This window comes from Conger conger, chromosome 13, assembly GCF_963514075.1.
Source record: "Conger conger chromosome 13, fConCon1.1, whole genome shotgun sequence".
Classification (NCBI taxonomy): domain Eukaryota; kingdom Metazoa; phylum Chordata; class Actinopteri; order Anguilliformes; family Congridae; genus Conger; species Conger conger.
The window spans coordinates 22,779,465-22,835,533 of record NC_083772.1 but is presented as its reverse complement, the minus strand read 5'-3'; the positions used below and the strand labels follow the sequence as shown (position 1 = coordinate 22,835,533).

The 56,069-nt window shown below is 38.0% G+C and overlaps 6 protein-coding genes and 1 pseudogene across 6 annotated transcripts; 1 reads left to right on the top strand and 6 right to left on the bottom strand.

Moving 5' to 3' along the window:
- Positions 1-2,914: 2,914 nt before the first annotated feature.
- On the bottom strand, positions 2,915-3,844 carry LOC133107427 (olfactory receptor 51E1-like). Its single transcript, XM_061216416.1, has one exon. It carries the CDS (start codon positions 3,842-3,844, stop codon positions 2,915-2,917), a length of 930 nt encoding a protein of 309 aa, XP_061072400.1.
- An 8,049-nt stretch (positions 3,845-11,893) lies between these two features.
- On the bottom strand, positions 11,894-12,832 carry LOC133107426 (olfactory receptor 10R2-like). The gene has a single exon (XM_061216415.1). The coding sequence runs from the start codon at positions 12,830-12,832 to the stop codon at positions 11,894-11,896; it is 939 nt and encodes a 312-aa protein (XP_061072399.1).
- Positions 12,833-27,110: 14,278 nt separating this feature from the next.
- On the top strand, positions 27,111-28,070 carry LOC133107425 (olfactory receptor 2AT4-like). Its single transcript, XM_061216414.1, has one exon. The coding sequence runs from the start codon at positions 27,111-27,113 to the stop codon at positions 28,068-28,070; it is 960 nt and encodes a 319-aa protein (XP_061072398.1).
- Positions 28,071-30,146: 2,076 nt separating this feature from the next.
- Positions 30,147-31,106, bottom strand: LOC133107424 (putative olfactory receptor 10J6). The gene has a single exon (XM_061216413.1). The coding sequence runs from the start codon at positions 31,104-31,106 to the stop codon at positions 30,147-30,149; it is 960 nt and encodes a 319-aa protein (XP_061072397.1).
- Positions 31,107-40,369: 9,263 nt separating this feature from the next.
- On the bottom strand, positions 40,370-41,326 carry LOC133107423 (olfactory receptor 52K2-like). The gene has a single exon (XM_061216411.1). The coding sequence runs from the start codon at positions 41,324-41,326 to the stop codon at positions 40,370-40,372; it is 957 nt and encodes a 318-aa protein (XP_061072395.1).
- Positions 41,327-44,105: 2,779 nt separating this feature from the next.
- LOC133107422 (olfactory receptor 52D1-like) lies at positions 44,106-45,021 on the bottom strand (annotated as a pseudogene).
- Positions 45,022-48,023: 3,002 nt separating this feature from the next.
- Positions 48,024-48,975, bottom strand: LOC133107421 (olfactory receptor 6C1-like). Its single transcript, XM_061216410.1, is given in 2 exon segments — positions 48,024-48,543; positions 48,545-48,975. Coding segments are annotated over 2 exon segments (951 nt in total).
- Positions 48,976-56,069: the final 7,094 nt, after the last annotated feature.

The window sequence follows — 56,069 nt, the reverse complement described above, 5'->3', positions numbered from 1 at the left end:
CTGGTATTTAATGTTCCCAGACATTCACATGTCACCCCCCTGCTCAGCAACCTCCACTGGCTGCCTGTTATGGCTTGCATCAAATTTAAAACTTTGGTGCTCGCATACTAGGCAGTTAAAGGATCAGCCCCTGTGTATATTCAATCCCTTATCAAGACCTATACACCAACAAGACCCCTCCGTTCTGCCACTTCGTGCCGTCTGGCGCCTCCCCCTCGCCACACCTGCACTTCATGCTCACGACTGCTGTCTGCCCTGGTCCCACGGTGGTGGAATGACCTCCCAGTGAATGTCAGAACGGCAGAGTCTCTGACCTCCTTCAAGCACAGACTGAAGACCCATCTCTTCAGGCTACACCTTTCCCTCCCCAACTCACAATCACTGTGATTAGCCTTAGACCATAATGGCACTTATGTATAGATATCGTTACTTGTATAGGTATTGTTGTTTTTATTGGCTGTTGTTGTATTCTAGCTGCCAACAGTGGTATGCTAGTTTGAATGTTGATTGTACTCTTCAAGGGTTCTGAATTTCTGTATGTTTACACTAGGACTCGGAACTGTACTGTCCTCTCAGGTCTACTTTTGCACTTGTTCTTGTGATTGATTTGCACTTTGTTGCCACTTCGTGAGACTGCTAAATGCCTGTCTCAGCATTGGCTGTGTCCCAGCTACCTTCAAGCATGCTGTGGTCCAGCCTCGAATAAAAAAGCCTAGTCTCGACCCCTCTGTCCTTGCAAATTTCAGACCCATCTCCCAATTACCATTTCTCTCAAAAGTCCTGGAGCGCATAGTTCACTCACAACTACAGTCTTTTCTTGAACAACAAAACCTACATGATAAATTCCAGTCTGGCTTTAAACCACGACATAGCACTGAAACAGCCCTTCTCCATGTCTTCACTGACCTTATCCTGGCCGCCGATGCAGGCAACCTCTCTATCTTGCTGCTCCTTGACCTTACAGCAGCATTCGACACCGTAGACCACACGATTCTCCTAGCTCGGCTTGAGCATTATGTAGGCATCAGGGGTGTCGCCCTTGACTGGTTTCGGTCATACCTAAATGGCCGGTCTTTCTCCATTAAGATTGGTGACCTCTCCTCCTCTGTGGCCCCCCTCACCTGTGGGGTGCCCCAAGGATCAATTTTGGGCCCCGCTCTCTTCTTACTGTATATGTTGCCTCTAGGTCAGATCCTAGCAAAATACAACATCTCTTTTCATTGCTTCGCTGATGATGTGCAGGTCTACCTCCAAGGGAAAACCTCAATACAGCTCTTACTAGACTGTCTGGCCGACATAAAGGGCTGGATGTCCAATAATTTCCTGACCCTAAATGAGGACAAAACAGAGGTTATTGTTTTTAACAGTGTCCTCCCCGGCCCCCCTCATCGATGCTCTTGGCCCCCTGGGTTCTAATCTCTCGACCTCGGTCAGAAACCTTGGAGTCATTTTTGACAGTGCTTTTAAATTAGAAAAGCAGGTTAGCACTGTCGTAAAAAACAGTTTTTATCACCTCAGACTCCTGGCCAAGACTAAAGCCTACCTCTCCCAGAAAGACTTGGAGAGGGTGATACACGCTTTCGTCACCACCCGCCTTGATTACTGTAATGCACTTTATGCAGGGATTGACCAGTCCCAGCTCCGCCGCTTACACCTAGTGCAAAATGCAGCTGCACGCCTCCTTACGAGGACAAAGAAACATGACCACATCAGCCCAGTTCTGTCTGCATTACACTGGCTGCCCGTGCGTTTCCGCATTGATTTTAAATTAGCCTTGACCACTTTTAAAGTGCTGCATGGAACGGCCCCTCTCTATCTCTCCGAGATCCTGCACCGCCACACCCCCTCCAGATCCCTTAGATCAGCAGACCAGCTACTGTTGGTGGTGCCCAGAACTAGGCTGAAAACTAGGGGAGACAGAGCTTTCACGGCTGCTGCACCCAAGTTGTGGAATAGCCTCCCCCTCCATGTACGGGCCGCTCAGACCCTAGAGGCTTTTAAATCCCTTTTGAAAACCCACCTGTTCTCCCTGGCCTTCCCCCCCATGTAGCCATCCTTCTCCACTACCTTGTCCTCGTTCGGTCCCTGGCTTCTGTTGTTTTACTGTTTATTGTTTTTAATTGCTTTTAGCCCTTTTATTTTCTCTCCTTTTTTAATTATTATCATATATTGTTTTATATTGTATTCTATTTGGTACTGCTGCACTTTTATCTGCATTTATGCTCCTTATTTTTATTTTCCTAAATCTGTAAAGCACTTTGGTTTCAGCTGTTGCTGCATGTAAATGTGCTATACAAATAAAGTTGACTTGACTTGACTTGACTTTGTTGTACGTCGCTCTGGATAAGAGTGTCTGCTAAATGCCATATTGTATCTGTCTTCATTTAATATGAATAGTATTATTTAATATCAATTACAGAGACACAACTATGCATTCAAGAGGGAGACTGATACTTCTAGAAAATAAAACATTAATGGATGAAAGGATTCTCAGAGAGAAATTCTTGAATTGCTGAAAGTATACTCTCACTTTAGCACCTATTCTCCAAAAAAACAGTTTTACCATGCCTTCATGTGAACATGTAAAGAGTAGATATCTGTGCTTGCAACGAGGCCTTCAGACATGTGATGTTAGAGAGAAGTGAGGGAATGATGCAAGTAAATATCCCACACCAGTTGGAACAGAAAAACATGATGTCAGTATCTCCCGCAGCATGTATCTTTGTGCTTTGAAACAGGAACAGACACTGAGCTGCTATCTGTATTATTCTGCTTTATTACAAACTTTTGCTTGAGAGGATAAACATTCCTGCTGGACCCAGAACTTCAGATTGAAAAAACCCAAATTCAAACCAGGCAATTTCCAGCAGCAGACAAAGACTTCATACTGTATACTTCAAAGCCCTTGTAATCTTCACAAGAACATAACTTTACTCTGAAACTGCATCAGCAGCCTTTTGCGAATCTCAGTCAATTTTAGTCCATAAATAATTGGGTTGAAAAGAGGAGGGATGATGAGAAATTGCAGCGCCAAAAAATTGTGCAGATGGTCTGAGATATTCCTTGATCCATAGCGACTATGCATTGTGTCAAACAACAAAGTAACTGTGAAATTTATTACAGCAAATACATGTGGCACACAAGTCTGCATAAACTTTTTTCTATTTTCTCGACTATTTGCGCAAACAGAAATTAATTTTATATATGAAAGCACGGTGTAAAATGCAAGTCCAAAAAATGTTATTATTACAATAAACCCACTTATATTATTGACAATGGTTGCTTCACAAGAAAGTTTCACAATTGACCAGTTTTCACAGTAAAGCTTATCGATATGAGATCTGCATAATGTAAGTCTTCTTGCCAGTGACATATTCAGGGACATTGTGATGTATGGATAAATCCAGCATAAGGTTAATAATTTACAGATCATCTGACCAGTCATAACGGAATGATACATTAATGGTTTGCATATGGCCACATAGCGATCATAAGCCATTACAGTCAGGGTTACAAATTCACACTTTACTGATGAGTATATCACAAATATCTGCACAAAGCAACCGTCATATGAGATCAGATGAGAGCCAGAGAATACATCATACAGGAATTTAGGGTAGAATCCTGCAGTTCCATACAGTGCATTAATACACAGATTACACAGAAAGATGTACATAGGCTCATGGAGGGCTTTCTCTAATGTAATGGTGACAATTAATATCACATTTACAAACACGATTAAAACATAAACAAGGAAGGTCAGAAAACATAAAAAGTAACGAACTGTCCATGTTTCATTTAATACAGCTAGACTTAAAACTTTAACAGATGATACATTTTCCATTGCTGCTGTAAATTAGTAAATCTGTAAATTAGAACCAAAAAATAGTTGCAGTGATTTAATATTGCATTGCTAATAATACGCTCATGATGTAGTAGTACATGTTATGAACATGGAATGGTTTAATATAAGCAGTTTTTCTATTGCAAATTCTGTGCATTACAAATTGTACATTATTTTGCTGCATACAATTTTTAAATAACATCTACTCACCTGTAGCATACTCTTCTTCAGATTTTTCTGTGCATAATATGTCCTGTGATGGTCCTTAACATTTAACCTGTCCCTTTTATAGTATTTCTCACAGTAGGTTTGGTTGTTATTCTCTGTGCAGTATATACCCTGTGGATCATTATAATCCCAGTCTACTACTGTTTCTTTTCTGTCCACAGTGTATAAAGTTGGAATGGCCTAATTTCTTACCTTATCAGTGCAAATGCAATCAAAATAATATGTCTGAAGTGTCCCAGTAGATTTTTGTACATTTACAGTCGATTTATTTTATTTTTGTACACATTTGCTGCTGTAAACTAATATCTACAATCCTATAGGCCTTGGAGGTCTGACATAACCCAGAGCAAAACCGTTGCCCATATATGGATTTCTGGATAAAAGCACAATTTCTTTACGAGGAAAATGAATGGCCTTCTCTGTCACTGTCTGTGGTTTAAGATGGAGTTTAATATTTGGCCGTTTTTATCCGGACTCACTTCTTTCTTTTGTGGCACTGGGTCCACTAAATTCCGATGCCTCTTTCCAACCATAATTATTAATATTATTTTGCTAGCCTAAATGCTAGCAGCACAGCACGTTTTATGCGTGACAGCACATGCTAGGAACATAAAGCACATGGATGCCATTTGTTGTCTGCTGTCCTCTGGGATGGAACAGCAACCAGTGTCATGTCCGAATCGTCTTCCTCAACCACGGGGAGGCATTTTTTCCTTCCTTCCACCAGGGAATAGGTCTATGGCACAATCGTATGGGCAATGAGGGTGAAGGGACGTGGCTCTCTTCTTGCTGAAAGCTTCTCTTTCATCATGGTACTTGGGAGGGACTCGGGACAACTTAGAAGGAACAGGAGACTCGAGAGATGGAGAAGGTAAAGGAAAGAGGCATTTGAGATGAGTGTATCCCCACTCGATTACAGATCTGGAAGGCCAGTCAATGTGAAGGCTATGCTGCTCCAGTCAGAGGTACCCCAGTACTGTTGGGAACTCCAGCGATTGGATCAGATCAAACTGTAGTGTCTCTTGATGTTGATCATAGAGAGATGTGCAGCAGGCTTATGAGGTGGAGAAGTCTGCCAGTACCCAGAATTGTTCATATAGGGCAGTTATAGACACATAGGTCTCAAGGTTGGTGAGGGGGAAATGGAGTTGCTTGGCTAAAGAGATGCCCATGAAGTTCCTGCAGCTCTAGAATAGGGAGTAGGGAGTCAGACTCAGGAGATCTTGGGAGTGAAGGTAGGCCTTCTCCTGACAGCTCAGGACAGGATGTTCTGTAGCACAATGGCACAATTAATTAAAAAAGTACCATCTTGGCAGAACATTTAGTTGTCTCCAAATGACTCTAAACATGAATCAAAATCCACACAAAAATGGTTAAGTTAAAAGAAAGACTTGATGGGATTTTAGTCTTGAGATCTGATATCTGTGGTCAGAGGAAGGGGGTCCATAAATGCAAACCCAAGGACATCAATGATTCTGAAAGGTTCTGCATGGAGGAATGGTGAAAGATTTCTCCAGATGTATTCTCTAACCATATCACTAATACCAGGAAATGACTAATGGGTGTCATCTTTGCCAGGGATGTTTGCACAAAAGTATTAAACCAGCAATGTCAATAATTGTGGAACCTGTTTTTTTGGGAAAGCTCCAGTCTGAGTTCACGTCCACACTTGAGTTCCTACATTCATTGTTGGTATGCACATTATATTTGTGTTGTTTGTATCTTTCATGAACTAAGTGGTATGTGCTATTGCTTAAAGTGAATACAAATCTATCAACACTAAATCATTGTTCAAACCTTTTGTTCATCATTGGTGCTAATGCCCGCTCTTATGCTGCATTCCATTGTGTTAAGCTCCATTCAACCAGTTTAGTATTTTGAAGTATTTCATTGTAATGTCAAATGTTATGCATGTTAATTTGCATAGATGGAAGGGATCAACTGTAATGTTTTGAATATAAATTATCTTGTTTAAAAAGAAAAAAATGCTGATTCAATAATAAAATAGTTTATATTAATTTAAAGAAAAATACTGACTATTATGGAATAAGGGACACAGAATGTCCAAGAAAATATAAATCGAATCTAATGACCCATATGTCACCAATGATGTCTGTTGAATCCAACAATTATACTTCCTTGTTCAGATGTGGCCCCCATAGACTTCTATTGGCCTTTCTGTCTCTATAAATTACATGCACTTGTCTTTGAAAAGGGAGTGAGAGCCGTGTCTGATCCAATAGTGTAGTTACATGCAGATATCCCCAACAGTGATTGGAGCAAGATAGCTGCATCAGCCAACGTAATAACAGCATCTGATCTAGTCCCATGTTTGCCAACCTCAAAGGTGCAAGAGGATCAGGCACATAAAGGCACACACAAATATATTGTGCATATGTAATTGCGTGTCTTTCGGTTGTGGTAAGGAAACCCTTGCGAACATACAGTAGGGAGAAATTTCCAAAAGGCTCTAACCCCGATTCAAACCTAGGAACTTCTTGCTGTGAGGTGACAGTGCAATCCAATGCACCACTGCCCTACCTAACAAAGATTAATCCATCCATCCATCCATCCATTATCAGTTACCTTAAATCAGAACTAAAAACATGATGGTTGCATTTGTGCATATAAAGTTACTAAAGTGGTTTCAGACAGACCAGTGATCAGGAAGACTGTTTTGCCACTGACATGTACTATCTCCTGCCTGTATCATTGATTCATTCATTATCCTAACCTGCTTATCCTGAACAGGGTCGCAGGGGGGCTGGAGCCTATCCCGGCACACATTGGGCGAAAGGTAGGAATACACCCTGGACAGGTCGCCAGTCCATCGCAGGGCACACACACCATTCACTCACACACTCATACCTACGGGCAATTTAGATTCTCCAATCAGCCTAACCTGCATGTCTTTGGACTGTGGGAGGAAACCAGAGTACCTGGAGGAAACCCACGTGAACACGGGGAGAACATGCAAACTCCACACAGAAGGGCCCTGGTCAGGATTCCTGATCTTAATTACTCAAAGGTATACGATTAAAATCTGTGAAATGACACTTCAGAGAGCGAACATTTATCTGTTACAATATGTCAAATTAGTTTGAGGTGATCATAAATGGTTTGTGTACAATTTAAACAAACATAAAACGTTGTCTGATGTACTGTCCAACTCTAAAGTATGTGTGGAACAATTGTAAAAGAGGTGTTGTACAATTGTAACAACTAAAAATGACTGCATAAATCGTTAATATTTGCATTCTTTTCCAGGATAAAGAACACTTGGTTCAAATCAGTGTAGCAGTTGGCGAGTAAGCGCAGTGAAGTGTAGGAAAGCGAAGGCTCGTATCAGGTTACCGTGACAATGCTCCCTGATGAAATAACGCTCAAATTAAAAAGAATGTCATTGCCCTTGGCTAGAGGTGAGTTTGCCTTTAGCTGACTGCTTGTTGGACGCTTTTGTTCAACAAATATTTAGACAAGTGACAGGCCGGGGTTCAAATGAAACCTTGGACTCTCGGATATCTCTCTCGTTACATAGGAGCCATGACTCGGATCTTGGTGGGTCTTAAAGAAGAAAGTGGTTGCTGCTGAGTTTCAAATGGAGGGGGAGTCATGGGGGGGGATAATGTATTATTACTCAGTATGCTTATAAATAAGGAGCCAGCCTGCTTTTAAATAATAAATAGCATGTGAAATTGTGGAATGTGTTTGACTTGTTGATGTCGATTTATATATTAATATACAAGATGTTATTATTGTGATAATTGTACTAAATTTTTACAATCTTCTCAACATGTTTCTATGTGAAGAGAGCACAAGAAGAGTATACAAAAATACAGTATTTTACACATCATGAGACCCATTATATAATTTAGTTTCCATGTGTGCTTTTGGATGCAAAATGCTCCTTTTTGGTGATATCGTCATCAAATTTCAATGTTTTGGCTGTGGCTGCATTGTGTTTCTAAGTGCACCAGGTACTGCCACAATAATCTGAATCCACTTAAATACTGAAAATCTTTGCAGTGAGCAACAAATCTTACACTTAAAATTCCCTATTTTAGTTCTGTACTTACTTCTGCAGACATGTCAGCTCTATAATGATAATGCAAGCTTCTCATGATGAAAAAGGGCATTGCTGCTCCCCTACTGTCAGAACCTGCAAGACCAATTTCAGACCACAGAACAAGTAGTTACTGGGAAAAACAAAACAATATATGCAAATATGCTGCTGTCCGGCGGATCTCCCAAGGGGGAGTGTGCCAGATGAAACACAAGTCTCAATAATGAGTTTCATAGATTCCATTAAGGGACCACCGAACACTCGGTTACAAGTCTCAATAATTAGTTTCATAGTTCCCATGTCTTAAGGGACCGCTGAGTATTAGGCAACAAGCCTCAATAAAGAGTTTCGTAGTTTCCATGACTTCACCTGTTAGGCACCCTCTAGAAAACCCATAGAAAGGCCTACAAATCACAATGCATTTCAACGGTCATGTGTCTTGAAAAAAGGTCATATTATGAGATACAACGCTGGCACTGTATCCGTGATAGATGCATGTGAAAGTAGCTTGATATGCAATAGAATAGCTATGTGACCATATTTTTACCTTTCTCTTGTATAATATTGAGAATTTGCATCACATTTACAAATAAGATTGGGACATATACCAGGAGAGACAGAGAAAAGAACAAATATCAAATTGAGTAAGTCTCCTGCAATCCTTATACTGAACACTTTTACACCTGATACATTTTCCTTTATTGCTGTAGCGTAGTGGTTAAGGTACATGACCGGGACCCGCAAGGTCTGCGGTTCGATTCCCGATGTAGCCACAATAAGATCCGCAAAGCCGTTGGGCCTTTAGCAAGGCCCTTATCCCTGCATTGCTCTGGGGGGGGATTGTCTCCTGCCTAGTCTAATCAACTGTACGTCGCTCTGGATAAGAGCGTCTGCCAAATGCCAATAATGTAATGTAATGTAGTCTTGTACCTGGATACTATTCAAACTCTGTTTGTTGAAAGTACAACATCTACAGGCAATTAAAAATCCATCCATCCATTGTCCCAATTATTCCTGATCAGGCTCGCAGGGGTTGCTCTAACCTATCCCTTGCCAGGTTGCCAAACCACTGCAGGGCTCACACACCATTCAGTCACACACTCATACTAAGGGACAGTTTAGCCTTTCCAATGAAACTCACATGCATGTATTAGTATGGAGTACGCAGAGGAATCCCACACAAACATGGGGAGAACATGCAAACTCCACACAGAAGGGCCCTGGACAGGATTCCTACCTTGTGAAACACTGCAGCACAGTGCCACCCTGCCAATACAAAATTGCTGCAAAAATCAAGGTAATACAGAGTCATACAATTTGTTTCAAAGTGTTTCAATTGTTTCAATTGATATTGATGTTAGAAAATTAGTGAAAATGAAAAGAAGTCAATTTAACTACTTGAGTTAGACTGATTTGATGGATAATGTATATTTGCAGATAACATTAGTTATATAATCTTGTAATAATCTCATGTTTAATGTCACTTGAAGATACTTTTGTGGGCATTCATGTGGGCCTAGAGTACGTGCTTTTGCGCATGCATTTTGATTTACAAGCTGTTTGCACTTAGGAAGCAGGTGATTAGGATCAGGACATTGCATGTATTTGACTGCTAATCATTGTCATTGTCTTCCATAAGAAGACGTGTTTGCATTGTCCAGAACAATCATAACGTGATTTTCTATGATGTACATTTATGTCCATTTTGATACCTTTCATAAAATTGTAAAAAGAATTGTGAGACTTGGTCTGAACATGAATTTGGTGAAGATTGGACAAAATGGCCTGTGATAAAAATAAAAAAAAGATTCTGAAAATCCTATATGGTGGAAATTGACGTCAATGCGTTGACCTTGGCGCACGGCTCAAAACATGCATAAACGTACCTCCAAATTTGACTTGTTGCTGGCGCTAGACAGCTCGAGGTGGAAGGCGTGAATCTTGGTGAAAAGCCAAGTGCCAAATTTCAAAACATTTTACCCCACATTTCTAGGGGCTGTCATAGACACCCTAGCCGGAAGAAAAAGATGATGATGATGATGATGATGATGATGATGAATAATAAGAAAAGATGGAAACACACTGTGTGCCTACACAGCTTCGCTGCTTGGTCCCCAATTAACAGTTTAGTATTTTCTGGTGTGAAACATCCTTTCTCAGACTTTTATCAATAATTATGTAGCTCCCGAGAGCTCCACAGGCTTGTACTGTTCGTCCTCTTTTCTGAGGTTTCTTTCTCAAGGGGTTAGTGACGCAGTAATTGCTTTCAGCCATGTGAAACATGATAGCTTGGGAAAGTTCCCAGTACCAGGTTCTGAACAGAGGAGAATGATGTGTTTGGTAACAATTATGGGATTAGCGAGGAAGGGATACTTCTGTACCTCTGTGCTGTGGGAATATCATGGGAATGAGTGTGTGTGCCGGAAGATTTCTCACATGAAAATAGTCACCTGGGAGCTGTTGTACGCATGATGGAAAATGCTGCTAGAGTGCTGTCATACTAAACTGCCATATGTGAGGAGGAAAGCTTTACTGTGTCTGTAATGCCAGACCAGGGATCCATGCTTCTTTTAAAAAAGTGTTTCCTATTGACTCCTGGGGCTATATGCTTGTTACTACCTGGTTTTTTGAAAAAAAGAAAAAAAGAAGCCTGTTCTCATCGTCATGGTCAATGTAAAACAAAGTTAAACTGATGTAAGTATGTCTTCATGGACATGGTGCAGACAGCGGTGACACCGTAGCAGGTCTGTTTTCCTGTTATTCTGTTAGTCTCTTATTGCTAAATGACAGTCAAGGAAGCCATAATGAGGCTGAGAAATAAGAAATAAAATAGTTATAGAGACAGGCTAAACAATAGGCTTACCAAAATAAACTCTTGTCTTCACTAACAAAAAAAGAAGAAAGACCAAACTTGTATGAAGTGTGATTATTCATCAGTGGCGGATCCATTCTCCTTAACTGAAAGATTTATGATAAAAGAAAAAAGGTTGATTGCCTGACCTTTAAATCCCACAAATCAGAAAATGGTGTTGATGTTAGTGTTGTTGCATCTGGAACCCACACTGCTCTGCTAGCTCAGTGTTGTTAAATGTGGGAATAATGTCCCAGTGGAGTGTATGCTCGCTCAGTGTTGTTAAAGGTGGGAATACTGTCCTGGTGGAGTGTACAGAGCAGAAGTGGAAGGTGTTGATTGCATATTCTGCGTCTGTTGTTTATAAATCGTTTGGGATCCAACGTGCCAGTGCTTCAAGGCCATGGTAAATAAATAGTCACTTATTGGACCTGCTGTTGCCATCTTGTCTGGAGTTCCTGGAATCTGTTCCTTGGTTTTTGGTGGTTACCTGTCTGTGTGGGTGTGACAGATCGAGAAACGTCATCTGAGGAGTGTGGTTTTATTTTTATTCAATGGCAAACAATCAAAGCAACATGCTGCTCTCTGCATGTTGTTGGCAAGTAATGTACAAAAGCAAATAAACATTCCACATGCATGACAACTTGCAGATCAATAACTAATGGGGAACTGTTTAATTCCATACTTCATACTTCTTTACACAAAAATCAAAAAGGTTTACAGGTACAATAAAGTCTGAGGATGCAGCCTTATGAATTCGGTGAAAATTATATTGTATGATGTGGTAATGGAAGCAATTGAGCAATGACATGGACAGAACATAACACTGGGGCTTGACCTTGGTAGTAAGAAATTGGTAATATGCATTGCATACTGTATCTATTGATTGCTTTTCCCACTGCAAATATTAAGCCAGTATAGTGTCTTTCTTTTGAAATAAATGAATAATTCTCTTTCGTATGTCTGGTAAGTTTAGACCATAAATGAGGGGATTTAAAACCGGGGGAATTATAAGAAATTCTAATGATAGAATGATCGCCAAAATCTGCAGGTCATTCCCAAGTTCAAATCGACTTATCATGATCTCACAAAACATAGTTATTGAGTAATTGACAAAAGTCACTATGTGAGGGAGACAAGTTTGCAGTGCTTTTTTCCTGAATTCCTTGGAGCTTTTATAACAAACAGCCAAAATGTTTATGTATGAGTACAATACAAAGCCCAAGGGTATAAAAACTGTAGTTACAGTGACGAAAAAGCCTACAATGTTGTTAACTGTTGTGACTATGCATGATAGCCTAACGACAGACCAGTTTGCACAGTACACTCTTGCTATTTCATTGCCGCACAATGGTAATCTGGCGGTAATTGAGACAATTACACACATACAAATTATGGGGTATATGGTGGCAATCGCCACCAGTGTACCAGTGGCTTTTAGAGTCATTATACTGCTGTATTTCAAGGGCTCACAGATTGCAACATGCCTATCATACGCCATTACAGTTAAAATGGTGAATTCACACATAGCGTAGGTGTAAATGACAAAAATTTGAATCAAACACGCAGGATGAGATATTGTGTGAAAGACAGAAAGTAGATCAATGAAGAACCTTGGATAGAATCCCAAAGTGCCAAACAGGGAATTCACTGACAGGCAAGAAATAAAGATATACATGGGCTGGTGCAGTGCTCTGTTTCTGATTATAACTACAATGATAATGACATTGAAAAACATTATTACAAAATACAGTGTGGCTGTTAAGACAAAGAAAATATAGTTCAGGTAAAGGTAGTCCTGGAACACGGACAGGTATAAATGAGATGAGAAAGTTCCATTTTCCATCTGCGTACAGGTGCTAACTGTCCTCTGGAGAATCCTGAAGGTCACAAAACACCTGTTAAAACTTATTAAATGATTGCAGGAATTACACAAGACTACAAGGTAATTCCACAATCATATCATTAATAAACAGTATTTAATTGTGATAAATAGTCTGCCTTAATTACTAGGTGTCATAACTGGTAGTGTGATGAATTATTTCTACATTATGCTTAATTTTTTTATCTTTATAGAAGTCTTCAATTTGCTTTGCATTTCTGGATATAGTTGTTGTTGCTAAAGGTGATTCCACCAGTTATTAAGATTAAGGGGACAATGACTTTTTTACATGCGTGTTTGATCTTTTAAAATCAATTAAATAGTCATGAAAAAATGTTCTTTATGTTTACTTAGGTTCCCTTTGTCTAATATTACATTTCATCTGATTATCTGAAACCAATCCTTGTGAATATGCAGTTATATTTTATTTGCTGAATTTTAGAATGAAAAATAAATAAAACAATAAGTTATTTCTTTTTTTTAAGGTCTCAAAAATGCCTCTCATTCACACACCAATGGCAAAGTGCAGCCATGCAAGGCACCAATCAGCTCGTTGGGGGCAATTGGGCTTAGGTGTCTCACTCAGGGACACTTTGACAGAAAACTAGAGCGGGAGATTGAACCAGCAACTTTCTAACTGACAGACAACCACTCTACCTCCTGAGCAAATGTCATCCCTCAATACTATAATAAATGATAAATACTCTGACCCTTTCTAACTGCATCGTCTCAATACCATTGGCCTCCTCTAAGCAGCTGACTGAAGTCTTGAAAATAAAGATAATTGACTCTTTATAGCAGAAGGCTAAAGAAAGAAGGCTATAGAACTTGTCCTTGAATTTCCACTGCCTGAAACATCATGAGCTGGAAGTCTGGAAGACTGAGAAAATTCTTGGATAAAACTGCTTGTTGGCTGGACAGGACACTGCAGTAGAGTTGCATTGGCCCACTGGCCCAAGTTACATAAAAATGATCTGCACAAAAGGGTTATCATAAGGGAACCTTTGCTGCAATCTAAAAAGTCTAAATTGTAGACGCGAAGCCAGAGACTTTTTGGAACAAAGTGCCTCATGAGACTAAACTTGAATTGGTTGGCCACAAACATGATACAACAGGAGTGGCATTAGAATAAAAGATCACCTTGCCAAGCATGGCGTATCCACGGTAGCGCTCACTATATGTTTGTGTTGGTTGGCACAACAGCAAATTTTGAACCTCAATATCTCATCTGTTTCAAAACCAATCTGAATGCCATTTCACAGGCCTACTACAATGGCCATGGGCTCACCAACTAACAATTTTGGTTTTTGATAAGTTGCACTATTTATATTTTATGGATACACTTAAAGAATTAGCATAAATTTCTTGCGCAAAAATATCTCAATTTAAGTCCCACAGGTCACGACACAAGACCATTCATTCTGTACATTTTATAAAATTTGAATTAGACCTCAAAATTCAAACTCTCAACCAATATATTTAACATGGGGGAGACACATGCAAACACAAATTAGGCTAATTGTTCATTCTATTATTAAACGGATGGATACCGCGAGCAGGCAGTAGATAACACCGACAGTAAGCTACTACTGTCCATTAACCAGTCTCACAGACTGTGGCTCTAGCGCAATGCAACCGCTAGCTCTAACGTTAGCTAACTGTTATATCGGGTGTACGCGCTAATATGCACAATTGGCTCACCACTCCGAAGGCAGAGGGAGGACTCAGCAAGGGAGGGTTAGTGAGATCGTCGCATACAACAGCACCCTGGGTGCCTCGTAATCACAGTCACGGGTGGGACGATGAGGCTTGGACAAGGCATGTCGTTCTTAGAATTACCTGATCCATTTGGGACACCGAGAGATGGGGTGTAGGCAGTGTATCCCAAACTAACACATGGGCAATTGGAATAGATAGGGTACAATTGGAGAAAACGGGAAACATTTAATTTTTTTAAACATACCAGAAAATAAACCATGAACTCCTTAAAGGAAAAAAAGATAAATCTTCAGGAAGGTCACAGTCCACAGATTTGAACATTATTGAAAATATGTTGGTAAATCTTAAACATACAGTGCATGCACAAAGAAGACCCAAGAATATTTCTGAGCTAAAAGGGGCAAATGCAAGAATTGAAAGAATTGATAGAACTGAAATAATTGTAGCTGGCGACAAGACATTTTCAGAAGCTGTGATTTCTGCCAATTATATAAATAAATTTCCATTTCAGCAAATAATTCAGCAAATAAAAAATAATTGTGCATTTATTTTCTCAGGTGTCCCAGGTTACATAGATGCGGACACATAGATTACAGAGCAATGATACAGTACATGATATGGCTTTACCTTCTTGTGAGATCTGGGATCCAGTGTGCACCTGTGGATCTGTGTGGGATTCTGTGCTGTCACTGGAGTGGCCCTTAGGTTTTATATGGCTGAAATCACACACAATCTCCACAGGGTTTCCACTTTTAATGCAAATCTCATTGAACTGACATTACTAGTTGGCAGTCAATTCAGAACAAACCACGCCCATCTTCTGACCTCTCTAGACTGCATCATGGCTCCCCTGAATTACAATTTTTGAGTACACCATGAGAGCTCCCAGTTCAAGGCTAGCTAGGGTTGCATCAGTGAGGGAACATTGAAAGGGGAGCAGCAGCAGTGGATATTGTAAATGTCTTCACTTTTTTTAATGTTGGTGTAGCAGAATAACATTTATTAATGTTAGGAAACCACGGAGACGGTAGGGTGAAGTCCAGAACCAGGAAGGAGTCAGGACCCGGGTGATCAGTCAGTGGGGCAGGAGAGCAGACGGGCGGGGGGCTGGAGCAGGGCTTGGACGAGGAGGGGTTGGAGCAGGACTGGACACATAAAGACAAGGCAGGGAGGAGAAGAGAGGCAGGACGGAATGACACGGGACTGCAGATGGGAACTATTGAACACAAGCACAAGGCAGGGCACAAAATGATCTGGCAAACAACAATGAAAAGTTGAGCTTACAAGCAAGACTGTTGATGGGAAAACCAGGAACAGATGGGAAAACCAGGAACAGGTGAGACAATTACAACAGAGGAAATCAACACATAGTGCAGGGGGCGTGGGGGCGTAATAAGGAAGAAGCAAAAACGTGAAGCAGAATCCAAATACAGAAAACACATAGAAACTAAGAAACCAAAAGTGAAACATGACATGGGACGTGACAATTAAAGCATACACCTGAGATGAATACACTCGCAGAGTTCTTCTACAACTTTCAGAGTTAATCTAGGGACAATAGCAGCATTCACTTCATTCATTCCAGAGATTTCTTCATGTAAACTAGCCCCCAACCACCCGCTAAATGCGAGTATACTGTCAGTGTCGCTGTACAGGACCAATTTACCAAACACATTGCCATGTAGAGGTCAAGCTGCCAGAAAATCCCTGAGATCAACATGGAAGTTCCTGCAGTTACAGCAATCACAAGTATAGCTGGAGTCTTCAACTCCCACAAATCCCAACACCTACTACAGCAGTATCGAACAATGCCTAACCGTAGCCAACATGTTTCTGTGAAAGTCAAAGCCAAAATTATCCAGCTTTAAACAGAGACTTGAAGGGTATGCCTAATACATGTTTCCTCAATTCCTCCATCCTTGTATCCTCCAAAAACATCCAGTGAGCAGATGTTCTGCGAGCCTTGTTAGACAGAGGTCTGTGCAGAAGGGCTGGTCAAAGCTGACTGGAAGGTGGCCGTAATGCAAATAACTACACATAACAACAGTGGTATGCAGAAAAGCAACAGACTCTTCTTCACCATTATGCTTATGCTATACCTTCTTATTTTATTGCACATATATTGCTCATCAGGAAAATCACTCCAAAGTCTTGAATATGGAATGAATTAAACATGGAGTGAAGACCATATGGGTTTACAACAGACCTCATGTATTCCATGCTTTTCACTTTCTGTGTGTAGATATGTGAAACTGAACTATTATCCATACATTTTAATTTAATTCTGTTCTCAGAACTTTAATGAATTTAGAACAGCACAATTTAATTTTTTTCAAGAGGGAATATGAATTAAAAAAAAATAACAGAGATATCTGAAAACGGATTACTCCCTTTGGTAGATGGATCTGATTACTCTCTCTGAGGGTCAACCGCAGACAGAGAAAATTAAGCGATAAACATGTTTATTAGTCCATTAGTCATTAGACATTACAGGAGGTCATTAGTCCATTGTACCTGTTCATCCCCTGAAAGCAATTTAGAGCCCTTCACACCTGAGAGCAGAAGGACACAGTGAGAAACAGCAGCTCCCTATAGATGACAGTGGGGATGGAGTGAGGAGCTGAGGGTGATGGGTCTCAGAGAGAGGGAATAATGACCTCCCTTTGGACAGCCTGGAGACTCTGACCCCTGAGTGCCCCTCATACGGTCTCCCTGTGAGCAGGTGAGAGGCTCAGGCCACTCTGATGAGAGAAGTTACATCATTCTCATTTCTATTGCTCTGTTTCCAACTGGAGAGGGCCTAGAATCATGCCGTTCATGCTGAAAGGTCACAGATCACAGGCTACCATATCCTGCATACTGTGCTCTCTGGGTGCAAAGGGTAAACTTTTCACCAACCCTTTATTTGTAATGTTGCTCTGCAAGGGAACATTTCTCACATTAAACAAGTCTGAAACACAGACACAACCCCACAGACACACCCATGCACGCACACACAGTCAATATGCACTCTGCACTAGTACACTTGACACATCTTCATATATTCTTTTTTAGAGTAGTACAACAAATGGTGCTGATATGCACACCGCCAACCTGCTATTTTCATACAGATAATAATAATAATAATAATAATAATAAATATTTTTTATTTGTATAGCACTTTTCAAACAAAAATGACAAAAGATTTCCAGTGGGATATTCACACAGTGAGCACTTTACTATGTAGACCTTTACAGCAGCTTGTTAATGTAAATATTTAATCAGCCAATCATGTGGCAGCAATCTAATGCATAAAAGCATGCAGTTGTTTTTCAGCCCAAGTGACAGAATGGGGAAGAAATATGATATAAGTGACTTTGACCGTAGAATGATTGTTGGCGCCAGACAGGGTAGTTTGAGTATCTCAGAAACAAAAAAGAGCAGCAGTTTTGGGGGTGAAAATGCCTTGTTAATGAGAGAGGTCAGAGGAGAAGGGCCAGACTGGTCAAAGCTGACAGGAAGGTAAAAGTAATGCAAATAACCACACATTACAACAGGTACGCAGAAAAGCATCTCTGAACACACGTGTCAAACCTCTAAGTGGATACAGCAGCAGAAGACCAATACCTGTGTGGACCAAGGCCGTCTAAAAAATAAGTCTAATAAATACCTAATAAAGTGCTCATTTAGTGCATCTTACTTTCAGGAGGTATGTGGAGTTGCACAAGAATAGGCTCTCCTTTTTCCCCTCACAATTATGCTTAGCTACACCTTCTTATTTTGTTCTCAAATCCTGCTGTTATTGCACTCATAAAAGCTTCCATCAACTCACGCACATTTTCCTCGCTGCTCCAGTTTTTAACCTGCTCTTCAGGATAATTGCCCCAAAATCTTGGATGACTAAGAGTAATTTCTTACCATGCCTGTGCTGCTTTGGCCTCAGGTTTTTTTATACATAGGTCACAGCAGAGTTTACACTGTTCTGTGTAATGTCTTTTGATGGGTATGTATCGAAAAACATTACAGTACCCCACAATAATTAAAATATCAACTGTGAAAAAGCTTTTGCTTTTTCTAGTATGTTCCTTCATCACAAGTTTGTGTCACGAGTCTGATCAGTGGATTAATCTTGGGTAAATTGAAATTAAACAGAATTTACTGTGACAGCTACTCAGTTGTACAAGTTGTGGAAACACATTTGTGAATAAATATTTGGGCTTATTAATTCCGACACTTGCTCTCTTTTTCCCTGTGATTGTCATTATTTTTTATAAGAATCCTTATGATATGTCTTCGAAAGTCAAAGGGAAACGAAAAAAGGCCTTCCAAACATGCACACGCGTTTCAATCAATAGTGTTTCTTTAAATATTTCATAACAGGTTACAGTCTGATACACTACATATTATTTGTATGATAATGTCAGTAAAATTTCTAGTTTTATTTTTAATAATGAAAAACATTCATTACATACAATTTGGGTCACACTTAACGGTAAGGCTCATTAATTGGTATTAACAAATGTAGTTGTTAACATGAATTAATGATGGTCAAATACATGTATTAAGCATGAAATTAACTTTTCATTTGTTAATGCATTTGTTAACTACTAACTAATGTATTTGGACATTCATATTCATACATTAGCAAACAATAGAATGAACTTTTAAATAGTGAACCAATAATAAGTACATTAACTGACTTTTTCGTTCCAATATGAATTGGCAATAACTAATGTAGTTGTTAACATTAACTAATGATGTACAAATACATTAACAGAGCTGTACAGACTAACTTGTAATTAGTTAACAACTACATTAGTGTGACCAAAATGTGTAAGCAAAAATTTCTATGTCAAAAATCTGAGAATGTAAATTGAATCTGCATAGGGCCTGTTAACAGTATACAGGACATAAAAGCATGAAATCAACATTTTTGAATTTAGAACCATTACTTATAATATTGAGTGCATTCAACACTGTGTGAGTGAGTGTGAGTGTTTTGGTTTACTACAGACCTCATACATTGATTACATGCTTTTCACTGTGAAACTTAATTTCATTATATTCTGTAATTCTGTTCTCAAAACTTAGATTAATTTGTACAAGTGAATCAGATACAAGAGGAAGGCCAAAGCCAGGTCATGTAACCTTTCTTTAAAAAAATGATCTGTGAACTGATTACTCCCTTTGGTAGATGGATCTGATGACTCACACTCTCTCTCTCTCTCTCTCTCTCTCTCTCTCTCTCTCTCTCTCTGAGGGTCAACAGCAGACAGAGCAAATTATGTGATAAACATGTTCATTAGTCCATTAGACACAAGCCATTAGACATTATAGGAGGTCATTAATCCATTGTACCTGTTCATCCCCTGAAAGCAATTTAGAGCCCTTCACACCTGAGAGCAGAAGGACACAGTGAACAACAGCAGCTCCCTGTAGATGACAGTGGGGATGGAGTGAGGAGCTGAGGGTGATGGGTCTCAGAGAGAGGGAATAATTACCTCCCTTTGGACAGCCTGGAGACTCTGACCCCTGAGTGCTTCATACGGTCTCCCTGTGAGCAGGAGAGGAGGCTCAGGCCACACTCAGTCTGATGACAGAAGTTACATCATTCTCATTTCGATTTCTCTTTTTCCAACTGGAGAGGGCCTGGAATGATGTGGTCCTTGGTAAAAGGTCACAGATCAGGTCACGAGACAGCTTCCATGTCCTGCATACTATGCAAAATAACAATAATGATAACAATAATAATAATACATATAACCACAATCAGTAATTAATGGGGTATTTATTCAAATTGAATGTGAATGTGAAATTGATGAAAGTGAAACAAAGTAAAATACTCCCTCTTTATCAGTATGTGTGCTTGGTAGTTATTTTTCATAAATGACAGGGATCACAAGGCTGTGATAATGACTGAAATCTGCAAAATGCAGCACACACACACTGTTGTATCATAGCCCATGGCACTGTGAGCCCTCGGGAGCTGGCCCACCCAAGCAGGGAGACAGTAGTCACCAGGTTACATGTCAAGGCCTCTTTACTCTGAGCCTCTGGGAGAAGAGCAGCCTCAGAGCGGGGAGAGGAGCTGCAGGCTGCCAGGGCGTGAGGAAGGCCACACACTGAAGGCCTGATGAAAACATGGCTGCCAGAAACAGCAGGCCTAGAAGCCTTGGGCAAGTTCATGGAGGTACGTGTGGAGGTATTAGCCCCTAAGCTTCAGATAACACTGAGTTGGACTGCCATTCAGATAGGCCATTCATCTGCTTATGGTTATCTCATAGCACACTCTTGTCACCATTAACACACCATTAAGGTTATGTTCCACCGAAAATGCATATTTGGTCTTTATTTCAGATCATGTCAGAGATTTATCATGAGGTATGGACTGGAAGCGGCCTGTAGCGTAGTGGTCAATGACCAGGCTGCGGGTAGCATAGTGGTTAAGGTATATGACTGGGACCTTCAAGGTCAGTGGTTCAATACCCGGTGTAGCCACAATAAGATCCGCACAGCCATTGGGCCCTTGAGCAAAGCCCTTAACCCTGCATTGCTCCAGGGGAGGATTGTCTCCTGCGTAGTCTAATCAACTGTATGTCTCTCTGGATAAGAGCGTCTGCCAAATGGCATTTTAAAAAATAAATAAAAAATAAAGATCAATTCCAGCTCAATATGTAAATTCGCTAATTTGCAAACTTCATTCAAAAATTTGAACATTTTTGCAGCAGTCTATAATCTGCACCAAGTAAGATATCATTAGAATTCTTTCGGATTCTAAATAAGAAGATAGTTTTGAGTAATTTTTTTATCACCAGTAGCCAATAGTCATTTAAAAAAACAACAACATTAATGAAGAAACACTGCTGAATATGGAGTAAAGGTTTGCAAAGTTTCATGATGATAGGATGACTATGCACTGAGAAAAATGGTCCTGTAATATCGTCCAAAATCAGGTTTTGAGAAAATTGACTCCAAAAATAGAAATGGTAAATAAGTATATTATTTTCAACTTACACTGGCGTCATCATTCAAAAGGTGGTATTATCCTGAAAGTTGAATAGTTGAGGGATTTGCAGTAGTAAATCTGACTGAAAATGTGATTTTTTTTTAGTGGAAAACATACTGGTCTACCACCGTTGGGTGGATTGTCAGTCATAATATTTGACTCATACTGCATCCAAGTGTGTAAGCATTGATATCGGTAAATAAAGTAAGCATTAAACGTTATGTTCCTGAGTTCTGTCTGTTAGTTTATATTGTTATTCTTGTATATTTATTATTTTTAATAATTCATGTCTGGTCCGCCATTTATTATTCATATTTAATTGCATTCATGTTCAGATTGATTCGATTGAGCAGATTTATAAACAAACCATCAACAATATCCATCCATCCATCCATCCATTATCTGAACCCACTTATCCTGAACAGGGTCGCAGGGGGGCTGGAGCCTATCCCAGCATACATTGGGCGAAAGGCAGGAATACACCCTGGACAGGTCGCCAGTCCATCACAGAGCACACACACCATTCACTCACACACTCACACACTCATACACTCATACACTCATACACTCATACACTCATATCTACGGGCAATTTAGACTCCCCAATCAGCCTAATCTGCATGTCTTTGGACTGTGGGAGGAAACCGGAGTACCCGGTGGAAACCCACGCAGACACGGGGAGAACATGCAAACTCCGCACAGAGAGGCCCCGGCCGACGGGGATTCGAACCCAGGACCTCCTTGCTGTGAGGCGGCAGTGCTACTCACTGCACCACGCGTGCCGCCCCATCAACAATATTTAGACATTAAAAGTACATTTCAAATATTTATCGATTTTTTATTATCACCTATTTTTCTTAACCAATTAAAATCATGATCACTGTTTTCCTCAACTGTAAAGCATTAAAAGAAAATCCGACTCAACAATGGGAAGGAAACGTATTTCATTTCAACCTTCTGTTGAGTTACCATACTCTGCTTACCTTTAAACAGTTTATGATAGCTTTAACGCAAATTCCATAAATTACAGGATTAGATATTTGGATAACTATCATACAATACAGAGATAAGAATATACAAGCTTTATGAGGTACATGACTCATGTCAAACCTACTAGTAATGAACTCAAAAAAGCCCACTGTATAATCACAGCCAGTAAGTGTGGGGTACATGTTTGAAGAGCTTTGTTATTAGATTCCTTAGACGCAGACAGGCAGATTCTGAGTATTTTTGCATAAGAAAATAGTATCATGACAATCTGAGGACATGGTAAAACAACAAGTAATGCCAGACCAACTATGCTATGAAGAGAAGTATCAAGACAAGACAGTCTAACTAAAGAAAAATTGGTACAATACACTCTTTCTATAAACCCAACACAGAATGATTGTCCTATGGTTAATATAAAATACAATCCAAAGTAAATATGGGGATAGACCCAGGATAAAGCATTAAGCAAACACATGTTTCTGTGCGACATTAATTGCTGATAGTGTAATGGGCGACAAACGGCAGCGTACCGGTCATAGCTCATCACGGCTAACAGAGTGAATTCAACTCCTCCGTATGAATGTAAAAAAAAGATCTGTAATAGACAGTCAGTCAGAGATATTTCATAATCATAAGACAATAAATAATGAAGTATTGATGGGAATAAACACGTACTACCGTACATTCCATTTATTGCTAAGCTACATATGAACCAATACATGGGCTCATGCAGGCTTCTCTCAATGTAAATGACCAAAATTAGAACCAAATTGCTCAACAATATCAAAGTGTAAAAAAAAAGGAAGCATAGAAAATATAAATATTTATGATCTTCTAGTTCAGCGTATGCTGTCAATATGAAGGATGTCACTGCTGATACATTTTCCATGGTCGCCTGGATGTAAGGTCAGTGCTGTGGAGAATTATGAGAAGGTTTGTGAACATAATTTAAAAATGAGAATTTTCATGCTACTGCTACAGAAATAAATGAAAATGGTGTTGGTGGAGCAAGGTTGATACAATGCCATTGATGTACAGAAACTAAGGATGTTTTAGAAAAATGTTGGGTAATGCTTTATTTTACAGACCATTAATTACCTAGTACTTACTGACTAAGTACACAACTTGTGTAATTAGTAGGTAAGTACTTTGATTTCAGTGGTAAATATTATGAAAGTCAGTAAGTACCTCAAAATAGTTAACTAATAGTACTTACTGGGTAAATACTAGGTACTTATGTCATTAATGGGATGTAAAATAAAGCGTTACCAAGTATTGACTCAAGAACACAAACTATAATTCTGGTAGGTATTAAGATTATTACCGTTTTCCTTTCAAAGGGTGCCTTCAGAGAAAATCTTTCTGCGTCCTTACAGTTCTGCAGTCATATGCTACTACTGGATGACTGAAAGAGATGTATTTCATAAAGATCCATCCATGTAAAAATACACATCAGCATGTGACGTTACAGGTCAGATGCATCAATGCCTGTGAGGTATCCAACATATTCCCATCTCTCATTAAGCTATGTTGCTTTCTTATTTTCTAAGAGATGTCAATGATCTCTTTTTCTACCTTTGAGCCCTAATAAGCTATTCCATGCAGTAATGAGTGTGGCACAATAATCTTTGTTACATGCAATGACTACACCCATTGACAACAGCAAAAAAATAAATTACTCTGGTTCCCTTTGTCAAATATTACATTTTGTCATCACAGCGTAATACCAAGTCAGTTAAACTTCAGGGATATCAATCTGTCCGTTTAGGAAGCACAAGTGATTGTGAATCAGTTTCACCTGCTTTGGTGCAAATTAAAGTGACAACAGGTGCAATGGAGATGCAAAAGCAAGACAACCCCCAGAAAGGTAATGGTTTTGCATGTGGTGGCCACAGACAATTGCTCTCTCCTTATCCTTCCTGACTGATTCTTCTCTAGTTTTGTGTTCTGCTAGTGTCCTTGTCACTGCTGGTAGCATGAGGCGATACCTGCAGCCCAATCAGGTTGCACAGGTAGTCCAGCTCCTCCAGGATGGCACATCCATACGTGCCGTTGCAAGAAGGTTTGCCATGTCTCCCAGCACAGTCTCAAGAGCATGGAGGAGATACCAGGAGACTGGCCGTTACACAAGGAGAGCTGGACAGGGCCGTAGAAGGGCATCAACCCAGCAGCAGGACTGGTATCTGCTCTTTTGTGTGAGAAGAAACTGCCAGAGCCTTGCTCGTTTCCGTAACATTTTGAAAAGCAGGAAAAAGCAGACTTCTCTTGATAAGTTTCTATTGAAACGACCTGCAAGTGTGGAAAGTGAAGAAAGTGCGTCCAAAAAGCCTAGATTAAGCGAAGTGAGAGAGAAGATGATGGAGGCTAGAACTGGGGGGAAGGGATTCAAGAGCTTGGGACTCAAACAACAGGACAAGACAAACTAGCAAGGTGCAACTGAAAAGGACAGGTATAAATACACAAGAGAATGAGACAAACTAGGCGGGGCGTGGGAGTGAGGGCGGTCTAACAAATAAACATCAGGTGAGACACATGAAAGGGTAATAGCACAATAACTAGGGAGAAACGAAAACGCTGACTGGATTCACAAAGACATGCATGTAATACAAATGGCTCCGGACTCGGCAGTAGACAATTGCACACAATCAGGAGATGTAGAGATACGGAGAGACAGGTGTGAATACTTCGCTGAAACTAAGCAAGTAATCAGTGATAGAATAGGGAGGCGGAGTTACAGAACAGAATTGAAACTGGAGATGCAAGTTAACTGGAGAAGTTAAGTTACGTGATTTCAATTACAAATACCCAAAACTAGTGAATGTTAGTTTGTTAGTTTGATGAACATATTAGTGTGTTAGTATTTGTACAGTACTAATTATACTATGTTAGGTGGGATTAGTATATTAGTGCTATCTACAAACATGAAATGGAGAGAAAGCAGGAAGGAATGCAAGATTGGAAGGAAGGTTGAACCCCAGAACTACCGTAAACACCCGAATAGTGGAGCACGCAGATAGGGGAGTGACTCTGGCTCGTAAACATTCAGACTCAGACATGACAGGGGAAGACGAGTGCAAAGACTAATGACTATAAACAGAACATGTGACATGAATAATAAAAAAGAATTACTAAAATAACAATAATAAACAATGATAAACTAGAAAATTATTGACAGGCCTATTCTTTGCAGCATAATACAATGGTTCGAGACTTGGGCGTGTACCCAAAGCAAGAGCAATGGCACAGTTTACATTACTTTCACCACCTCTCTACCTGCATCAGAAAGCTCCCATTTTTGTGAAAACAAAATGGGCTGGAGGTTCTTTAATGAAGATCACTGTTGCCTAGTCATGGTTGGCAGAAAGTGCAGGAATTTGAAGTCATATAACTATTTTAATTTTGTCAGGTGGAGTGCTGTTAAAGACGAGGGAACCATTGAGATTTCCGTCGTGATGACTCAATCCAATTACAACGTGGCCACGTTATTATAAAAAGCGCAGTGGAAGACTTGCTCCATCCATTTCTCAAGAACGTGTTGCAAAGCAGCAGGAACAGTGCTTCCACATCTCTGTGAGTCTTGATTTCAAAGGAGCCTGGTAATATGGTTTTGTGTGCATGTGTGTGTACATGTGTGTATACTAATGTCGAAGATTGTGCAATTACCTTGTACACAAACGTATTATCATGAGTCAAATTTAGAACCGACAGTATGCTTTAATTCTGACCTGGCTGTCACCAATTAGGGTGCAAAGTTTAGGAAGAACTGTACATTTACATATTTATTTTATCTTATTTTTGTTAGATTTGCCCTTATTATACTATTCTGTGAGACTTTTTCTCTCTATTTAGATAATGTAGATAATTCTTTATCATGTGGATCACTTTGCGTTGGTGTTACCCCATGCTAATAAGGTTTTTTATGTATAATAATTCTGATTGTGATGCAATTCACAGAATAATCTAATTTAACCTGAAGGTAACTGATATTGATAGTGCAGTGCAACTGGCATTAACATGCATATTGTTGCATTTTTAACATAGGTTTTGTCATTGTAAAGGCTAAACATATGGATATCTTGGAATATTTTTGGGATCAAAAAAAAAGTTCTGGTCTAGGGTTCCTGATTAAAGCTCTGGAAGGCTGCTGTGTCTGTGGGTTCCTGGCTGAGATTCAGGATAACGTAGGCCTGGAATCAAAGTGGGCAGACTCTAAGCAGCCAAAGACCTGTGTTGAAACGTAAGAAAAACCTGCAGATATTGCGGCCCTCCAGGACTGGAGTTAAACCTGCAGACACTGCAGCCCTCCAGGACTGGAGTTAAACCTGCAGACACTGTGGCTCTCTGACCCACCTCCATGATGGAATTAAAATCATACCAATGACAGAAAATATCAAAGAAGAGAAACTTGGAATGTTCTGTCATGGCCTTTTACTGTAAGTAAAAAACAAAAAGGGAAAAGATTGAACAGTCGTGTAAAAACGTGATTTGCACTGTTCATTATGTTCATTCCCCTACAACATTTTTTTTTTCCAGATTTCCAAGGACACCATGGAAAACATTTCAGTCGTCACAGTGTTTGTTTTGACTGCCTATAGTCAAATGGAAGCTCATAGATATGTATACTTCTCAGTTTTCCTTCTGTTATACATTGTGATATTACTGGTCAACATAGTCCTTGTTGTTGGCATTTACAGCGAGAATGGGTTACACAAACCCATGTATTTCTTTGTCTGTAACTTGTCAATTAACGGAGTGTATGGTAGCACATCTCTATTGCCATCAATGCTTGGCCATTTGCTATCATATAAATATGAAGTATCTCTGACCCATTGTCTGCTACAGATTATTTGTTTGCATATTTATGCTTCGGTTGAAATTACCATTTTAGCAGTGATGGGCTATGACCGCTATATTGCCATTTGTCACCCATTACACTATCACCTCATCATGTCTCCTAAGAAAGTGTTTACTCTTATTGCAATGTCCTGGGTTTATCCTGCTATTGTTTTTGGACTTTACTTCATTTTAACTGTACAAAGAACGTTTTGCGAGATCTTCATAGAAAGAGTTTATTGTATTAATTTTGAGTTAGTAAAAATGTCTTGTCTTGATACAGCTATTCACAGCATTGTTGGACTGATAGTGACTATATTCTTACTTATTCTTCAGCTAATTATCATACTATTTTCCTACATCCAAATACTCCGAATCTGCCTGCTTGCTTCTAAGGAATCGAGAGCCAAAGCTATTCAAACATGCACCCCTCACTTACTGGCTGTGCTTAACTATGCAGTGGGGTGCTCATTTGAAGTGCTTCAAAGTCGATTCGACATGAGCCATGTACCGTATAAAGCTCGCGTTTTCATGTCCCTTTACTTTCTGATATTCCCTCCAATGCTTAATCCTCTCATTTATGGAATTAGCATTCAAGCCATAAGAGTGCAGATATTCAATCTCTTTGGTATAAATAAAAATAAACTGACCCCTGCCCAGGTCACAATGAAGTAGCTTTGTCCTCATTTTTAAATGATCACTTTTTAAAGCCAAGAGCCAAGAGTTTTGGTGAAATGGAATTTCATCAGCTGCTCAGAACACATGAAGGCTTTATATATTGTCCTTTAGTTGACAACAAAATCTGCAATAATGGAAGTCATTTGTACCTCAACATTTTATGAACGACAGTTATCTAATAACTTAGTTATTTCTCTTTCAGGGATGAAAGGGAAATATTGAAACCATGAATTAATATATGTCATGAATATTTTTGCTAAATGAACTGAACATTTTTGCTAATAAAATGTTAGAATCAAATGTTTGGTGGTTTATTGATTTTCAACGATTTTCAGACGCTTGCTCTTCCACATTCGTCATGCTATGTTCTGTGCGTGCATCTCCAGCTCTGAAGCTCATTACACGTCATTCACATGGATTCACAAAGACACACATGTAATACAAACGGCTCCGGACTAGGGAGTAGATCATTTGCAGAGAATCAGGAGATGCAGAGATACAGAGAGACAGGTGCGAATACTTCGCTGAAACTAAGCAAGTAATCAGTGATAGAATAGGGAGGCGGAGTTACAGAACAGAATTGAAACTGGAGATGCATTAGTAAGTTAAGTGATTTAAATTACAAAAACCCAAAACTTATGAATATTAGTTTGTTAGTTTGACAAACATATTAGTGTGTTAGTATAATTAGTACTGCACACATTCTATGTTAGTTGGGATTAGTATATTAGTGCTATGCACAAACATGAAATGGAGAGAAAGCAGGAAGTAAGGAATGCAAGATTGGGTAGGAAGGTTGAACCCCGGAACTACCGTACACCTGAATAGTGGGGCACGCAGACAGGGGAGTGACTGGGCTAGTAAACATTCAGACTCAGACATCACAGGGGAAGACTAGTGCAAAGACTAATGAATATAAACAGAACACCAGACATGAAATATGAAAAATAATTAATTACAAGAATAATGATAATAAACAATGAAACTAACAGAGGACAGAACACAGGAACATAACAGTTTCAGTAGTATTTGGAGTAATTCTGACTCGGAGAACAAAACCCAAAGGGCTACTGTACAGAAGACACCAGATTCTGCCTGTAGTCAAAAGGATTGAAGAACAGTAGACATTTTATTTTGGGTGTCATCTTCAAGCTTGTGTCAAAAAAAGGGGTGATACTTAAGGGGTTAATATGAGAAAAAAAAAGAGTCAAGTTTGAAGACTCTCCAGCTCAATCAGTTTCAACATATTTCTCAAGGAGTTCAGGAGTTGAGGATCATACCTACTTCAGTTTGAATCGTTCTAATAGTAAGTTCCTGAGACCATGAACTACAGAGCCCCTAAAGGGACATTGTGAAGAAAAAACACAAGGTCAAATAACAATAATGTGACTGCGTCTATTTAATCATTTTAAATTACCAAACGCAAAAAGTACTAACTTGTCCACATGAGTTAGTAAATACTTCCAAGGTACAGTGATAAGTAAGAGCTTTACAGTTGTAAACATCAGCAAGTGACACTTTGTATATAGTATTCCAGTCCCAATTATCTCAGTGATCTGTGAGTACTGTGATACTGAGTCTAAGGCATGAACAAGTATGTGACCATAAAACACTGCCATCATCAATTAGCATAGATCCCTAATCTCAGCTTTCATTTTTTCACGGGGTGCTAAATGTGCTACGTACAAGGTAGCACACATGTGCAAGGTGCTAAATGTGCTATGTGATTATGATGTTGGATGACGAACAGCTGTCTTGGGAGACAAATTAGGGAAGGACTGTACACCAGAAAACAACTCAAGGAATGGTTTATTTATAAACATTGACTCACCAGACTTTTAAAAGGTCAGACAAGGTACAAGATTGTCACAAATATATTACAGCAAGTTACCAAGAACCCTGAAGGAGAACTTTTTTTATACTGTATATGCCACTCTGAATGAGTGAGTGTGTGGTAAATGATAAAATATGAATGGGAAAAAGGCTGGAATTCTACAGGAATAAATTCCATTTGAGCTCATTTAGGTTACTGTCTTTAAAAATGTGTCAAAGAATTACACAGGTAATGTGAGACTACTTTATCATCACCTGCTGTTGTGTTAAATTATTTTTGCAGGTAGCAAACAGTTTGAAAATCTGAACCCTGATAGCTTGAATAGTAATCCCATAAACAACAGGATTGCACAATGGGGGGAATATCACAAAATGTAGGGACATGAAAATGCGAGCTTTATGTGGAACATGACTCATGTTGAAACGACTTGAAATAATTTCAAACAGGACTCCCATTGCATAGTTAATTACAGCCAGTAAGTGAGGGGTGCAGGTTTGAATGGCTTTGGCCTGAGATTCCTTTGACGCATTGAGGCAGATTCGGAGTATTTGTGCGTAGGAAAATAGTATCATGAGCAGCTGCGGAACAATTACTGAAAAAGCCACTGCTAGGCCTACTATGTTCTGAATATAAGTTTCAAAACAAGACAGCTTGATTAATTCAAAATTAATACAATACACCTTTTCTATGGTCCTCTCACAAAATGTAAGTTGTACAGATAATAGAAAATACACTAGAAAAACAACACACGGATAAATCCAGGACAATGCTATAAGTGCACAGACTTTTCTATGAGACATTAATTGCCGATAGTGTAATGGGTGACAAATTGCAACATACCGATCATAGCCCATGACTGCTAAAATGCTAAATTCAACTGAACCATATGTTTGTATACAAAATATCTGTAAAAGGCAAGCAGACAGTGATATCACATAAGTATTAGACACTAAATTAGCAAGTACTGATGGAAATAAAGATATAGTGCCATAAATTCCATTCACAGCTAAATTACACACAAAGAAATACATGGGTTCATGGAGATCTCTCTCAATGCAAATTACTGTGATAAGAATTATATTAGTTAATAACAAAATGATGAACAATAGCAGGAAACTTGTGAAGTATCCATATCTGTGGTCTTCAAATTCACTGTATGCATTCAATATGAATGATGTCACCGCTGATCCATTCTCCATGGTCTAGTTGTCCAGTGAATCCTACAGAGAAAAATAACATGGATTTATTAACAAGGACCACTAAACTAGGATGTTAGGATGGATTTTCCAGGAAATAACAGCTGAATAGTTAGTTTAAAAAAATGATGCCAAGCCTTTACAAATGAAAGTTATGCATGGCAGCTGTTAATAGAGAAATAAAATGAACATTCACATTTATAACAAATTCATTAGCAGATGAAGATATTTATGCTCACAGCAGACATCCTCTGTTTAATTAAATCACCGGAAGTAGTTAAATATCAATTTAAGAATGGCTATACAAGCTACATAATGCTCTGATCACTCTGAACTTCTCAATGACCGTGTGTGCTATAGTTCTCCGAGGGCTAACTGCACAGAGCACAACATTCTGTGATTGTAGGATTTAAGTCATACGTTGTGACTAGCCAGTTAAAATGACTTATGTTGGAGTCAAGTGCCACAGAATGTTTGTTTGAAAAAGTTAGTTCACCTAGCTAGCTAAAATTGTCCTACTGTCTAGCTAACTGACTAACTACAGTTAGCTATCTTGTCAAACATAACAGTTCATGAGTTAGCTAGTTAGCTAAGCAAAATTACCAGCTAATGTTAGCTTTTTCTTAAGTATATTAATGTAGCTAATGTAACCTAGCCTCCATATGCCTCCATATGCAGCAGTTCATTAGACAGCGTCAACTTCCACTCAGTTCTCACTGCGTGTCCCCTTGGCTCACAGCATTGCTCTGCGTTTACAGATGTATACTGTGATCCTTCATGTTTAGGTACCCAGTGTGCCTACACTTCTGGTACCAAAAGCCCGATAGTCCAACATGACCACCTCCATGAATTGGCTTCTCGCACCATTGAGCAGCTCCCATAGGAATGGGACCGGAAAGGGGGGCCTATCTCCAGTTATTAAGTAGATCTTCATGGGCAACACACAGATGTAGATCCTACACATTATGTGAATTAAAAACATAATTCATATCCTGATGGTGGCACTATAGAGCACAACTTATACAGTATGCATCCAATATGCTTTCTAGACTTCAGACAAAAGTGAAAGTTTCGACCAGGTCACCTGCATTATTAACTTACACATCATAACTTACCCCTATACACCAAAGATTGTGGACAACCAGTTTTGGATTACAAAAAATATATTGATGACTTTTGATCTTGTGAAAGTTCCATATCATTTACATGCAGCATGTTCCTGTGTAGGTATATTTGCCACATACTTGGAGGGAGTGGTACACAAAATGCTTAGGAGTAGAGAAAATATTTTGCTAATGTTTCATTTTCATCAGCCATGAAATCCAACATCATGAACATGTGATCAACACAATTTGATCATTATGGATGAAGACAGAGTGGTGGAAGTCATGTGCAAGCTATCGACCAAATTTGTTAACTCTGTATCTTATGGTTTCTAAGATCCAGATACTTTTTGGGCATAATAATAGTAATAATTAATAATTAAAATAAGTTATAATACCATGAATGTAAGAGAGAACATTTCAGCAAAGATATAAAATATATACATACCCACAGATATTTCATTTAATATTTGTCTGTTTGATGATTATCTGTCTGCACAATGTGACTTGTACTGCTGATTTTGTTATGCAATAAAGTATGCAATCTTCATATGAGCTTTTATAAGCAACTTTTTTTTATAAAGGACTGTTTGCAACACACTGCTTCTAATTAGCTGGTGATGTCATAGATGGTTATATTATATGTGTTTACAGTTGATGTGACAATAGTTATAATTAAGCATTTATCCCCCAAAGATAATAATCCCAATGGCAGCTAGTGCGTGTGTGTTAATGCATTTTGGGAACACTGAAAATGTTAATTTTGGCCATTTTTTTGTGTGAATCCTTTGAATAGTAGTGTACTAGAACTCCATTGCTTTAAATTACCAGTAGTTATTTTTACATCATGTATGGTTACAGGTGTAAGGTTAAAGTTCTGCAGGATATATTATACAAATATATATATTTGTATCCATGTGCTTCTCTCATCGTTCGATGGGATGGCCACACTTGGCTAACTGCACAAGTAAATTCATTAAAAAAAATAGGATAGTATTTTCATCATTTTAATAAATAGTTTAATAAAAAGTTCAACAAAACTAATTTAATTTGGGGAACATTGTTATCAAGCATAATTATCAATCATAGAAGATCAACTGACATGCATGGATGCAAAATAATACCTGTCCTATGCCAGTCAATTAAAAGACATTGTTGAGAAAATTGCTGTGGAAATTCAGGCGCAACACAGACATTACTCTATGGGCCAATGAGCAATGAAGGAAATCATTTAACAGTTTTTCCAGTGGTTGAAAAGAATGTGTGAAGCCGGTAGGATATCTAGTTTTATAGTGCAATATGTTGCAATTGAGAGCCTTTCTACCATGTTTGTTGCAGGGATTAAAAGTCCAGGGGCCTGGTCCTGCTGTGTGTTTCTTCCACCCCTGAAATTCAGCTCGCTGATTTCACTTATTAGTTATATCTTTCATTTGTTAATGCATTTGTTAACAACTAAATAAGGTATTTGTTACATTATATGTATATACGTTATCAAACCTTAGGATGAACTTGTAATTAGTCAATCATTAACCCTTTCTACTTTGCCCCCAAAGAGGGAATTTCCAGCTATTTTGTACTAGTTCTATAAAAGTGTCAATATTTCAAAAACTATTTACTGCACACACATGGTTGAAGACTTAAATAAAAGGAGAGGCTTGTACCATTAAGAAAAAGAGAGAACAAATTAATGTCAGTACATATACATGCAGTGTCCACAAAAGTTAAGTTCAGCACTGAATATCTCCAATTTCTCAGTCAAGGACCAATCAGAACTACTTTATATCTGAGCACAAACTTGATGTTGTTCTTTACAAAATTTGGTAAATATCGACAGACATTGAAGTTCCACATGAGTTTTCCCAAAACTGTAACCAGATGTCCTCAAGTGTCCCAAAATCTCTCCAAATACAAAACACCTGCATCTCTTTTTGTCCAGACATATGAATTATTTCTATTAATACATATTATTTTATTCCTTCTCTCATATATGTGTGTTTTGCTGTTACAAAGCATGCCCAAAGTGTCCAAAAAGGATTACCCTAATTCTTTCTAACTAACCTGCATCACATTTAAAATGGAACCTTATTTCAAAATTAGGTTAACATTAGCCCCCTTAGCAAGTACAATTACAGGCTTATCTATTGCAAGTCCAAATACTGTAATTATGCACATTTATATATCCATTCTGCTATGCAAATGCAGCAATATTCCTAAATTGTCTGTTACCTGAATAAGACACATTATACCTGGAAAGGGTAGGAAACCCTGTACAAGAAGCTTACCATGTTTTACATTAGTTTGGTACTGAAATGACCTAACAATGCATTTACACAACAATAAGAAGTGGTTTAAGATGACATTTTTAAAGTATAGTCCCGGCAAATATTTATTGTTCTTGAAAATGACCGAATGGATTACAAAATACACTTAATTGTAAGTCAGTCTACCTAATAAAGTGATCACTGAGTGTATATGGTAGGGAGATGCTGATGGTGAGCATGTAGACAACGGTGAGATTGGCGGCTGTGGGAGAAACCACTTAGGTAGATGGAGGCGCTGATGCACGAAGCAATAAAATGTTTATGTACACTTATAGTAGATTTATGCCAAGATCCATAGGTATGACACCGTTGTCAATCATCATTCGTTCAGCACTAAACCAGCTGCTTGTCTACCAGCACTACAGAGGAATCTCATCTTGTTCATTCAAAGAAAAACATTTTTATCAGACTAGGGTTTATCAGACTCATAAATCAAAGGCCCTAATGCATATTAAGGCTGTCACTTTGTTGTTTCACAATAACATTTGTTTGAATTTTAAGGAAAATTAAATAATGGTCAGTTTCCCTATGATCTTCCCAGCCATAGTCACAATCAAAAGTTTAATCATATTACTCAGAAATTCGATGATCAAATAGGCCCCAGTCCTTATCTTTGTTGTACTGGTAGCAGTTGAAATTGTACTTCCCTCTAAGGTATTCAGTGCACTTATCACTGGTTATGGGAAGGCACTTTGCACTTTGTTGTACATTGCTCTGGATAAGAACATCTGCCAAATGCCATTAATGTAACGTAATGTCATATTCCTAGTCCCAAGAATGCCAGAGATATTGTTGGTCAGAATACTTTCAAAGTTACTTTTGTAAACCAACTGTAGAGTATCTTTACTTACAGAGAAGCTGTTCAGCTTTCTCTAAATATGTACTGTAGATATTGCATAGCCTTCCTGAATATGTATCCAGAGTTCACTGTAAACCAGTCTATTATAAGTGCCTAAATACTGGTAATTATCTTCCTATTTCTACTGGTTGGTCATGAACACCTGATACCGTGCCATTTTGGTTGAATATTTCATGAGCCTGCAACACCATCTACGGGCTAGTGGTGTATATTTTGGATCCTTCCTTTTTTTCAATAGAAACATGACATGTGACATGCATATTGTTTTGTACTGACACAACCTGATAGGGTACCATTTACTCTTTGGCATTGTTAGAGCCTGTAGCACCACCTATGGGAGGGGAGGGGGCTTGGGCTAGACTTTTTATGGTTTCTACGGTGCATGATGGCAAGTTCTAAAACCTAGTTCTAATATTCTGCAGAGCTTCTTGTAGTATGTCAGCACCCTGCTTTATGTTTTATTATGTTAATTATGAATGTATCACTATGAACCACCTGAACCACCACAGGGTTCATGATGACATCTAACGTTCATATAAAACCAGGCAAGTTCCAATGTGTATTTCCTAATTGTCTTAAGTGTCTGAAATTAATTTACTGAATAAATCACAGATGTAATGGGAAACTGAGCAACTGTGTCACCAATGGTGGTGGTATTGTAGAAAGTTTTGATGGGAAGCAAATTACTCCTGTGTATTTTGCTAGTTTCTGGATGTGATGCTCTGACTTATGGTAGAACCTATGCACTTGTAAGTCGCTTTGGATTAAAAGCGTCTGCCAAATGACTAAAATGTAAATGTAAATGTGTGAGATTCGTTGAAACTAAATTTAAAAAAAAAACATAATTACAAATAAATATGGACCGTGTGTGCATGTATGTGTGTGCAGCCATTCATGCATTGATTTCGTACTTATATCCTTCATTTGTCCACTCTGTGCTTTATCCGCTTAAAATCTGCTTTGAGGCTTGTTCAATGTAAGAAAGTGACTTACAGAGTGACAGTACAGATACATGATTTGTGAAGTATCCTGTACATTCAGAGCACAGCATGGAAGCCTATGATCTGTGACCTTTCAGCATGAACTGCATCATTCCAGGCCCTCTCCAGTTGGAAACAGAGAAATATAGATGAGAATGATGTAACTTCTCTCATCAGACTGAGTGTGGCCTGAGTCTCCTCTCCTGCTCACAGGGAGACCGTATGAAGCACTCAGGGGTCAGAGTCTCCAGGCTGTCCAAAGGGAGGTCATTATTCCCTCTCTCTGAGACCCATCACCCTCAGCTCCTCACTCCATCCTCACTGTCATCTACAGGGAGCTGCTGTTGTTCACTGTGTCCTTCTGCTCTCAGGTGTGAAGGGCTCTAAATTGCTTTCAGGGGATGAACAGGTACAGTGGACTAATGACCTCCTGTAATGTATCATCACTAATGACTAATGGACTAATGAACATGTTTATCACATAATTTGCTTAATTGTCTGCCAGTGACCCTCAGAGAGAGTGAGAGAGAGAGTGTCATCAGATCCATCTACCAAAGGGAGTAATCAGTTCAAGAAAGGTTACATCACCTGGCATTGGCCTTCCACTTGTATCTGTTCAAGTGAATGAATAAGGTGCAGCTTGCAGCCAAATTCATCAAGTTCTGCAAACAGTATCAGTAAAACTGGATAGATATTATTTAAAATAATTGAATACATGTATGGGGTTTGTGGTAAACTTATATTCCTGAATTTCAAAGCTAAACTCACACAATGTTGAATTCACTCAAGGTTATGTAGTTTATACATTTGATTGTAAGCAGAAATAATATTAGCATTTGGGCTTTGTTAAAGGCAGACTATTGCAGATGTCTCACTCCTATGTTCACATACGTCTATGCCAAATTCTTAACCCTGCTTCTCCATTGCAAATTAACTTGTGCCGTGATAGAAATGAGCTAAGAAACTGCGGTCTTACATAATTTGTAAAACATCAGCTTTCGTAGTTCTTTCCACAGGCCATTTAGGAGACTATTTAACTGACATTACTCGTGTTTGTATGCAGCTAGCTAACTTTACATATACGTTAGCAATGGTGAGACTACCAGTGGATTTCAGCCTGCCGGCATAATTCTGTAACATAAGCATGCATACTCAAGTCTTTTGAATGTCTGGGAGTCTTTTGGATTTAGGCATGACCTCCCTGCTCAGCGAGAGGAATACGCTCATAGAATTTGCACCATCATTTTTTTAATGTCACACCAACAACAATTGAAGAATATTGAAACAAAAAGTGTGTAAAATATCAACTAATGATTAAATCACCAATCAACAAACAAATTAACCAAAGATCGTTTTCTCAGCTACAGTGGTAAGCAAAGTTGACCTTTGACCTTTTGGATATAAAATGTCCATCACTTCATGTGTGAAATTTTGAGTTATGGCCAAAAACGTCTTTTGTAAGGTCACAGCGACCTTGACCTTTGACCACCAACTTCTACTCAGTTAATCCTTGATTCCAAGTGGACATTTGTGCCAAATTTGAAGACAATTCCTCAAGGCATTTCTGAGATATAGTTTTTCCGAAAATTATGTGAATTCACTGTGACCTTGACCTTTCACCTCCAAAATCGAATCACCACCCTGGGTGGGGACAGATCCAAACCGATCCAAACTGACATGGCAATCTGTCTTCTTTAGAGAGTACTTAGCTTGTGAGTTGATGGTTGGCAATGTTTGAACATACAAGTGAGAAACAGGATGTGGTGCTTACTGGGTATTGTAACTGCCAGCCAGTGAAACATTTATTAAAATGCTAAAACAGAATTAATAATTGGAATTAATTTACTCATACTGAGTTAATCGAGGGCAGTCATGTCATCTGAAAATGAGACTCGGAGAAGATTGGCCATATCCTACCTCTTGTAGGGACCTTTTTCCGTGATTGCTGCACACACATGCTTTTTCAATTTTTAATTAACTATAACACGGTCAGAGACTCAATCGCAGGTCTCCCAATCCAGTCTTAAGCTAGTCTGCAACTCTTGGGAGACCCCCTGTGATTACATCTGTAGTGTGAACGTTCCTTGGATGGAAATCCCAGTGGCTTTTATAACAGAAGGTCATATGAGATCCTCTCCATTGTTAGGATTTGAAAAGTTGTGGAATGTACACAAGGCATTTCAGAACCAGCATATATCTCAGGCTCTCTGTCAACCACAGAAGGCACCAGTGCACAGTAACTCCTGTTAACGCCACTGTGGTCCTCACGCCTGATCCTGGTTTTTGTTGTTACTCAGAACTTAATTGCTCAACTAAAGCATTTAATTACACAGTTATCTCACCTCACCTGGTTTCTTGGGTCTGAACAAAAACCAGCCACACCCTGCGGCTCTCCAGGACCAGAAATGAGGACCATTGGCTTAGTGACTAATATCCATTTGTGGCCAAGCACCCAAATGGAAATATAACTGACCACCTGCTTATTGGTGAAGTCCTTCTAGGGGTTGACACGAAGGGTTCAAATGAGCTTGGCCTTAGAGCAGTGCAAGTAGAGCAGGTATCTGATATAGAGCAGGTATGCAAAAATTTTTAGCTCACTTGCCAGAAAACACCATATAAAACATTTTCGTAGTTACTGATTTTTTATTTCTTATATGGTTTATTGAATGGGCTTCAATGGTGGCAGCATTTAAACACCTACTATTTCATCACTCATAATATTATAAGCACACTTAAGACTTCATTTTAAAAGTTAAATTAATATCATGCTCTAAACAGTCATCTGTCACAGTTAATGATTAAAAGATGTGTTGTTAGACCTGCTAGTGTGTGATAATACACAAATCAAGGAAATATTTAGGTAACATTTATAACATTTTGTAACAGACATGAAATGTGTTTTCTAACAAATGTCAAAAATGTGACTGAACTCAAATGTCATTTGGATGGTAGTGTAGCATAATGGTTCAAGGACTGGGCTTAAAATTCCAAAGTTGTGGGTTTGAGTCACAAGGCTTGTGGACACTGCAAAACAACATTAATCTCAATTAGAGGTTCAAACAAAGCATAACTGATTAAATGTATTTGTGGCTGGCCAAAGCAATGTCTGCACAGAGATATCGGCAGCGAAATGTGTGAAGAACTACCATGGGCAGATCTGAATTTGCAGATACCTCGCTCTGAGCTCCCGCAGTAGGCAAAGGGTGTGCTGACTGAACTCACAGAGCACAGAGAAAGATTTGGGGTAGCTGTAAAGAGTATTACACAGTATGCGAGCTAGTGTAGTGGACTTGCTTGTTCTTCTGTACTCTCTTGATGAAGATCCACTGCCCTTGGACGAGGTGGTTATCCGTAGCACGGATACAGGAGCACATATGAGCAGGGTAGACAAGGGATTGCAGGGAAATCAGTGATCACCTGAAAAATGTCAGTGACACATCAACACTACCAAATATATGCTACCGTTAATTATATTTCTAACTAGCTAGCAAGCTTCATTCCTTGCTTGATTCTATATTTTAATCAAAGTTAGCTAATTAGCTAATGTTAGCTTACTGCTAGTTACTGCTGCAATACACTCTGACTAAGAGGAACTGTTCTATAATAACACCATGTCATTATTCTATCAATATCTGGGAATAAGTATGGAATATAAAATTTTACCATTTGTTTTACACATAACATGTCATCATTTTTTGTCTTGAAGAATTGATTTGATAAATAAACAGGCATATAGAAAGTGGGGGTAGGCATTTACATCGACCTTGAATACATTTAAGCAATTTTATCTCTTTCTGTTCATTCTGATTCTGGTGTCTTTTATCCAGTAGACAGTATAAGCTTTCCAATGTTGTATGGCATGCATAACTGTAAACATAGAACAGAAACTATAGGGTCAGCATTACAGCTTGGATGCTTTCTTTAGGATAGCATTGTGCAGTCAACAGATGTTGGCAAATCCACCAAAAGGTAAAACGTGTCAAAATGTTAAAAAAGCCTGCTATTACATCATCACCTGCAGTGGAGTTAACTTATTTTTACAAGTAATGAACAGTTTAAAAATCTGAACCCTGATGGCTTGAATACTAATTCCATAAATGACAGGATTAAACAATGGGGGAAATATCAGAAAATAAATAGATAGGAATATGCGAGCTTTATATGGTACATGATTCATGTTGAAACGACTTGAAATAATTTCTAAATAGCATCCTATTGTATAGTTAATCACAGACAGTAAGTGAGGGGTGCATGTTTTAAGAGCTTTGGTCTGAGATTCCTTAGAAGCATATAAGCAAATTCTGAGTATTTGAACATAGGAAAATAGTATCATGAGCAACTGTAGAACAATTCCAAAAATAGTTACAACAAAGCCAACTTTGCTCTGAAAAGTAGTTTCAAAACAAGATAGTTTGACCAATTCAAAGTTGACACAATACACTTTTTCAATAATCCTGTCACAAAATGTACGCTGTAAAGTTAATATGAAATAGAGTCCAAAAATAATATAAGGATAAAACCAAGACAATGCAATAAGTGTGCACACTTTTCTATGAGACATTAATTGGTGATAGTGTAATGGATGACAAATGGCGACATAACGGTCATAGCCCATCACTGCTAAAATAGTAAATTCAACTATAGCATATGTGTGTATACAAAATATCTGTAAAAGACAATAAGTCAGAGATATTTCATAAGTATGAGACATTAAATTACCAAGAACTGATGGCAGTAAAGATATACTGCCATAAATTCCATTCACTGCTAAATTACACATAAAAAAATACATGGGTTCATGTAGACCGGGTTCGATGTAAATGACTGAAATAAGAATTATATTTGATAATACCATAAGGATGTACAATAACAGGAAGCTTGCAAAGTATACATATCTATGGTCTTCAAGTTCAGAAAAGTGCATCAATATGAATGACATCACCACCGATCCATTCTCCATGCTGTAGTTGTACAATGAATCCTGCAGAGATTATGAAAATAAAGTTTTATTAAACATGTTTTGTTTCAGGATATGACAGCAGAGTTGCGGAGTGGAAAACAACACAAAGCCTTGACAAATACTTTCTGTACCATGAAGTATTCTCCCCATTCCTGATTTCCTCTATTATTGCACATTGTCACGCTGAATGGTTTAAAAGACAAACCACAATATTTGACAAAGGGAACTCGAATAAACACAAAACACATTTGAAAAAAAGAATTAATTAAATAAATGAAATGGTAATCAAACTCCCAAATCATGCCAAAACATAATTGTCCCTTAAACTTAATAATTGGTTGCACCACTTTTAAGCACAATCATTGCAACAAAACCCTTCTGATCATTTGATATCAGTTTTTCACTTTGCTGTGGAGAGATTTTAGCCTACTCTTCTTTTCAGGACTGCTTTATTTCAGATTAATTGGTTGTTTTCTTAGCATTAACTCCTGGTTTCAGGATCTCCATTGGGTTCAATTAAAGACTCTGACATTAACAGCAAAATAATTCCAATGTAATTCTAAGATCTACTACATGAAAAAAAAAAAAAAAAAATAATAATAATAATAATAATGGATGGATGGATGGATAATAATAATAATAATAATAATAATAATAATAATAATAATAATAATAATTATTATTATTATTATTATTATTATTATTATTATTATAGTAATAATGAAGCAGAGAGCACTTCAGCATAAACATAAAATGCATACATACCCAGCTGATATTTAATTTACTGTTGGGTTCCTCTACAATTATTCTTTTTTGGATCTTGTAACCTGCAGCCATGATCAGTCAGTCTTCTGGAGACAACACACTAGTGGATCTTCGCTCAACATTTTTATGAAGGACTGGCTCATGTAATCACACTGGTTGTAATCAGCTGGTGACATCATAGCTAGGTTACCTTTAGTTCACTTACAGTTATAGTGACACTATAGTTATGATTAAGCACTAATCACCCAAAGGTATTAACATCAACATCCTGTGATGCAAGTGTGTTAATGGAGAAGCAGCAGGAGAGATGTTTGGGAAACACTGGAAATGTTGGCCACACAAATTATTTTTATTTAAAGTTCTAAATATCAGAGATACACTATAAACAAACTTATTGTTGTCTTTAGCATTGGTGCTAGTAACATTCTCAGTGCCTCCATCCTGTGATTGCTCAACTAAACCATTTGTGTGTTTATGCAACCAAGCGAAGAGTGGAAGTAGTAAACTCTGTGTTCCAGCTTTATTAGTTGTTGATACACAATAACCATGTCAAACACAAAGAATTACACAATTTTTGTGGAGTCTGGACAGGGGGTGCTTGAAAACTGGACAACCATATCTGCAACTTGCATGATATATGGGACAATAGCATCTATCTTGGAGTTCAGAAATATAATTTCACCATCAAACATCTGCCATTGCAATTAAATAAAGGCAATAGTAGCCCAAAGGTTTTCCAATACAGCTCTGAGAAATGCTGCCAACTGAATAGCGAAATAAAGAAGTGGAATTGTTTTATAATTATACCATGTCATTCTTCTATCAATATCTGGGAATAAGTATGGAATATAAAATAAAAAATTTTTTTTACATATAAGATGTCATCATTTTGTGTTTTGAAGAATTGATTTGATAAATAAACAGACAAGTAGAAAGTGGGGGTAGGCATTTACATCAGCCATGAATACATTTAAGCCATTTTAGAAAACTGCTAGCCTTTGCTATTAATGCTAGGTATACTTGTATTGCGGGTTAGGTGGATAGCTGCTAGTAGGCATATAAGAGCTCTGTTAGTGTACCTTAGGCAGTGTTAGTCTAGCAGGATTAGCTTGGCTAGTACAATTGGTGAAGTATGCTGAAGGCTTGGAGCAGGTTACCGTGACAACACCAGTGGCGTTTTTGTCAGAGAAATTCTGGTGGGGCACCCATCAGCTTGCCAGGCCTAGCAGTGACTATAGTGAGCCTCAACCTTGCTGGTTTGTCACAGCGATGAAACCCCTGTAACCAGTGGTAAAATTGGGATTTCTGAGGTGGGGATCCCTAGTTGGAGGAGGTTAGAAATAGAACTGGTGGGGTGGGAAGGCACTGATTTGAATGAAAGCACACACCACACTGATAAGCACTTTATTTGAAACACCTGTACACCTACATATTCATGCAATTATCTAAACTGCCAATTATATGGCAGCAGTGCTATGCATAGAATCATTCAAATACGGGTCAGGAACTTCAGTTAATGTTCACATCTAGCATCAGAATGTGAAAAAAAAAAGTGATCTAAGTGACTTTGACTGTGGATTGATTGTGGGTGCCAGTCAGGGTGGTTTGAGTATCTCAGAAACTACTGATCTCCTGGGATTTTGGAAGCTGGCAGGAAGGTGACAGTAACACAAATAACCACACGTTGCAACAGTGGTATGCAGAAGAGCATCTCTGAACATATAACACGTCAAACCTCAAAGTGGATAGGCTACGGCAGCAGAAGACTTAATAAGTCTAAAAGATAAGTCTAATAAATACCTAATAAAGTGCTCACTGAATGTATATGTATTATCAGCAATAGTGCTGCTATATTACAGAGTCATATTACTACCACTATGCCATGTCTGCCATTGATTACTTTTCATCAACAGATGCTGGCAAATCCACCAAAAGGTAAAATGGTAGACATTTTAAAATTAGTCTAAGATTAAAAAATGCATGAAATTACATTATCAACTGCAGTGGAGTTAACTTATTTTTTACAAGTAATGAACAGTTTGAAAAACGGAACCCTGATGGCTTTAATACTAATTCCATAAATGACAGGATTAAACAATGGGGGAAATATCAGAAAATAAAGGGATAAGAATATGCGAGCTTTATATGGTACATGACTCATGTTGAAACGACTTGAAATAATTTCAAAAAAGCATCCTATTGCATAGTTAATCACAGACAGTAAGTGAGGGGTGCATGTTTTAAGAGCTTTGGTCTGAGATTCCTTAGAAGCATACAAGCAAATTCTGAGTATTTGCACATAGGAAAACAATATCATGAGCAGCTGTGGAACAATTCCAAAAATAGTTACAACAAAGCCAACTTTGCTCTGAAAAGTAGTTTCAAAACAAGACAGTTTGACCAATTCAAAATTGACACAATACAACTTTTCTATGATCTTGTCACAGAATGTACGCTGGACAGAGTCCAAAAAGAATACAAGGATAAAACCAGGACAATGCAATAAGTGTGCCAACTTTTCTATGAGACATTAATTGGTGATAGTGTAATGGATGACATATGGCAACATAACGGTCATAGCCCATCACTGCTAAAATTGTAAATTCAACTGCAGCATACGTGTGTATACAAAATATCTGTAAAAGACAATAACTCAGAGATATTTCATAAGTATGAGACATTACATTACCAAGAACTGATGGCAGTAAAGATATGCTTCCATAAATTCCATTCACTGCTAAATTACACATAAAAAAGTACATGGGTTCATGTAGACCTGTTTCAATGTAAATTACTGAAATAAGAATTATATTTGATACTACCATGAGGATGAACAGCAACAAGAAACTTGTTAAGTATAGATATCTATGGTCTTCAAGAACACTGTATTGCATCAATATGAATGACATCACCACCGATCCATTCTCCATACTGTAGTTGTACAATGAATCCTGTAGAGAAGATGAAAAACATTTTTTATTCATAGTTTTGTTTTGTTTTGCCTCATTCCTTCAACTCTAAACTAAACACCACCTTCCCCAATCGCACTCCTACCGTTACCTTCAAATCAGGCAGTTTATACGGGAATGCATCGATCACTTCATAACTAAGCCCAAGAGCCACACATTCTATGATTTTCTTCTCTCAGAACCAAACTCTAAACATCTAATCTCCCAATTTATCACCGTTATGGTGCCAGCGGATAACAGTCATATCAGGGAAGCCTGGGCTGTGGAATTGGGGGTCTCAATGTCAGAGGAACTATGGGAGGAGGGTCTGGCCAGTATACAGAGCTGCTCTATCAACTCTAGATATAGGCTAAATCAATTAAAAGTTTTGCACATATTGCATTACTTACAAACTAAACTGAATAGGATATATGAATCAATCTCTCCACTGTCCAGTATTAGATAACTTCTGGAGTGACGTATTCAATTCGTTCTCCAAACAATTGGAAATGAACATTCCTCCAGATTGCAACCTGGCAATTCTTGGCTGCTCTGATAGTACAATGGCCTTTCCCTCCCACCAAAAGCAGATTCTCAAGGTTGGTTGCAGCCAAAAAATGAATATTTTTAAACTGGAAGGCCCCACTGCCTCCATGTCTCAAGAGATGGCTCAATGAGATGCTTTCCATTGCTAAAATGGAACGGATTCGTTTTAGCAAAGGGAGGTCACAAAACTGCTGTCTGAAAGTATGGAAACCCTTCTTGATATTGCTCAATAAGGACTAAATGTACACTAAATGTACAACTCATATATAACTAACCGCACAACTCTTGGTTCTTGCTGCTAGATTGCCTCTTGTGTTCTGCATAAATCCTGCCCTACAATGGTTAGACTGATATATTTGCAGCTCCCTTTCTTTTGTTTGATTTGTTTTGTTGTTGTTGTTTGTTTCCTTTACATTTTTTATTCATTTATCTTTTTCTGCATTGTTTTGTCTTGTTGTCTATGTGTGTCTTTTGTTTCCACATGTATCTGTGTATACTTGTATGTATACATAGGTGTGTGCATATGTATGTATATGAAAATAAAAGATCAATATTAATATTCATATTTTGTTTCAGAATATGAAATAACATACTTTAATGAAAAAGTATTTTCCCTTTTCTGATTTAATCTATTATTACACATTCAATCACACTGAATGGTTTCAGATCTTGAGACAGACCACAATATTCGACGAAGGGAACCCGAATAAACACAAAACACAATTTTAAATAATGTTTTTAATTAAATAAATAAAATAGTTATCAAACTCCCTAATCACCCATGGTAATAAATGTAATTGCACCCTTAAACATAATAACAGGTTGCACCACTTTTAGCCACAATCATTGCAACAAAACCCAACCGATATTTTTATTTCATTTTTTATATCAATTTTAGCCCACTCTTATTTGCAGGACTGCTTTAATTCAGATGAATTGGGGGTTGGATTTTTGGATCAACTGCTTGTTTCAGGATCTTCATTTGGTTCAACTAGACATTGTCAAGCAAAATAATATTGCTAATAATATTTCTCTACTACAGAAACAATAACTACCACCAATAATAATTACTGTTATGATTTTAATTATGATCATAATAATAATGAAGCAGAGCACACTCCACCATAAACATGAAAGGCATACATACCCAGCTGATATTTAATTTAGTGTTGGATTCCTATGCAATTATTCATTTTTGGATCTTGAAACCTGCAGCCATGATCATGTAAATCTTCTGTAGACAACACACTTGTGGATCTTCACTCAACCTTTTTATAAAGGACTGTCTCGTGTTAGCACGCAGGTTGTAATCAGTTGCTGATGTCATAGCTGGGTTACTTTTAGTTCACTGACAGTTACAGTGACACTATAGTTATGATTAATCACTAATCACCCAAAGGTAGTAACACCAACATCCTCTGATGCAAGTGTGTTAAAGGAGAGATATTTGAGAAACTGGAAATGTTAGCATCACAAATTATTTTTATTTAAATGTTCAAGATAACAGATACCCAATAAACAAACTCATCTTCGTCTTTGGCATTGGTGCTAGTCACATTATCAGTGGCCATGGTGCCTCCATCCTGTGATTGTTCAACTAAAACATTGTGTATTTGTGTAACCAAGCGAAGAGTGGAAGTAGTAAACTCTGCGTGACATCTTTATTAGTTGCTGATACACAATAACTTTGTGTCAAACACAAAGATTTCCACCATTATTGTTTAGTTTGGGGTTGCTCGAAAACTGGACAACCATATCTGCAACAAGTATGACATATTGGACGATGGCATATATCTGGGAGTTCAAAAAATATTATTTTGCCATCAAACATCTGTCATAGCAATAAGATAAAAGCAATAGTAGCCCAAAGGTATTCCGATACAGCTGTGAGAAATGTTGTTTACTGAATATCGATATAAAGAAGTGAAATTCTTGTATAATTTTACCTTGTCATTCTCATATCAATATATGGGACTAAGTATGGAATATGAAATATTTGCTTTACACAGTTGTCCCTTTTAAGATTTAATCATTTATTCTTGAACAATTGGTTTGATAAATAAACAGGATAGAAAGAATAGAAAGTGGCGGTAGGCATTTACGTTGGTCATGCATACACGCATTTTAAGCCATTTTAACGGTTTCTGTTCATTCTGGTTCTGGTGTCTTTCACCCAGAATACAGTATAAGCTTTCCAATGATGTATGACATGCATAACTGTAAACTTAGAACAGAAACTACAGGATCAGCATTACAGCGTTATTGCTTTCTTCAAGAGAGCATTGTGCAGTCAAACATAACATCATTCTGTAATATACAGGCACCCAAGTCACATCTGCTATTGATAACTTTTCATCAACAGATGTTTGCAAATCCACCAAAAGTTAAAAAGCAAGACATTTAAAAAAAATATGTCAAAGATTAAAAAAGGCATGCTATTACATCATCACCTGCAGTGAAGTTAACTTATTTCTACAAGTAATGAACAGTTTGAAAATCTGAACCCTGATGGCTTGAATACTAATTCCATAAATGACAGGATTAAACAATGGGGGAAATATCAGAAAATAAAGGGATAAGAATATACGAGCTTTATATGATACATGACTCATGTTGAAACAACTTGAAATAATTTCAAAAAGGCATCCTATTGCATAGTTAATCACAGACAGTAAGTGAGGTGTGCATGTTCTAAGAGCTTTGGTCTTAGATTCCTTAGAAGCATGGATGCAAATTCTGAGTATTTGTACATAGGAAAATAATATTATAAGCAACTGTAGAACAATTATAAAAACAGTTACAACAAAGCCAACTTTGCTCTGAAAAGTAGTTTCAAAACAAGATAGTTTGACCAATTCAAAGTTGACACAATACAACTTTTGTATGGCCTTGTCACAGAATGTACGCTGTACAGTTAATATGAAATAGAGTCCAAAAATAATACAAGGATAAAACCAAGACAATAAGTGTGCACACTTTTCTGTGAGACATTAATTGGTGATAGTGTAATGGATGACAAATGGCGACATAACGGTCATAGCCCATCACTGCTAAAATAGTAAATTCAACTGCAGCATACGTGTATATACAAAATATCTGTAAAAGACAATAACTCCGAGATATTTCATAAGTATGAGACATTAAATTCCCAAGAACTGATGGCAGTAAAGAGATGCTTCCATAAATTCCATTCACTGATAAATTAAACATAAAAAAATACATGGGTTCATGTAGACCTGTTTCAATGTAAATTACAGAAATAAGAATTATATTTGATAGTACCATAAGGATGAACAATAACAGGAAGCTTGTAAAGTATACATATCTATGGTCTTCAAGTTCAGTGTATTGCATCAATATGAATGACATCACCACTGATCCATTCTCCATACTGTAGTTGTACAATGAATCCTGCAGAGATTATGAAAATAATATGTTTTATTTGACCTGTTTTGTTTCAGGATATGACAGCAGAGTAACAGAGTGGAAAAGAACATTAAGCCTTTAAAAAAGCCAAGAAAAAGTATTTGCCCCTTTCCTCTTTCATTGCATATTATCATGCTGAATGGTTTCAGATCTTGAGACAAACAATACTATTAAACAAAGGGAACCCGAATACACCCAAAACACATGTTTAAATAACTTTTTTTCATTAAATAAATGAAATGGTAACCCATGTGAAAAAGTAATTACCCCCTTAATAACTGTAATAACTTAATAACTGGTTGCCCACCTTGCACCAAAGCCCTTCTGTAATTTCACACCACTCTGGAGCAATTTTAGCCCATTCTTTTTTGCACAGTTCACCCAATTAAAAAAATTAAAAAAATGTGTGCAATCCAATGTTTCAGGATCTGCCATAGTATCTTTATTGGGTTCAAGTAAAGACTTTCACATTGACTGCAACATAATTCTAATATTGCTTGACAAGAACAACACCTACTACTACTACTATTAAGACTACTACTAAGAACAAGAAGGAGTATCATTTTCATAATTAGAAGAATAATGAAGCAGAGAGCACTTCAGCATAAACAAAAAATGCATACATACCCAGCTGATATTTCATTTAGTGTTGGGTTCCTCTACAATTATTCTTTTCTGTAACTTGTAACCTGCAGCCATGATTATGTTGATATTCTGTAGACAACACACTTTTGGATCTTCAATCAACCTTTTTATAAAGGACTGACTCATGTAAACACACTGGTTGTAATTGGTTGGTGATGTCATAGCTGGGTTACTTTTAGTAACTTACAGTTACAGTGACACTATAGTTATAATTAAGCACTAATCACCCAACAGTATTAACACCAACATCATGTGATGCAAGTTTGTTAAAGGAGAAGCAGCAAGGGAGATTTTGAAAGTTCTAGATAACAGAGATACACAATAAACAAACTTATCTTTGTATTTGTCATTGGTGCTAGTCACATTCTCAGTGGCCATAGTGCCTCAATCATATGATTGCTCAACTGAAACATTGTGTGTTTGTTCAACCAAGTAAAGGGTGGAAGCAGTAAACTCTGTGTTCCAGCTTTATAAGTTGTCAATAATGTCAAACACAAAGATTTCCTCCATTGTTGTGTAGTTTGGGGTTGCTTGAAAAGTGGACAAACCAGTGGAGGCTCCTCCATAGAGGTGGAGGAGGCCTGGCCTCCCCAATAATTTGAGAGAAGAGAGAGATTAAAAAAAAACAATAAATATATTTATTTTATTTATTTATTTTAACAAAAAACATATTTTTTATTTTTTATATTCATATTATTTTAGTTTTGTTCATAAATCTAAATTTTCCCATGGCTAAAACCCAATATTGCAATTGTAAAGCAACAGGCCAGATTTCCCCATCAGTTTGTATTAAGGGAGGCCAGGCCTCCCCTAGGAAATTAGCTTTTCATAGAAGTCAATGTAATGCATTTTTTTTCATGCCAATATGTGATTGGCCAGATCACTGAAAATGGGTGGGCAACGGAGGCCTGGCCTCACCATGCATTGTGTCCAGGGCTGAAAGATTGACATTTTGTTCGTCCAATCACATGCTACTGGTTCATTTGGAATCAACTATCCTTTCCTTTCCTATTCAACACAGAAGCCATTTTGAGAATTCGCTAGTCACTTCAGTCAAACAAACACTCGCCATAGTGGCTACGAGTGTCCTATCAACTTGTGCTTTTCAGGAAATTTAGAGAACACCCCTGGCTATCATCCCTGGAGTTTATAGCTCATTTGGCCAAACACTTTTGCTTAAAACTACCTCGGAATTCGGCGAGATTCTAGCGCAATTTGAGATCTTGGGCTGGAGATATGCAGATTCCAGATACTAGGGAGTGAGAATGACATTCAATAGGTCATGTTAGACACCATTTGGGATTTATTGAACAGTTTTATTTTTAATGTAGTCCATTTCGTTTTATTACAAGTCAATTTAATAATCTTCCATATCAAATTACTGAATTGTTGCTCTGTGAGGAAATTCACTCTAAATACGAATAGAGTGCTGCCCTCTAGTGGATAACGTTAACGTTAGATAAAGCCAACTGGAACCATATTTTAACATATTTTATATTAAATATATTGAATAAAACTACATATGATAAAGAAAGTGTTATCTTATCTTTTGTATATGCTAAACTTGATTAAATTGGTGATTACATGTTGAAGCTGTAGAAGAATGAAAAATGTAAGCTAAACAAAATTGTTTTTAACTACATAATTAAAATTCCTGCCTTTTACACATGTTCACTTGGCATTTATATTACATCCAAATGTCATTTCTCAGCTTAATTATCAGGCAGGCTCATAGACTTACAGCAATGTCATTTCTTCAGGAAGGCACAAGGCTAAGCTCTGCACAATTAATTTCATCAGCCAGAACTTTCTGACTGTAGCTTACACTCCAAATAGTATGCCTTTGGCCAGCACAAAGACAGATAAGAGAACAGGGAACATTCCATCGCGAGTGAAGTGAGCAAGCGGAAAAAAATGGCCTCCTCAATTCTGGAAGTCACCAGCCTCCACTGGGACAAACATATCTGCAACAAACGTAACATACTGGACAATGGGATCTATCTTGGAGTAATTATTTTGTTTAATATTATTTTGCCACCAAACCTCTTTCATAGCAATAAAATAAAAGCAATAGTGTCCCAAGTGTTATATTTGATGCATTGGTTGACAGAGAAGCTTGAAGATCACATGTATGAAGGTGGTATATAAGATTATTGTAATGTTATTGTACTTGATGTTGGGTATGCCTCGGGCATGCAAAATAATCATTCAAATTTAGTGTGCACTGGTATGTGCTAGATTAATGTAAAATTTCCCTGGGAGTAATCATAAATATTAACATTTGCAAAATGTCATCCAATCCCCACACAACAGACAACGCACTTTACAGAAGTACAGAAAAATGATTGAATGTGTGAATAATAATATATTTAGGTTTGTGTATCCTACCACAGCGTGTCATGATGCTTTTGCATTATTTTACAATGTGATATCAATGTTTCATCTTAAACCACCATAAAGGGCAAATTTGCTTTCTAATGGACTAAAAAGAGGGAAGTGAGACAATTTTTTGCAGAAGCATTTCAGGAAACTTCTTCCAGGATAATTTAGTGTCTAATATGTAGTATGTTACATAAAACCCATAATCCCATTTGTTTACCATGTGTCTTTTTGGAGTTTTCTAACGGTTTTAGAAGAGTCTTCTAAGGCATAGCCTATAAAAAGCAATGCAGAATGCTCATATTTGGGGATATTGTCATCAAATTTGAAAGGGGAGTTGTCCAGAGTTGTGGCTGTGGCTCCAGTGTGTTTCTAAGTCCACCAACCACAGCCATCTGAGTGCACTGAAAATATTTTTGGAGAGAAAGAAAGCTTCCACTTCCACTGTGTTAGAGCTTCTGCAACTTTCAGTTTTAGTAATGTTTCGAGTAATTCTGACTAATTCAAAAGGTTTCAGGAACAGTAACCATTTTACTTTGGGGACACCATTTTACAGCTTGTGTTAAGAAAAGGGAGCAATACTTTAGGTGTAAACTTCCACTTTTTGTTTTTATATGACATGTAGAGCTGTGGATGCTATTACAGCTACACATGCTATTTTGGAATAAATTGGCATATCCCTGCACCACTGTGTCCAGCATGGCTGAATGGATAGTTGTTACACTACTAGATCACCATTATGGAATGAAGGCTGCTGCTAAACTAAAACCAAAACTAACTGCAAACTAAAAAAGATATTGCGTATGCTATTGTTAATTATTTTTCTTGCTAGCAAGCTTCAATGTGCTTGATTTCACGATTAAAACAGCATGAAGTTCGCTAATGTTAACTGCTAGTTTCCAACTGCTGCAATACACCCTGACCTAGCTACCATCAACATATATCTTTTATCGGCAATAGTAAGCATTTGCTGTGTTGCAGAATCATATTACTGCCGCTATGCCATGTCTGCCATAGTAAAAATAAATATTAGTTGATACCTTTTCACAATTACTTTTTTGGCCAAATAGATTCAGTGTGCTGGCATTCTGTAATTGCTCCTTGGTGTGCTGTCTTCTGCTGGTGGTGTTGGATCTGGCATTCCCACAAAGTCTTCAAATGTGATGATGCAAGCACAGGAACTTACATGCCAAAAGCAAAAGAGCAACTGTATACAATTCAAAAAGCGTCTTTCAATTAGGTTTGATATATTGCTCAATATTAGATGATACCTATTGGTTATCTTTTTTCCAAAATACACCACTGCTGGAACTATTCATCACTCGATGTACTCCTAGGAAAAAGCATCCTTTGAATGGAACTTCCACTTCAAGTCCATGCCAGCAAGAAGAAAAGCAAGCAATCCATACAAAGTGGAGATAACAGTAAAAAAATTCCAGTGTTTAAGTTTAAAAAGCAGTCTTTTATTTGAACAACAAGTACTATACCATGCTTCTTCATTTCGTTTTTCTGGTAGCGTACAGATAGCTCAGTTAACAGATAATGTGGAAATGAGATTGCTGTTGCAAAACTACCTACAGTGGGAGCAATAATTATTTGATCCCTTGCTGATTTTGTAGGTTTGCCCACTTACAAAGAATGGAACTGTGTAGAATTTTAATCATACGTACATTTTAACATTGAATATCACAAAATATCACAAAACACAGAATATCACAAAATAATCCACAATGACAACATCATATAAATTTTATTTATTTATTATCGTATTTTTGCATGAAATAAGTATTTGATCCCCTACCAATCAGCAATAATTCTGGCTCCCACAGTTTTCCATTAAGAAGCACTCCTAATCTCAACTCATTACCCAAAACACCTGTGTCAACTCGTTACATCGTTATGTAGCTGTATAAAAGACACCTGTCCACACAATCAATCAGATTCCAACAGTTGGGACCACAGTCACGAAGAGAACCATCAGTAACCCACTACACTGTGAAGGATTAAAATCCTGTTGAAGAAGGCACTTGTACAGGCCTGTCTGAAGTTTGCCAAAGAACACCTGGATGATCCAGAGGAGGCTTTGGAGAAGGTGATGTGGTCAGATGAGACCAAAATAGAGCTATTTGGCATCAACTCGACTCGCCGTGTTTGGAGGAAGAGAAATGCTGAGTACAACCCCAAGAACACCATCCCCACTGTGAAGCATGGAGGTGGAAACCTTATGCTTTGGGGGTGTTTCTCAGGTAAGGGGACAGGACAACTTCACCGTATCGAGGGGAGGATGAATGGGGTCATGTACCAGGAAATTTTGGGCAACAACCTCCTTCCCTCAGTGAGAGCACTGAAAATCGGTCGTGCATGGGTCTACAAACATGACAATGACCCAAAACATACGGCCAAGGCAACAAAGGAGTGGCTCAAAAAGAAGCATATTAAGGTCATGGAGTGTCCTAGCCAGTCTCCAGACCTAAATCCTATCGAAAATCTGTGGAGGGAGCTGAAGCTTTGAGTTGCCAAGCGACAGCCTCGGAACCTTAAGGATTTGGAGAGGACCAAAATCCCTCCCAAGATCTGTGCAAACCTGGTGAAAAACTACAACAAACGTCTGACCTCTGTGCTTGCTTGTCTAAGTGGATAGGCTACAGCAGCAGAAGACTTAATGAGTCGAATAAATACTTAATAAAGTACTGAGTGTATATTATATGCATTTTATATTGAACATTACAGCTGATTGATCTATTCATATAGCTCAGTTCATTGGGGGTTTTTATAAAAAATTGCTTAGGGCTTGTAAGGACTTATGGGAAGTTTATTATTATAAATATATAACATTATACAGTATATTGTTAATAATAATAATAATAATAATAATAATAATAATAATGATGAGTCACAAAAATATCAGGTTCAAGTTTTTTGTCACCAAATCGGAAAACAAACTTGGCTGGCCATGAGGGAGAGTCAGTCACTGGTCACTCAGTCAGACAGAAATGAAGTTTTCTGCAACCAGAAACGAGAGGGTCCAGTTCTACTTCTGTGCTGACAGGCATGGGTCAACCCATGTTTCTTCCACAGATACGCTACATTAGAATCTGGCTAAACCAGCCAGTCTTTTTACAAGTAATTGAACATTTTAACCCTGATGGCTTGAATGCTAATTCCGTAAATGACAGGATTTAATAGTGGGGGAAATATCAGAAAGTAAAGAGATAGATAGGAATATGCAAGCTTTACATGGAAACTGACTCATGTTGAAACGGCTTGAAATAATTTCAAAAAAGCATCCTATTGCATAGTTAATCACAGACAGTAAGTGAGGAGTGCATGTTTGAAGGGCTTTGGTCTGAGATTCCTTTGAAGCAAAGATTTGGAGTATTTGCGCGTAGGAAAACAGTATCAAGAACAATTTTGGACCAACTCCAAAAATAGAAACAACCAAGCCAATTTTGCTTTGAAAAGCAGTTCCAAAACAAGACAGTTTGACTAATTCAAAATTGACACAATACCTTCTCTATGATGTTGTCACAAAATGTACGCTAGAGAGTTAATATGAAATAGAGTCCAAAAAGGACACACACTGCAATAAGTGCAGCAACTTTTCTATGAGACATTAATTGGTGATAGTGTAGTGGCTGACAAATGGCAACAAACCGGTCATAGCCCATTCACTGCTAAAATAGTAAATGCAACACCAGCATATGTGTGTGCACAATATATCTGTAAAAGACAAGCAGTCAGATATTTCATAAGTATTAGACATTAAATTACCAAGAACTGATGGTAATAAATCTATGCTGCCATAGATTCCATTCACTGCTAAAGTACAAATAAAAAAATACATGGGTTCATGGAGACCTCTCTCAATGTAAATTACTGTAATAAGAATTACATTGACCAATACTATGAGGATGAACAATAACAGGAAACCTGTGAAGTATACATATCTATGGTCTTCCAGTTCAGTGTAATGCATCAATATGAATGACGTCACCACCGATCCGTTCTCCATGCTTTAGAATCCTGCAGAGATT

Excerpts from the sequence above, each read along its gene's own strand:
- LOC133107423 (XM_061216411.1), bottom strand. The coding sequence starts at position 41,326 with ATGGAGAATGGATCGGTGGTGATGTCATTCATATTGATGCACTTTTCT.
- LOC133107424 (XM_061216413.1), bottom strand. The coding sequence starts at position 31,106 with ATGGAGAATGGATCAGCGGTGACATCATTCATATTGAATGCATACAGT.
- LOC133107427 (XM_061216416.1), bottom strand. The coding sequence starts at position 3,844 with ATGGAAAATGTATCATCTGTTAAAGTTTTAAGTCTAGCTGTATTAAAT.
- LOC133107426 (XM_061216415.1), bottom strand. The coding sequence starts at position 12,832 with ATGGAAAATGGAACTTTCTCATCTCATTTATACCTGTCCGTGTTCCAG.
- LOC133107425 (XM_061216414.1), top strand. The coding sequence starts at position 27,111 with ATGGAAAACATTTCAGTCGTCACAGTGTTTGTTTTGACTGCCTATAGT.